This window comes from Phalangium opilio, unplaced genomic scaffold, assembly GCF_054372755.1.
Source record: "Phalangium opilio isolate 3A_F unplaced genomic scaffold, DU_Popi_V2 ptg000056l_1, whole genome shotgun sequence".
Lineage (NCBI taxonomy): Eukaryota > Metazoa > Arthropoda > Arachnida > Opiliones > Phalangiidae > Phalangium > Phalangium opilio.
The window spans coordinates 4,213,928-4,284,761 of record NW_028324175.1 but is presented as its reverse complement, the minus strand read 5'-3'; the positions used below and the strand labels follow the sequence as shown (position 1 = coordinate 4,284,761).

The window sequence follows — 70,834 nt, the reverse complement described above, 5'->3', positions numbered from 1 at the left end:
CAGTAAAAATGCAGTACGCTCAGAAAATGCTCCTTGTCCCTAGCTCTACCTTTAAAAGCGACCCGTTCCCACACCCCCAACAACAAGTAGTTTCGGAATTGGACAATGAAATGAATGTTATTTTAGCTCGTAAAGATTTAGACGAAGCTTCAAAATGGCGCTTATACGAACAGACTGTACAGAGATATAATAATTTACATAATATCGCTAGGCAACCTATACCCACGGCCCCCCAACCAACATCCAACTATTTTAACTTGGCTTGGTTAGACGATATCCCCCTTAAATATATAGGGCATGTACAAAGTATCGTTGATCAGTTGTCCACTACCCCTGAAAAGCTTAGGTGGACAGATAGTGGGGAAGTTATAGTTAATGATTCATTAATACCCGGCTCGAATATTAGAGATATAGCTTTAGAATTTGTTAAGCCTTCCTCTAACAAAGACCCAAAACCTAGAGGTTTTTACGCATTTACAAACCTACTTTCTAGTTTTTCCCCTCTAACCTCGTATACAATACCCCAACAAATTAAAATCAAAAGAACTAGAGCTCCCAAAGTTAGTGTCAAGGTAGCAGCTAAAAAACTTAAATCTGAGAATAGTCTTGAGGCATCAGCTAAAAAACTTAAATCTGAGAAAAGTCTTAAGACAGCAGCTAAAAAACTTAAAACCGAGTCTCCGAAATGGACAGCGTACGTAAAATCTCCAAAATTTTAGAAGGTATCTACTTTAACCCTTCCCACCCTGCCAGTTTCGGGGGTGCTGAAAAATTATATTTAGCAGTGAAATTAAAGGGTATTAGTAAGAAACAGGTACTAGATTGGTTAAAGGGAAAAGACGCGTACACTCTACATAAGAGAGTTTTTAGAAATTTTAAAAGAAACAAGGTGGTTGTAACTAACATAGGAGATCAATATCAGGCGGATTTGAACGACATGCGTTCTTTGAGTCAGTACAACGACGGGTACAAATACATATTAACCGTAATAGATTGCTTTAGCAGAAAAGCCTGGGCCGTACCTTTAAAATCCAAAAGCGGTGTTGAAACGGTTGAGGCTTTTAAGTCTGTCTTTAGAGAGAGGGTTCCTAGGAAACTACAAACGGATAAGGGTACTGAATTTAGAAATTCCCAATTACAAGGATACTTGAAGGAGAAAGGGGTTATATTTTTTACAACTGAGAATGACGATATAAAAGCGTGTATGGTGGAAAGATTAAATCAAACTTTAAAGTCACGCATGTACAGGTATTTTACAGAAAAGAATACCAATAGATATATAGATGTTCTAGATGACCTGGTTAAGGCTTACAATAACTCGGTGCATTCCGCGATAAAAATGACTCCTTTGGAAGTTACTGGTACCAATGTCCTTCAGGTTTTTAAAAATGTTTACGGAAAGTACTTTAGCGAAAAGAAAGTTTACGGGAAAAAATTAAAGGTGGGCGAATACGTCCGAGTAAGTAGAAATAAGATGATTTTTGAAAAAGGGTACGAGCGAACGTACACAATAGAGGTTTTTAAAATAGTGGGAAAAATATACAGACGCCCTCCGGTATTCAAACTAGAAGATTTAAACGGGGAACCAATAAAGGGGGTGTTTTACGGGATGGAACTTCAGTCGGTAGCTAGACCCGAGACGTACAAGATCGAGAAAGTAATTCGCAAGCGTACTAGTAGAGGACAAAAGGAGCTCTTTGTAAAGTGGCTAGGCTATCCCCCTTCTATGAATTCTTGGATTCCGGCTAAAGATGCAGTCTCCCTTTTACCTAACGCTCCCCAGCAACGCTAGCATGAAAATTTATGACAACAACAAGACGTCTTCGTACACTACCAAGTTGCCCCAGGCTATAGAGCTGATCGGGGATGACTGGGAGGTTGCTCTAGTAGAAGTTTTGTACCCAATGTCCTTTTTTAACATACCCAGTGAGGAAGGTCATGTGCAGGTGGTCTCGCATGAAAATAAAAAAGGTCGGGACGGAAAATCACAGCCTATTGTTAAAGCCGAGGCCTTTATAGTTCCCGGGGGTTATTACAAATCATTAGAAGCCCTACTTAAACAAATAGCTTCCGGGTTAAACGGCTTTCAATACGGTTCAAAGTTTAAATTTGATTCGGATCCCCTCTCTGATTACATTTCTTTAACTATTCAACCTAACGGTATCTTGGCTCTTTCTCCCACTTTGAAAAGGATATTAGGATTTAAAACCCCAAAAGGCCAAAGTACGTCTTTCTCTTGCCCTTCAGATAAAACCAGCCAATCGTATAGAAGCTCTGTTCCCGCTAATTTAAATTATTATATTCCCGACCAATTGTTTATTTATTCCGATATAGTAGCTAATGAATTTATAGGCGATACGGTAGCCCCGCTACTTCGTATAGTAGGCGTAGACAGCGAAAAACCTCACGGTTCGACTATAACTAAATCATTTAACTCTCCCCATTACGTTAAAGTTGCTAAACGTTACTTTGATACTATAGACATTGATATAAGGAATAGTTTAGGTCAAGCCGCGTCATTCGAGTTTGGAACGTCGACCTGTAAACTACACTTTAGACCATGCCAAAACCCCAAACATTAGAGTCTCGTTGCGAGTATAGGAGGTATTATTTAGATCAGGTAGGGGGTGGTGGGGTGTCAAAAGTATTTGTCGGGACCCCCCACCAAAAAGGTCACGGAATTGGGAGCGCCCTGAAAGGGTTATTTAGATGGGCACGCCCCTTATTAATTAGAGGTGCAAAGTATCTAGCACCTAGAGCCATTAGTACGGGACAAAAGATTCTTGGTGACGTAATGCAAGGTCAGAATGTGAAAAGTGCAGCGAAAAAGAGATTGCAGGAAACTTATGAGAACATGACTGCTGCACAGCAAGGTTCAGGATTAAAGATAAGGAGACGCAAAGTTAAACGCCTATCAGTTTATCACCGTCATTCAAAGCAGACGCCACGCGATATATTTAGCTCCTGAAAAAATCATGTTTTCTCTCCAAGCTCTTAAGAGTGAATTGGACATTTTTGCCCCTGTGCCGATTCAAACTAGTGTCGAACATGCTCAAGGTGTATGGGCCAAACCCTTGGCGGCCATTGGTGATAGCTCTACCCTCGAATACCTCATCTCGGGCAATGGAGATAGCTACATCGATGTAGCCCACACCATGCATTACAACAAAGTCAAAATCACCAACGAAGATGGAAGTGATCTTCCTGATGCCGCCGTGGTAGCTTTCGTAAACAACGCTGGCCACGCATTGTGGAGAACATGCGATGTTTTCTTGAACAATACCCGAGTTTCTTCAGCCGCTCAAAACTACGCCTTCACTTCTTTTATCGAAACTGTCTCAAATTACGGACCCGCGGCTAAAAAATCTCACCTCATGATGGCCGGATGGGAAAAGGACGAAGCCGGAAAGTTCGACGACTTTTCAAATAAAGGTTTCGTCGCCCGAATGGCTAAAACTGCTAAATCGGCCGTGATTGAATTTTTTACACCAGTGTTTAGTGACGTGTTTAATATTCCCGAATATCTCTTAAACGGTGTGGACCTTAAAGTCGTGTTTACTCGCAACAAGGACGAGTTTGCCTTAATGTGCCAAGAAACAGCCACTCTCAAAAACTGTAAAGTCAAGATACTAGACGCAGCACTAGCGGTACGTAAAGTTAAGCTCAGTCCTAAAATATTGTTAGCGCATGAAGCCGCGCTTAATAACGGTACTGCCAAATATAATTTTACGCGCACCGAACTTAAAACTAAAACTATCTCTACCGGAAGTAGCACCGAGAGTTTTAACAATATATATCTAGGCCCTCAGCCTAATCGCGTCATTATTGGAATAGTTTCCAACGCGGCGTTCAAGGGCAGTTACGCTCTGAATCCCTTTAACTTTAAAACTTGGGATTTAAATTTTTTGTCTCTGTACCTCGATAACGAACAAATACCCTCGAAACCGTTGACTCCTGATTTCGGTAAAAACTTGTATATACAAGCTTATCAAACATTGTTCGCGGGCACGGGTATTCATTATAAAGACGACGGTAACGATATTACTCCCGACGAGTTTGCCAACGGGTTAACCCTCTACGCTTTTGATCTGACACCGGACCTATCTGCTAGCGAAACAAACCACTGGAACCCCGTTAAGCAAGGACAATTAAGATTGGACATGGGATTCGCTAAACCTTTGTCGGAAGCCGCAGTCTGCATTGTATACGCCGAATTTCAAAGCATGATTCAAATCGATAAAAATAGAAACGTAATTGTAGATTATTAAAATGTCAGCAACTACCACCGTAGACTTGATTCTCGCTTTATCAGATACGCCCAACTTTTTGGGTGTTTTCGCGTCAAATAGGTTACCTAAGGTTACCAAATATCCCGCATCGTTAATTATAAATTTAGATCAGCACTATGAAAAGGGGTCTCACTGGGTATCGGTCTTTATAGACGGAGCTCGTGTAGGCTATTATTTCGATAGCTACGGTTTGCCACCATTTCTGCCTAGTATAAGAAGATTTTTATCTTTAAACTGCAGAAAATGGACTTTTGGTAAGCGACATCTTCAGAGGCTAGAAAGTAGCGTATGTGGGCAGTATAGCGCCCTCTATCTTATTCATAGAAGTAAGAAGAAAAGTACGAAAGCTTTCCTAAAAGCTTTTACCGCAAATCGAAAAATTAACGATATGAAAATTGCTAAACAGTATCAAAATCATATACGGCGACTAAAAAAAGTGTAAAAGGAGCTTATTAACAAACCGTGTGGTTGCCTGGTGGTAATGCGTCCAGCTCTGTGTTGTTTCAACAACATTTGAGTTTCCATTCCAGGGTTCGACTTCCTACCAACGGCGCTTTATTAGTCCGGTATAGGAAAAAACATCTTCAGATATGGCTTGAATCAAGTTTAAGGAGGTTTTTTTTTTAAATATTTAACCAATTTATTATTAATTCAACTTAATTATGTATGTTATTATCACGCTAATTAAATGTTTTTGATTTAAAATCCGATTGTTTTACAACTAGCATAAGCCTAGAATAACCTAGCATAAGCCTATCTTTCAGGATCTACCATAGCATAAGCCTACAATAGCATAAGCCTATCCCTACAGGTACCAGCCACGTGACGTCATCAAAAAAAATTAGCCGTGACGTCAAGAAAACCACCACCAGGTGGCTCAACAATTCAAATTTCCCGCTAAGAACATCACGTGACGTCATCAATTCCCCCCCAATTCCCCCCTGCCAACACCATCACGTGACGTCATCAATTCCCCCCCCAACCCCCCGGATGACGGTATAGAACAGGTTTTACCCCCCCCCCCTGAAGGGGGGGGGAAGGAAGGGGGGTAAAACCTGTTCTATACCGTCATCCTTACTCTCTTTAGCCCCTGAAATGGGGGTTTTATAATTTATATCCCCTCGTAATAGGACATTATAATTTAATTTTTTCGTCTTTTAATATTAATATTTTTTACTAATATGATTCTTTCGTATTATTGCAAAATTTATGTTTTTTACATAATGTTTTAGTAATTAAATTTTTTACTCATTTCCTTTTCATTTCGTCTGAAATGGTTCTAAGCGTGTTTTGATTCATTTAGTTTTTCTTAAATCTATTCTGTTGATTAAAAGTGTTACTTGCCACAATATTGTGTTCTTCGAATAGAAATACGGTCAAAAGTAAATAGATATCAAAAAGTTAATAGCTTTAAGTCAATCATACCTTCCCGCCTGCATGCTATGTAAAATGAGTATCGAGTATCACGTGGCTTGCTTGTAACCAATAGGATGTTCGCATGACGTCATAGAAGCGACAAGAGATATTGGAAAGCAGTACAAATTACTGAGCATCATGGGAGTAAATTTAGGGCAATATCATTGGTAGCCGTAGTAGTGCGGGTAAATGCTGAATTATGGTAAATTATATTAAAATACTAAAGTCTAAAACTGTAATTAGTTTCATAATGCCGCGTAAAAAACGATTTTAGTTTCGCCTTCGGTATCGACCCAGTGCAATTTTTATCTGAAACCTACGAATAATACCGCATACTCTTCCATCATGTTGCAAACAAAAGTTTTCAAACGTCCTTGGCTCTCCCAACATTGTAGTATTGTTTTACGTTCATCTTTTTGTTTCACGAATTCGTCATAATCATATTCCTTATCCATTTTTCATATTACTATTTTATCACATTCATAGGCACTCACATGTAGTCTTCACAGATTTTGTACTAGGCCTAGGCTATACTGTCACAGTCTCACAGCAGACAGCTGATTGAAATTACCTTTAGAACGCATGCACGTCGATTAAACCTTCAATAACCCGCACTACTTTGTCTGAGCGGCGCGACACTAGATACGTTAGGTACATGTCAAGTGGTTCGCTAGGTGCTACGCCATTTGTGCGCTGCCGCGGAATAGGAGCGGGAATCTCAACTTTCATAACGCGCCCATGCCGGGGAGATATTAACTTCTTGTTTATAATCTATTTACTTCTGATACGGTTAACAATTATCACAGCCTGAGAAAAAAAAAAGAAAGTTGAATGCAAAAAAGTTGAAAAAGGCAAAGCCAAGTAAAACTCTTGGAAAGAACAAATAAAAATCTAAAAGTACAAATGTTTATTTCACTTCATAATCCTACTTCTATAAATCTACAAGAGCATGCACGTACAAAAAGGAGTGAAATCTCACCAAAAACATCTCTGTAAAAATATGCCAAGTTGTTTGGCCGTAAAAAGAAGTGAGATCTAAAATACGGCCAAGTTATTATCTCCAGTTGAACCAACATTTTATTCGACTTAAAACTTCTCAAAAATGTTTTTCTGACTTGGCCATTAGCATTTCAAACTTGCATCCTTCTTCTTTGCACCCGTGAAGGTTAATAACGGAAATTACAAGTTTAACCACAAAGGCTTATCAAGAATATTTAACCAATTTGATTTAATATTTTAATTTCGATCCATATCTGGAATTAAACGAATCCTTGATATGCTAATGGCCAAGTCAGAAAAACATTCTTGAGAAGTTTTAAGTCGAATAAAATGTTGGTTCACCTGGAGATAATAACTTGGCCGTATTTTAGATCTCACTTCTTTTTACGGCCAAACAACTTGGCATATTTTTACAGAGATGTTTTTGGTGAGATAGATTTTATACTTCGAGGGAATTATTTTAAGTCGGTTTCATCAGAAGGGGATAATAGAAGAAGGATGACACTCTGTATCCTCTTTCCAAAAGAATTAAAAGGGGGCGCTTCGGTTTGTCCAATATGGCGCGATCTTAAGGAAACAGAGCAGACGACTTGGTAGACTATTAGGCGCAAATCTCAGGGAGTGAAAGTAAAGTCAGACATTAACTAATTTATTATTAAGTAAACACTCTTTTACTTGTGTTTTAAATTACAAAAATTTTTACATATTGCTGTGTTTACGGGTGTAAAAACAATGGCACCATGAAAGGTATGCGGTTTCATCGTTTTCCTACAAAACTACCGAAATTAGCCAAGGCTTGGGAAGTTACCTTAAAAATGGGAAAGAAACCTAGTAATACCACGGAGCTTCTATTTACAGGGAGAGGAAACTCGGACTTTCACCCCTAGCCCTTAGCGTACCTCGGTTCTGCGCAACGCTTTCGCTCCTCGCGCGCACCCCGAGCCCATGTAAACAAAGTCTGACGTCATTTTCTTGGTGGAACTTCAATTCCTTGCCATTAAATGATGATTTGTACCGTGAATCGCTTCTGTAGCTACGGTATACACATTTCTCCTCATTCCCTCTAGTGCAACCTATTAGCCTGGAATCGCAGTCCATTCAAAATCTAAAAATTAAACCTTTAAAACACCAAGGCTTATGCCTTTCAACGAACTAGTGAAGGCGGCCATCTTCGTTGTTTACATAGGCTCCCTTTTTTTGCCAGCGAAAACCGAGGGGGGTTAAATATGTGCCCCTTTTTATGGACAAATAGTGTCTACGTTTCCTAAGAGCGTTTACATTACTAGAGAGGGATGAAGTTTCCTCTCCCTGTAAATAGAAGCTCCGTGGTAATACCATGGTTGTTTGCTCTTCTCACTTTAAAAAAGACGATTATAAAACAATTCCGCAAGAACATAGAGGTAAGACACTTGCTGGAGTAATAAAATTTGTAGTAGTTTTAATTCTACAATTCTTTAACAGATCAGTTCAAATACCCACCGCGCCTAAGACCTTTGACAATTCCATCCCAGAATCTGCCTATTCGTAAACATGACAGAACTCTTTGAAAAATAAAAACGGGGGAATGAGTTCAGATGATGGTGAGAATTTGAAAAATCATTTGTTTGCGGATCATGATCATCAAGTACAGCAAATTGGTGTTAATAACCAACCCGATGACGTAACTGAAAGTGAAGAAAATGGAAACAGTACTCGACTACGAGACACACCTGAAATTTGTGACACTGATAACAGTTCCTTAGAAAAAGGAATTATGGTGAACACATTAGAAGAACATAAATGTAAAGTGTCAGCTAGTTGCGGAATTTTGAAACAACAAACTGTAGTAGCTTTGACTGGAATTCAGTCAATGGAACTTTTTAATGAAATAGTTAAAATTGTTAGTGAAGAATATCCTAGTAAAAGTCCACTACCTGTAGCTGACGGAATTTTACTTACACTAATGAAACTTAAACTTGGTATTTCATATTCCGCTCTCGGAGCTTTTTTTGGTCTAAGCCAGCAGATAACTTCTAGTTATTTCAAACAAACATTATGCAAGTTAGCGACTCTCTTGGAGTCATCAGTTACATGGCTAGAGAAAGAAGAAATTGTGGAAGCTATGCCGCATTGCTTTAAAGAATACACTGATACAAGAGTGGTATTAGATTGCACCGAGGTATCTGTTGAAAAACCCAAGTGTTTAAAATGCAAGATCAAGACTTATTCTCACTACAAAGGGACCAATACTGTAAAAGTACGCGTTTGTGTAGCTCCATCCGGTGTGATCACCATGGTGAGCAGAGCATATGGGGGAAAGTCAACAGATAAACAAATAACTGAAGAATGCGGGGTCCTAGAACGATGCATACCATACGCAGACGCCATAATGGTAGACAAGGGGTTCGCTATTGAAGATCTTTGTAACGAAAGAGGGCTCAAACTAATTAGGCCACCTTTTCTAAAACGTAAAGCTAAAGGTCAAAAAAAATAAAAAGGGAACAATTCCCTAGAGAAGATGCTTTGCTTACGTCAAAAATTGCGTGTGCTAGGGTACAGACTGTTAAAAAAGTCTTTGCGCGTTGCGTTTTTCGCACATATTTTACTATATTTCAAAAACTATTCAAGCTAGCGCTCTGGAATAAAGTGCGTTATAAAAGTTTTGCATTTCTCTTTCATATTTTTCCCGTTCCAAAGTTGTCCTTTGTATACTTATACCGGAAACCGGAAATGTCAAAATTATCAACTTTGAAAATATTGGATTCTCGAGGATATAAATGCGATTTTCGGAATCCTTGGGTCGATTCATATTTGAAAAGTGTTCACCAAATTCAATTCGGATGAATAGGTCACGAGTAATCAGCCTTTATTCAAAATCTGGCAAACTTTTTTAGATTGGCGATAATTCATAATCGAGTATCGAATCTTTGTCGTAATAATGCTCGTTAGATGTTATGACACTTTATGCATATATATATGATTGGTCTTTTGGCGCAATACTTTGAAACAAATCAGACGTTCATTAAAGGGATGGTGAAGTGGAAAATAAAGTAATTTTAATCCTGCTTCTAATATTAAATCTATCTCTATTGAGGCTTAATAATAAAGCCGACCACAACCAAAGCATAGGCAAAGGCGTATTTCACAACTGACGTTCAAAGCTACCGATGGAAAAACCTAAATATTAAATGAAAAAAAAATGAATGCCGGTAAGAATGATCACAACTGAAAATAATAGCTAACAGCTAAAACGAACCCGAACGGTAAAGACTTGAAGTTGGCCTCTCTGCGCTGCTGGTTTGCTACTCCTTTCGTTTATTTTCTATGGCAAAAAATACTAACTTTGGGAGGTATTGGGATATTAGGCCATTTGTGTTTTAACTTTGTAAGACTTTTATTGTGTAGGAAAGAAAAAACGACCCTGTTTAAAGAAAGTTTGGATAAATTTTAATATTTAGTTAAAAGTTGAAATTTTTTTATAAAATTTGGACGAAAATATTTAAATAACAAGACTTCCTTTGAGTTTCAAATTGAAGAATGTTCGTGTGCTTTATTGAACTATTTTTTTTTACAAAAAAGACAGTCACTTTCAGTTTCAATTGTTGCTTTTATTGGGCATCCCCTAGTCGTTAAAGGAAGGATGAAGAGGAAAAATAAAGTGATTTTTTGATCGATTGTTCTTATTATAAGACCATTATATGCACAGTGAAACATCCAGGAAATACAGTCTCCGGATGATTTTAAAATTCAAATTAGGTTCAGATTTTAAAGATAATTTGAAGTAAGCACCACCGACTAATAGCTTAACGCCCTGCCTTCCTGTTAACAAAATTTCCGTTGCACGCTCTATATCTCGCGCCACGATAGTCACATCGCAAGCAACTTTTATTAAATCTCGCGATAAATTTCATTCGGCATGGAGCGTGCCACGAGAATTTTGTCAATAGGAAGGCAGGGCGTTACGCGATGGGTCGGAGGTCATTATTTCAAATTTTCTGTAAAATCTGAACCTAATTGGAGTTTCAAAACCCTTGGGAAATATTTTCTGGATGTTTCACTATGCAGAATGGTGTTATAATTAGTAGAAGAATCGATAAAAAATTATTTGATTTTTCATTTCACCCTCCCATTAAACACATTCTTAATCGTATTCTAAAAGACAGACATAAACTCTAATGAAATTAGGAGGTAAAGCATTGTAATATTAAAAATAGAGATGCGCCCTGTTCGCTGGTATTTTTTTCTCCGTATGAGTAACCAGCCCAAGTCGTGACCGGTATTAATATTAATAACCTGATAGTTATTCTTGACTAACTTAAAACATTGTTTTAGTGTATGGTTTCAGGCTCAGCAGGACAATTGTCCAACCCATACGTCCCGACTCGTTGCAAGATTTTTGGACAACGAAGGAATTAACGCTTTGGATTGGCCCGACTTGAACCCGATTTAGCGTTTATGTCTGTCATTTAATAAAAGATTAAAAATGTGTTTAAGGGCTACGGGAGGTTAAGTAAAATATTAAGCTACAATTGAACTGTTTGTAATAGATAGTTCAAGAACGCAGACGGTATTTCCTGGATGTTTCACTATGCAAAATGGTCTTATAATTAGAAGAAGAATCGATAAAAAAAATCACTTTATTGTCCTCTTCATCCTCCCTTTAAGGGCTAGGGGATGTCCAATAAAATATCAAGCAACAATTCAAGCTGAAAGTGACTGTCTTGTTTGTATAAAATAGTTCAATAAAGCACACGAGCATTCTTCAATTTGAAACTCGAAGGAAGTCTTGTTATTTGAAAATTTTCGTCCAAATTTTATAAATATTTTTCAACTTTTAACTAGTTATCAATAATGATATTAATAGTTATCCAAAATTTCTTTAAAAAGGCTAGTTATCTTTCCTACACAATAAAAGTCTTAATACACAAAATGGCCTAATATCCCAATACCTCCCAAAGTTAGTATTGCTTTTTATTACTTTGAAACGCCATAGCGTCCGTGTGTTTCAAGGCGTGTTGCACTGAAATATATCAAAAGCGCTACCAATATATTTTACATTCGAAAATAAAATTATCAAACCTTACGCGAATTGAATTCTGGTCTCGAATTGATGTCATTTCTTTTGGTTAGTAAGCCTTCTCTGGTCATCTCCCAGTCCGCCACAATAACCATGGGAACAGAGCCAGCCCACAATGTGTATATTCCATTGTACCTCTTCCTTAACCTTTCCAAAAGGTCCTGCACGTTATTCTTATTTCGAAGAAATACTGCGAGAAAAAATAATAATTACTATTTCAAGAATAATGACTGATTTAATAAGATTCAACTCACGTAACACGTTCCCGAGTAAGGGAATTGGCAAAGGTCCGGGTGGAAGACATATAATTTCGATCCAATATTTAACGAAATAAAATGTTACCAACCCGATGGCTAGAGCCGGAAACCACGACCAATCCACGGACAACATTTCGATGTAATAAAACCCTTTAAAGGCCGACTTCCAGCGAAAAGGGTTCTAGCGAACTGACAACCAAGCATCGAGACTAACAATGGAGCGACCGTGCCGATTTTCGAATACCCGTTGGGGCAAAAGTTAGGAGGCTTCTAGCTAACTGAAAACCGTGCAATGTGGTTCTAGCGAACTGAAGATACGCAATAGAGAATTTCCTTCCGAGGAAAACAAAATTCGACAGGAAAAAAGATTAAAAGGATTTCTGTTGTTCATCTTCAGTTCGCTAGAACCACATTGCACGGCTTTCAGTTAGAGAGAACCCTTCCATCTTTTACCCCAGCGGGGATTCGAAAATCGGCACGGTCACTACATTGTTAGTCTCGATGCTCGGTTTTCAGTTCGCTAGAGCCCTTTTCTTTGGAAGTTGGCCTTTAAATTACTTTTTCAAAATTTATCCTCGGCTAATAAAACGACCTTCAAAATCATAATGATTCAAGGAGACTTATATAAGATGCTATTATTTTGTAGAGATAAGTTGATTAATTTTTTTTCAGTCTATAATTTTCAAACAGATAATGGTATCGAAAGCTGAATTTCAATTTCATCCAAGAATAATGGAAGGACAAAATTGTTCAATAACGTTTGCAAAATACGTTCCATAAATATAGTAAGTTTTCGTATTTATTTCAGTAATTATTGCTTTGAGATTTTATCTTTGCTATTCGCAACCAAAAGATACTATAGCTCCCCTAGCGGCGAAAAAGTAGAACTACGATCTAAAGGAAACAAAAAAAACTGTTGTGTACTCTTCGGGCTGTTGTATGGGATGTGACGTCTGACGTGATTAAAATCTATCCAAAAATTAATTTTTTCCCTGATAATAATTTGTAAAATTTCCATTGTAAAGCAAGATAATGGCCAAGGAAATAAATAACGCAACTTTCTATACTGAAGATGGTAAATAAAATAAATAAAATAACTAAGTTAAGCAATAAGCCTTGGCCCTTGAAAGTTTTAAACCATAAGGAAGAAACCTTTAAATTAAAACCTAAGCACAAGTATTATGGACAAATTCAACTAAATCTAGTAATATTAGGCCTCTCAGTAGGTCACCTAGTCCTGTATTCAAAACAAAGTGACCATTGTTTAATTATTGAAGTTCCTATTGACAAAGAATTTGTTCCTAAGCTCTTAGTTAAATTGCAATCAGTTTATTTCAAATATTTTTTAAAGAAATACATGGAATTGAAGTGTTAAAATAGTTGTGATAATAAAAGAGTTGTGATATTAAAATAGTGGTGATATTAAAGTTTATTGTCAGCCAAAATAGCTGCTGACAAATTTACTACAGCGCTGGTTACAACGAACATCTTATTGATATATGGTAATAAATCCCACGGTAGTCTTTTGCGGAAAATGTTAAACGTTTTTAGTCTCTGGATTGTGCGCTCAACATGTACCCTAGCACACGCAATTTTTGACGTAAGCAAAGCATCTTCTCTAGGGAATTGTTCCCTTTTTTAATTTTTTTGACCTTTAGCTTTACGTTTTAGAAAAGGTGGCCTAATTAGTTTGAGCCCTCTTTCACTACAAAGATCTTCAATAGCGAACCCTTTGTCTACCATTATAGCGTCTACGTATGGTATGTATCGTTCTAGGACCCCGCATTCTTCAGTGATTTGTTTATCTGATGACTTTCCCCCATATGCTTTGCTTACCATGGTAGTCACACGGGATGGAGCTACACAAACGCATACTTTTACAGTATTGGTTCCTTTTATAGTGAGAATATAGGTCTTTATCTTGCATTTTAAACACTTAGGTTTTTCAACTGATACCTTGGTGTTGTTTCAAAATTCCGCAACTAGCTGACACTTTACATTTATTCATTCCCATTTTCAAGCTAACTTCCCAAGCCTTGGCTAGTTTCGGTAGTTTTGAAGGAAAACGATGAAACCGCATACCTTTCATGGTGCCATTGTTTTTACATCCGTAAACACAGGAATAAGTAACCATTTTTGTAATTTAAAACACAAGTAAAAGAGTGTTTACGTAATAATAAATTAGTTAATGTCTGACTTTACTTTCACTCCCTGAGATTTGCGCCTAATAGTCTACCACTCTACCAAGTCGTCTGCTCTGTTTCCTTTAGATCGCGCCATATTGGACAAACCAAAGCGCCCCCTTTTAATTCTTTTGGATGCGAATAAAATCAGGTCTTGAGAGAGAGCGTGAACGTTGTTTTGATCTTGAGAGAATGAACGTTATTCTTTTCGCGCTCGAGGAAGGATTGTTTTCAAGGTCCTTACTATACGTCAGATTTAAGCTACAATCAGGCACAAATAGAAATAATATAAAGTAGTAAACTTTAAGGTCTCGTTTCACTGGTTGAAAAATCTGCATTCTACTTTAATATTATCATAAGTTTATCATGCCTCTAAGTACACGAATATGGGTTACAACTGGGCATCTTCTGCAGGCTACTGTGACGTCAGAACTCGTAAAGCGCTAAGATTCGAAAATTTTGAAATTCCTGTTGCGGTGCAGTCACCAAACGGACGAGACGATTACTAAATGGCTCACATGAAAAAATCATCCAATGGAATAAAGGAGATTTTTACGTTTCGTATAGGCAGGCATTGGGAGGGGGACGAATTTTACTTAAGCAACCCCCAAAATCCCACTCTCTCTCTCGTGAGATAAACTTATGCTTTCTGATATCTATATTAATCTTTGGTACAATTCGTAAATATTTTGATAAACCCATTGCTTGTTGTTACGACTACGAATGATTCTCGTCGTTCTCGATAAAAAGGTGAAAGGTTCAAGAGCTTTTAGATAACAGCTACAGTGACGGATTTGAAATGTTTAAAAGTGTATTCTAGGAGTCCCTTGTCGGGTTTAACATTATATATTACCATAACGTTGATAGCTGAAAGACAGTTGCCTACTTAATTAGTTAGCCACGAGAAATCCACGAGCCACATTTTTATGAAAAAATGTTCCTTTAATCAGTCGATTACAAAAGGTCAGTAATATTAAACATTATACCATCAATATTCAGATAAAATACACCACCTTGAACTCTTGAATATTTGTAAGTAATTAGGGTAGTATCTAATTTAAAAGATGGAACTTGTTTTATCTAGGTAAGACATTAATCTCAAAATCCGCGGGCAAATTAAAGAAGGGGTTGTTTTCACTCTGCATTTTATTGGCGTTTCTGCTCGCCACAATGCGAACTTTGCGCGTGACATTTGCAATGATGAGAAATAGATCATTTCGAGCTAATTTCTCACCAATGCACATTCGCTTTCCTCCGCCGAATTTAAGATAACCGGGTATTTTCTTGGACGCGTAGTTACCATCCGAGTCCAAGAACCGTTCCGGCTTAAATTTCAACGGTTCTTCCCACAAATTCGGATCAAGGTGTGTAGCGGTAATATCGAAAAACACGATTGTCCCGTAGGGAATTTTCTTGCCGCCAATTGACGTGTTGACGTTGGTGGCGTGAGGAACGAGTATACGGATAAGGGCGGTTTGTACCTCAAACATTCCGAGATGAAGGCCCAAGTGTAGGGACAATCTTTCCTGCGGTCCACGGTTGGTAAACCGGAACCTAATTGTAATTAAATTGCATTTCGGTATAGGTAATATCGGGATAAACATACAAACGACGTAGGTAATTCTAATGGTGCTTGTTCCGAGCTTAAAGGCCGACTTCCAGCGAAAAGGGCTCTAGCGAACTGACAACCGAGCATCGAGACTAACAGTGGAGCGACCGTGCCGATTTTCGAATCCCCGCTGGGGCAAAAGTTGGAAGGCTTCTAGCTAACTGAAAACCGTGCAATGTGGTTCTAGCGAACTGAAGATACGCAATAGAGAATTTCCTTCCGAGGAAAGCAAAATTCGAGAGGAAAAAAGATTAAAAGGATTTCTGTTGTTCATCTTCAGTTCTCTAGAACCACATTGCACGACTTTCATTTAGAGAGAACCCTTCCATCTTTTACCCCAGCGGGGATTCGAAAATAGGCACGGTCACTACATTGTTAGTCTCGATGCTCGGTTTTCAGTTCGCTAGAACCCTCTTCTTTAGAAGTTGGCCTTTAAGTTTCATCCTAACATAAGACCGTTAAGACGGGAGAGGAGAATAATTCCCCGCGACCCATCTATTGAATCCTACGCAATTAAGAAAATGTTTGTACCTATGTTGTCGTCTATTTCTTCACGAATTTTTTCCTGAATTTCAGGAAAGGCAGCTAAAGCTTCGAATACCCACGTGATGGCAGTTGTAGTTGCGTCGGTACCAGCTGAAAACATAAGTATATCTTGATGTCGCGTTTCCCGGAGGTGGATAGGTCGAGGCGGAACTGTTGCGTGGCCAGCAAGACCTCCCGATCTCAACCCATGCGATTTTTTTCTTTGGGGCCATCTCAAGGACTTGGTATACCGAAGTGAAGTTCGCATTACGACAAAGGATAATTGATGGATGTGATAGCATCCGTACGCGCGCAAGTTTGCTTAAACGTTGATGGTGCCCATTTTGAAAATTTTTTGTAAAAAAATGTAATTGGGTTTCATTCGAATTATTTTAAAAGTAATGGGGTTCGATTCGAATTATTGTAAAAGTAATGGGGTTCGATTCGAATTATTGTAAAAGTAATGGGGTTCATAAGAATTATTGTAAAAGTAATGGGGTTTGATTCGAATTATTGTAAATGTAATGGGGTTCATTCGAATTAATGTAAATGTAATGGGTTCAATTCGAATTATTGTAAACGTAATGGGTTCAATTCGAATTATTGTAAACGTAATGGGTTAGATTCGAATTATTGTAAAATGAATGGATTCGATTCAAATTATTGTAAAATTAATGGGTTCGATTCGATTTATTGTGAAATTTAAGGGGTTCATTCGAATTATTGTAAAACTTAAGGGGTTCATTCGAATTATTGCAAAATTTAACGGGTTCATTCGAATTATTGTAAAGGTTAAGGGGTTCATTCGAATTGTAAAAGTAATGGTGTTCATTCGAATTGTAAAAGTAATGGGGCTCATTCGAATTATTGTAAAAGTAACGTGTCTAATTGAAATAAAGAATTAAAGACTGGCCAGTTACCAGTACATCTGAACAAACAAGCAACCGATATCTGAGCTACTTTCCTTGCCTTTAATTACAATCATTAATAAAAACCAAGGGATTAACGCTTTTGGCCGTTTAACACGTTCATGGTCTTCCACTAGGTTTGAACTTATTTCGATCATTGCCTTATGCTCAATAATCGAAAACAATTGGGTCAAAACCACAATACTAGTGCTATAATTCTGCAAAATCTTGTTTTTCGGCCTACTTTTGAGAGCCCATAACGTCGCAACGGATCGCTTTACCCCAAAACGTCATAGGACCTTTCGGACTTCTTTTGACCCAAGGAACATGCCTGTTAATTTGTGCCAGACTTTTCAGAAACACCCTGTATATTCACCTATTCCAATCCGACCGGAACCAAAATTGGGAGGTTCCATTCGACCGAACTCCAGCACTTTGGGCGGTTTTCGCAAAGTGGAAAATAGCCTCAATATACTGCACTTAACGAAATAGGCCAGGACAGATAGACTAAAAATGGGCTTGACCTAGAACATTTTAACATAAAGATGAAAATTGGTACATGTGTTGTTTTTGACCCAACAAAAAATAAACTAAAAGTCCCCAGCTGTAGAGCGCGAGCTTTCGCAGCCATTTTGGAAAATGGCCTCCGGGAATGCCAGCTTCAATGTATTCCACATTCTTCTTCAACAATTCTGAAAATTGGTGCATATTTGGATTGTAGCCACCGGATCATCATTGTAAAATTTTAAAGCTCTGTGTTCGATATTTTGGTCGCCATATTGGAAAATGGCCGCCGTGAATGGTGGGTGCACAATATTTCACCATGTTGTTAGAAAATTATGAACATTTATAGATTTTATAATCAGAGCTGTGTGAACCTCATTGTAAAATATTGAAGCCATTCATAAGATAGTTTGGCCGCCATGTTGGAAAATGGCCGCCAAGAATATCATTTAGATACAGTATATTTTTCAAAAATTATGAAAATTTGTGAATATATTGTTGCAGACCGTCTAAACATCGTACTTAAATATTGAAGAAGTACTAAATATAGTTTGGGCGCCATATTGTAAAATGACTGCGGGAAATACCAAATATATTACGGATATATAAATTTTTTTGATATATCTATTTTTGAGTATATGATTTTCATGAACGCATTAAACACTATATAAATAACTATTTCCAAGTCTTAGTTATCGACCCCATCTTTAAAAATGGTCGCTGAAAGATTACTATTCTAAAATCTGAAACAAAGAAAAGCAAAGCTATATTACTCAGATGTTGATTAGGGAATATCGTTTAATATGGGGTTTATATTATCTAGTGTCCTTAAGAATTGGATTTAAGACACGTTTTGAACATTTCGTTCATATTTATCGTCATCCTTTAGATTTTTTTTATTTTAACATCAGGAAGGAGAGTTGTGTGAATGGGTCTTCGACTTTCGCGATCGCGAACCCATACCCACTGTTCGGGATTAAATCGTTTCCTAGCTATTGTTGACTAAATATTGTCATTAAAAACTCTCAACGTACTTGTAAGATGTTGATTATCTGTCATTACTTCAAACCCCGCCTTATCATAACCACATCCAGTTACAGCATGTAAATGAAAGTGTTCTCGGAACCTTTTTAGCCACATCGTAGTATACGATGAGGCTCTTAGTTTTTTTTTCTCAAATGTCTCGATTTGAGATCTCTTCTTGGTGTGGTTTTGGTTTCAGATTTAAGAATGAAGACGTTCCAATTCGGGTGTGATGGTCTAGTAAAAGAACCAAGATATTCCGCTACTACAATGGCTAGGAAACGATTTAAACCCAGAAGAATGGGGATGGGTTCGCAATCCCGAATCCTAAGACCCATTCACACCACTCAAGACCAACTTTTATTACTAATTATCTTTAAGTGCGGAACCTCTTGTGTAAAGAACTGTGAATGTAGACGATCCGAATTATTTTGCTCAGCAATGCGTGGAAATTGTCGCGGTACTAGCTGTGACGAAGCAGAGCAAAAGGACTTGTCGTGGCTGAGGGCGCCCGAGTTCGGGGTGCCGGTTCGGGAGTTGCTTGGGTTCGCCCTAGGTTTGGATCGTTCCCTAAAGGTTTCGCTCGGCCGTTTCGCCCCGCCCAGTTGTTGCCTTTGGCTCTCCCCGCTATTGGCAGAAGCCGATTAGGCTTTACACATGAAGTACGTAACATGTGCCTGGTGGATCTACACGATACTCTCTAAGCTCCTAGGAAAGAACCTCCCCTTACGCGGAGGGAAATAGTTCAGTAACGCGACTCCTTCGGATCCATCCGATCCTTCCGCCTAAAGAACCGATTTACCACGTACCTAAATTCGAGAACTACTATAAAGACTGAGTAGGGTGTCTATATTCTAGAGATAAAACTATTCACAATACCAAAGATTATTTGGGAGTAAGGCGTTAAAATGTTATAAAACTGGGTAGTTTTTGCTTGGACTATTTAAGACGCCGTGCATCTGTTTTTTAACGAGGTATTTTTTGTTCTCGCCATTACGGCGGCTCGAGACGTCACATGTTTTCGAAAACGGAGTTGGGGAAACGTCTTACCCTCAAAGTGCAAATGGCTCTTTTCAATTATTTACCAGCTCGCAAATAATGAAATTTTTTAAGAAACTTATGTCTATTTGAACGGTAGAAGTAGTTTTGTAAAGAAAACTGTAGGAATAGCATTATTGGAATTTAAATTTTAAATCCCGCGCCAAATTTTCGTCTGTCAAGTGTTCAGCAATCAAGCGCTACGTCACGCCATCAAAAAAGCCATATCGATTGGATGATTTTTTGATGGGCAAGCGTTGAGCATCATGACGTCAAAACCGGAAACGCGAAAAAGCGTACAGTAGGGAAAATCTGACATCGCTTAGTAAGCGCTGTCATCAACGAGGGTCAGGGTACGTTCAGTAACCCTCTTTGATGACAGCGCTTACTCAGCGATGTCAGATTTTCCCTACTGTACGCTTTTTTGCGTTTCCGGTTTTGACGTCATGATGTTCAGCGCTTGCCCATCAAAAAAAACCATATCGATTAGATGGTTTTTTTGATGGCGTGACGTAGCGCTTGACTGTTGAACACTTGACAGACGAAAAGTTGGCGCGGGATTTAAAAATTAGATTCCAATAATTCTATTCCTACAGTAATTGTATTCGTTTTCTTCCAAAACTACTTCTACCATTTAAATGGACATAATTTTCTTAAACAATTTCATTATTTGCAAGCTTATTAATAATTGCAAAGAGCCACTTGTGCTTCGTAATGATTTGAGGGCTAGTAAGACGTTCCCCCAACTCCATTTTCGAAAACATCGCTAACTTCAAAATGTCACTTTTCCGTTCAACAACCTTTTACGTCACTATGACGTCTCGAGCCCATCAACCTAACATCAAGAAAAAAGCGATTTCTTTGAGATTTTCGTTACTGAACGTACCCATTAACTCTTCAATTCAAATAGACATAATTTTCTTAAAAAAATTGATTTTTTGCGAGGTCGTTTTAATAATTGAATAGCGCCATTTGCGCTTCGTGACGTTTTGAGCAATGAGATAGATAGAGTTACAATTCAAATCGGCTTAATTGTTTTTATCAAGCACGTTTATCAAAACATGACAGTGCCACCTGTCAGCCCCTAGCGGAACTAATTACAACTTTTACTCGCTTATTTGCAATCAGAAACATCGTTATGATTTTTATTTCATCTATTTATTAGATTAAAAAGGACTAGTTTTTTTTATTATTTAACTCGCGTATTTTATTTAGCACGTTTAAAAAACTATCTTGACAGCTTGTTACACAGATTATAGCAGCAGACGGTAATAAAAGATTCATGCTCGACAAAAGGTGTATCGCGAAACGTCGATCTCTAGATCTCACGTTGTGACTCTAGGTTTAATTTATATATTCTATCTCATTCTAAACAACAAAGCAAAGAATAGACCTAAATCGTAATCAGACGAAAGGTCACGAGGAATGTGATGCTGTTAGCAATCTGCCACCATGGAGCAATATTACCATAGACGTAAGTACATTTAAGTCAATTTTAATAGAAATGTCATTATCACTCCACAAAAAAACTACTCCATGGATAATGCCAACCGAAAACGGCAAAAAAATGTAAGCCTATTAAGGGCTAGCGCCGATTGGATGGCCAACTATATGACGGTGATTGGCTTGATTACTGAGTTGTATTTAAAGCGCGAAAAACCGTTGTTGTTTGTGACACGCTTTTGGTGTTTGATGCTAGAGAGTGCTCATATTTAGTTGAAATCTTTTAATTGTCAAATTTCGCGCACGACTTATTAAGTTTAGTTTTATTTTCACGTCGCTAGATCGCAACCAATTTATTTCAATGCCACCCAAGAGTAAAAAAACATCTAAACCCAAGAAAGTAAACAAACAAGATGATACTGAGTACAAATTGTTACGTGAAAACATCGAGGCGCAATGCCAAAGCGAAATTACTAGACTTAATAGTAATTTCGAAGCCAAAATAAAAAACATGACTGCCGAGTTTCAACTAGCGCTAACGCAGATACCAGCGGTAAGATTGTAACTAATCAAAACGGTAAAAATTTGTATAAGACACGTAACAAGTTACACTGTGTCATTGTAGGAACTAAGACAGATGAAAATGGGCGATGTCTTAAAATTAGGTAGTAGATTATTAACTTGCCTCGCGTTGTTCTAGTTACTGGTAATTGCTAATATATATATAATTCCTTATAGCTCAGCTTCAAGAGGAAGAGGGAGCCAAAGCAAATGCTGTGGATGATGATGATGATGATGATAGTGAGATGGAGATATCCATCGAGTAAGTTTTAGGCTTGACCCCCAAGTTACTAATATATTAATAGTGGGGATTAAATTTTATTTCCAGACAAACCCACAAGCACTGGTTGAGGTGTAAGTCGGCTGACTCTGCTGTCAAGGCCAAATCAACACGAAGCATTGTGAAGGCACCTTCATTGAAGAAGGCTGAAAGTACTGGCTGCTTAACGGAAAAATCTAGAAAGTCAAGAAAGAAAGCCTCCATAGATGTTAAACAAAGTGAAGTTAACTACACACATCTGGGTGGAAAGAAAAAAATCACCAAAATTATACCCACAGTTGATCTGAGGTATAATTTGGAGGGGGGGGGATAATTGTTATATGTTAAGTAGATGTCCATTATTTTATTAACAATTCCAAATATTTCTCTTTATAGCAAACCTCTTGCGCGTTCAACAATGAGGAAACCACTTCCTGGTGAATTACTGTTTTCCTTGGCTGGAAGTCCGGTTGATTTCAGTTCACTAATTGAAAGTAGAAATACTAAGGTGAAAATTGATAAGGATATAAGTTTTAATCATTGCGTTAAAAATAATTAAAAGCATTATAATCATCTTCTTCTTTTCCTAGCCCACTACAGTTGCTGATTTGCAAAGCGCTGCAGAAATGCTGAAAAAAACCCTTCCAAAATAGTTTTTTAATTAATTTTATAATTTGTTTTTCTGTTTAATTAACTGCCATGTCTAAATTTAATTTGCCTTATTTTTTCTTTAAATTAATTTTGTAAATAAATATTTGTTCATATCTAAAATGACTAATGTTGATATTAACAAATTGTTTATGTATTTTCTACAATAAAGAATGCTGGTTAAAACCAATGAGAAAGATAGAGTTACAATTCAAATCGGCTTGCCGCGAAACACGTTGTTTTTATCAAGCACGTTTATCAAAACATGACAGCGGCATCTGTGAGCCTCTAGCGGAGCTAATTAAAACTTTTACTTGCTTATTTGCAATCAGAAACATCGTTATGATTTTTATTTCATATATTTATTAGATTAAAATGGACTAGTTTTTATATCCCGAATCCTAAGACCCATTCACACCACTCAAGACCAACTTTTAATACTAATTATCTTTAAGTGCGGAACCTCTTGTGTAAAGAACTGTGAAATATACTGCACCCAGCATTCACGGCGACCATTTTCCAATATGGCAACCAAACTATCGAAAACAGCTGTAAAATTTTACTATGATGTTCATGTGGCTCTTATCATAATGTGCACCAATTTTCATAATTTTTGAAGAAGAATGTGGAAAACATTGAAGCTTGCATTCCGGGCGGCCATTTTCCATGATGGCGGCGAAAGCTCGCGCTCTACAGCAGGGGAATTTTAGTATATTTTTTGTTGGGTCAAAAATAACACATGTACCAATTTTCATCTTTATGTTCAAATGTTCTAGGTCAAACCCTAAAAGTCCTTGGCTAATAGTGTTCATTGATCAGTTCGCCCGATAATAACTGAGTATCAAAAAGTTACATTTTCAAACGATTTGAAGGCTTACCGTAATCCGTAACATTTCTTTCTATATTATATTGTAAATAATGCTTCTAAAGTTAAATTTATATTTAAATCAGGGTAAATAGACATGTTGCAGTAAATTGTTGGATTTAAAAAGAAAATGTTTTTAGTTGAATTTTTAAGCAGCAGAATCAAGCAATTTTAGAGCAGAATGTTCTTTTCGTTCTGATTGCTGTTTTTATTCTTATGAGGAAATTTGTAAAACACTTTTCATGGGTATGAATAAATTAGTTTTACCAGGGATAGATGTAATTTTAGAAGCAGTAATGGAGAACAGTGTAATGTGGGCGCGCGCCAAAGTCCCGGACCCCTTCCACGGGACGGGGGGGGGTATGAAAGAAGAGGCGGGGTCATAGCAACAGAGGTAAAAAGGAATTACTTATTTTTCGCCGTCCCCGTCAGCAACGTCATCAAAACGAAGTTTAACTGAGCCAATAAGATAATTTAAAATTTTCTTTACGTGTTGAAGGGTTGGGCTCTATGCCGGGCTATGAGTCGGACTGAAGTAAATACTAACCGTTCTCCATTCCAGCTTCTAAAATTACATCTATCCCTGGGTTTACTTAGCGTGATGTTGAAATAACTAGTTGATAAATGTTTAATAGTTTAAATTTTGCAGATAACTCATGAATAATACTAAATTCTAGTGGAATTTTTGTAGAAATGAGTCTTATGACCTTATTGGTGACGAATTTATACGTGCCCTTGAAACGTACAAATAGCCAACGGGCACATTTTGTGACCACTGCTTCTTCTAACTCATAAAAATCTTAAACTGTATAATTTTTTAGCATTTTGCTGTATTTCATTACAATTCTATTAAAAAGCTATTTAAAATCTGTTGAGGTGAAATGAGGTAAATATCATGAGATCCTTACGAGTCTGAGTTGATCTTATAAAAATAGTAATTTCAAAGTATGTTTAAAATTGATGTGCCAATTATGTATAGAATTTCTATTGAAATTTGATACGGAAAAATAATTTATGATCCCCCGTAAGAAAGTATCACTAACGACAGAATCACTTCAAAGACGAAAATGAATGCAGCCATAATGTTTCCTACAATCCAGACTCGGAAAACGGAAGTGAGAAAGATCAAGTTCATTGGCTCTCCCAATATCAAAGCCCCAGACTCCACTAGGTATTTTTGAGCGTAAAAGTTTGTAGAAAATCTGTGGGTAGACAGTAGACTAGTTTCAAATATTCGTTGGCAACTGTGTAAAAAAAAATAATAATAAAATTAATTATAGAATAACACATCGACTGTAATTTAACGCAAAGCCTCGAGAATTATCCAGGAACTGAGTTATACGGCTGCCTACGTTAATCAAGGCCTGTGCGCGGTAGTTTCGAAGGGGGCGACTTTTAAGAAACGGCACTTCTTATTTTCCCTCCATTTTACCGCGAGATGGCATTGCGAGCTGGAACGAAACGCGCGCAAAATCTAATATTTTAAAATTCCAAGGGCGCGAAAATGAACATTTCAAATTCCTTGAAGGGAGGGTGAAGTGGAAAATCAAGTGCTTTTTATCGATTCTTCTAGTTATTATAAGACCAGTCTGCATAGTGAAACATCCAGGAAATACAGTCTCCGAATGATTTTAAAATTAGGCACCGATACTCAGGGTTTCCCGATAGTATCGGATCGGTTGGTTTAATATGATACTAAACCGATACTCGTTTAAAATACTTTAAATGGCGCTACGTGACATTTTAGGTCTTTCAGTAATGTATTGATAATATTTCATTTCTATGAATGTCAATCGTGATGATTTCTCATTAATATAAAGTACCTGAATTTAGTTTATCTAATAACTAATAATATTATTTTATGAATGCCTCTAAACAGTGTACTTAGAAGTATAATTCATGAAATTACACTTTAAATTAAATTATTTCCTCGATCTGTTACATCTGTAAATGGCACTGTCCTACTAAAAATATCGGCTTCGGTCGAAGAATCGAGTTTTTGGATCATAGTGAGTAAATATCGGTATCGGTTCCTGTTTGCACCGGCACCGATCGGTATCGGGTTAAGCCGGGTATCGGTCATCTCTAATTTTCGTCCAAAATACTTACAGATAGTTGACATTCTCAAGGATTTCTCGATGAATTCTTTTGTTGAAAAACATATGAGCGAATATGGGCTCGTAAGTTTTCTTTCCGACATAATTCCGTCTTTTCTTCTCATCCAATTGATTCCACAGGTTAAACAAACGTCCGCGACCAGGATCCCAAAACATTTGCGTTTGATCAATGATAACCGATTTGCCATTCGCCAATTGGTCCGTTACATTTGGATCATTGAGGAAATGAAATAGTCTCCCTCCTTTTTTCCTCAAACCGGGATACGCAATTTCGTTTTGCTGAAAAATTAACGCGTGTAACTGTATCACGAATTAGCCCCGAGACAAGTGTTTTTGTCGACTTAGATTTATTTACTGTTACCAGGGATTCATGTAATTTTAGAAGCAGGAATAGAGAGCAGGGTGTATTGGGCGCACGTCAAAGTCCACGACCCCCTTCTCCGGGGGGGCATGAAAGAAGAGACGGGTCATAGCGACAGAGGTAAAAAGGATTAACGTATTTTTCGCCGTCTCCGTCAGCAACGTCATCAAAAGGGAGATTTTGTGGGAATAGCTAGACTCATCATTATGTATGACGAAATTTATGATGCGAATAATCCATATCGCTGCCTAGCTGTTGCATCGACCATTGAAATGACAGTTAGTTAATCGTGACGGGAAGTGTTCAAGCTGAGCCCACAAATCCCTCATAGAAATTAATGACGGATATGGGGCTGTATGCATTCCTTAGAGATGTGAAATTACCGCAATTTAATTTTTAAAGATGGTAATTTATCGGGTAAAGTACCGATTAAAATTTAGTTAATTTACCGATAAAATTACCACTCTAAAATTAAGGTAAGATATAATTCGGTAATTTTCGCGGCATTTGGTAAATTACCGGTAATTTAAGTATTCCTGGTTCCTGCAAAGACCGATTTTTTAATTGACATTTAATAAAAAGATGGCCTTGGGAAATATTACAGTTTTGGGCGGCCAAATTGGTCACAAAATAATTGGGAAAAAAGGGGGGGGGAACTAAAAAAGACTATCAAAAAAGCACGCACCACATATTGCTTTAATCAAGAACGAATGTTTTAATCTAATTCTTATTATAAAATTACTGGGACATCTTATGGGTTTCGCGCAGCTTTGCGATCACTAGTCGATAAAAAACTTCAAACTGAGAGACTAACATTCTCCAGTAGAAACTAAATATTATAAACGAATAAGTTTATAATATATGCTCCATATATTATAAACTTATGGTTTTACATACCGTTATTAAATTGTATATTTTACAATTCTTGGACATGAGAGTCAAAACTTTTGGATTTGCAATCAAATCTTCGATAGTGTAAAATTTTTGGGACTTGCTAGTCATAAGTGTGCCAGTTAAATTTCCCGACCACGCATACGCCAGCACCAAAGTTCCGAAAATCCAAATAGCGCGCAACCATTTCCTCACTCCACGTTCCTCCAATGATGCTACAGCTAAAAGCATTAAATATACATCATTAAATGGTTTCTGAAAAACAAATTACTGATATTTCAAACGAAAATTCTTAACGCGCAATTGTGTAGCTACACATTTTGTAACTTCGTCCCTCAAATTATTTCCTAAACGTAATTTTAGCAACATCAAGAATTCCTAAGTTTCAATTTTTTTTTCTTTAGTTAAACCAAGAAGTGATATCTAGTTTATTAGGGAGAAGGTGTAAATTCACCGCATTTCCAGCTTTATCTTCAGTTCAAACGTAGGTCCGCAGTTAATCTCCGCCTCTAAATTACAACCAGCATCTCATTGGTTCTTGAAAACCGACGTTAGCACGACGCGAAAAACGAAAATTACGTATTCTTCGAATAAGGAGAGGCGAAATACTTCGGCCTCCTTTTACGTCCCCCTTTGTGTTTTAGAAGATGGACTGAGACTATGGCGCTAATAAACTAGATATCGCTTCTTGGTTAAACCAAGAAGTGATTTATATTTGAAGGCATAAAAAGGCGTCCGGTGCTCGCGTGATAGTCGACAATTCCCCTTCATGGGTGGGGGGGGGTGGTAAACGGAGGTGGGGCTTAATATTTTATCTTACTTTATGTTTTTCACCATCTATCTCTTTTACCTTTGCGTTAAGCCTTGGTTTGGGTTTTTGGAACTCACGAAATCATTAGTACACTTGATTCGATTTAGAAATAATTGTAGAACGATTTTCACTTAGAGTTACATATTCAACTCCATCAATTTACGTTCAAAACCTTTAACTAGCTAGTTAATGGCAATTGAAAACAACTGTCGTACCTATTCAGCACCGCGGGCAGCCACCATTTTCTGTTTAATTTGTTCTAGTTTTGTTTTTCTACTCGGAATACGTCATTCGCGTCTGTATGACCTATCCCCACGGGATCCAATAGGAAAACGCAGAGCAATGACGGACATGAAAAGGGTGGGGCTTATTTGTCAACTGATATCGGCGCAAAATCTAGCGAATTATCCTTTTTGTATATTCCTTCTTGCTATGGTTTTAATTAAATCGGTCTAATTCACTTACGATTTTGCAATAAATCAGCAAAGTATATCCAGATGCACTTTGAAAAAGTCCAGCAATTCTTTTTCCATAATTTAATTTGTTTACAGGTAGCTAGAAGTGTCACTAGCGACACTAATATCAGGGAGAAAGCGTTCAACGTCCAAACTGTGTTGTCGTGTCCTTTGATGGTGAGATTCTTTGTGAACGCTCGTTCTTAATGGGCATGCTTGAAAATATGGAGAATGAATCAAAGTAACTAATCGAAGATACATGATGTAACATCGTGTCCATTTCACCCGCGTAATATTGCAGTACAACAGTGTCTAGAATCTTTAAAAAATATATATTGTGAACTAAAATTTATGAAGCCTAAATATGAAATTTTGGATTTAAGGTTTGGCTATTGTTTTGTTGAATGCATCAGTTTCAAAGATTATAAATATATTATACAAAAACAAGTATTATAAAAAATTGCATTTATACACAATGCTTGGCAAAACAAGGACGCTTATTCAAACCCACAAAAGGCCAGAAATTTCAAGTTAATGTAGGTATTGCAATTTGAAATGAAAATTAAACTATATGAGAAATTTGGATTTTACACAAAACGGGTATAAATGCGGGTTTTGGAAAAAGGGGAGCTCAAATGTTTATGTATGAAAATATTCTTATGGTGGTACTCTGTAAGCAGAAACTTGCTATTTCAGGGTTGTTAAGCCTGGTTTTCACTGGCCCAAATCGCAGAGATAACTTGCCGCGTTTTATGGGCGGCAAGCACGGAATTGGTTTTCTATTTTCCCGCAAATTTTTACGGAAAGGAAAGTGGTAGCCAATAGGAAACGACGAATGCGTGACGTCATAGGCTTGGTTTTGGTCAGTTCGCGAGGTTTTTTTCGACGCCATTTTTTGCTATTTTTTTTAAGGCGTTTGTGTAGTCGACTTAAATTTCTAAAAACGTATAGTTAACGAATTGTTAAAGAAGTTTGGCTTAATCGTTATTTATATAAAAAAATGAACATTTTTACAAAGACATTAAAGTCTAAGAAAATCGATAGGTTGCTATGGTAAGCCTTGGTCTCCGCGAGCTGGCTCTCTTTCATATTACAACTTTACAAGTTTCAGTGACTTTGCCTCCGTTTTTATGAGGAATTATCCGCAAAATTATGCGGAATTTTAACGGTTCCGTGAAATTTTTCCAGTGAAAACCAGGCTTTAGTGTAACACTGTTGAAAAAAACGGTTTTTCTTAAAACCCTTTCGAGGCACTTCGAAATTTCCACGTTTAAAAACCCCGCTAAACCCTACGAGTTCTTATTCAAACCCCAAGAGTTCGTATTCAGATTCCGCTAGTCATTATTTAGTCCCTACGGATTCTTATGTAGATTAGAAACCATAACAAGTTGGGAGACCAAAAAAATACCTCTCCGAGTCGAGAGGAGGACTACCTACAAACTTGTTTACGTAAATATGCAATTATGGCTCTTGATTGACAAGCAACTGCTGAAGTCTAAATTAATGAATTATTATTTACAAATAGGTTGCGTGTAAACACTACAATCTCGTTATATTTCAAAGAAATTCTTAGCTCCACTATCCTTGGTTTAATCAAGAAGGGATATCCAGTTTACTAGGGAGAACTTATAAGATGCCTTAGTATTCGCGCACCATAGTCCCTCTCAAAATACAATGGGGGGGGGACGTAAAAGGAAGCCGGGCTATTTCGCCTCTCCTCGGTCAGAAAATACGTAATTTTCGTCATTCGCGTCGCGCTGACGTGAGTTTTCAAGAACCAATGAGATGCTGGTTGTAGTTTAGAGGCGGGGATTAACTCCGGACCTACGTTTGGACTGGAGATAAAGCTAGAAATGTGGCTAATTTACACCTCCCTAGTAAACTAGATATCGCTTCTTGGTTTAATAGTAGTGATGAAATGGTACCGATACCATATCGGTATCGGTTCATCACTAAATCAGAATGTGCTCAAAAAGATGGAAACTTCGACGCTGAAAACGATTACTATCAGACCTTCAACAACCGCGTCATCACATTGTATAATTTAAATCAACCTAAATATATTTATTTTAATGTGTATTTAAAAACTTAGGCTCACTTTGAACCGTTCAATTTGCTCCAAAATGTACACGTAGAACAAGACAATTTTTTTAAACAAATTAAAAAATCCAGTTGCACGCTGTACATCTCACGCGCGCAAATTTAATTCAAATCTCGCGATAAATATTGGCATGGAGCGTGCCACGAGAATTTGGTTGACAATCAGGCAGGGCGTTACGCGATTGGTCAGAAGTCCTTATTTCAAATTATCCTTAAAATCCGAACCTAATTTGAATTTTAAAATCCTTCGAAGACTGTATTTCCTGAATGTTTCACTATGCAGACTGGTCTTATAATTAGTGGAAGAATCGATAAAAAATCACTTGATTTTCCCCTTCATCCTCCCTTTAATGGGATTCTACTTAAGGGTACAACTCCTTTAAGACGGTATGGTCCCATTTCTCCCAATTCTGTGTTTCCCAAGATACATTTTATCCCAAACTTTCCGATTCCCAGTTCTCCCAATCATATATTTCCCAATCGGAGTTTTTATCCCAAACTATTCAATTCTCATTTCTTCCAATCGAATGGTTTCGTCTAATAATTGAAAGGGTTGCTTTTCAAAACGACTTTGATTATTTTTAATGCGAATAGGGACTTGGCAATTCAGGCTTAACTCCGCCCCCAGCGCCATTATGGTATGTTTTTTTAACAGAATGAAAGGTACATAAGCCCCTCCTCCTGGTATGTTTTTTAGCACTAGTGGAAGGTAGCCTGACGTTGCATGACGTAGTACTGCCAAGTCCCTATAGGTTAGGTTAGGTTAGGTTAGGTTAGGTTAGGTTAGGTTAGGTTTGATTAGGTTAGGTTAGGTTAGGTTAGGTTAGGTTAGGTTAGGTTTGGTTAGGTTAGGTTAAATAATTTTCCTACCAATTAATGTGAAGTGTTATTCTAAATGTATTATATGTTTCTGCTAGATCCACGAGAAAGTTCTTGTTTTATAAATCATTTAACTATGGTACGCCTTTTCCAAAATATTAATGTTTAACTTCATTGACTTCTCAAATAATATGCCTTTTCCAAAACATTACTGTTATGTTGTGTTAGGTTAGGTTTTGTTAGTAATATTTCATAAATCATTTAGCTATGGTACGCCTTTTCTAAAATATTGATGTTTAGCTTCATTGACTTCTCAAATAATATGTCTTTTCCAAAACATTACTGTTATGTTAGGTTAGGTTTGGTTTGGTTAGGAGGACGTCTCTTCCTCTTTGGAGGGGTTATACACTTCAAGTAAGTTTATCCCTTATGAAATGAAAAAATAAATAAATAAAACCATCAAATTCTACTCTATTTGAGTCTTTTTGGGTTAATTGGAATAGGAAAACTGGGAATTGGGTGTTTTAAATTTGGTGAAATGGGGGGTAACCTGTTCGACCACCAAACAGAAAATACAAGATTCAGGAGGAAAGAATAAAACAACTAAAAAGGGAACTGGATGCGGGGAGAAAAACTCCATTTGAATATCTAGAAATCATAAAATGGAAATTCAAACTAAACTGAATATGCAAAACATATCATTGTTAATAAAACAAAAAAATTATCTTTGAATTTATTAACATATGTTTTATGCTGAATTGGGAGAAAAGAAATTGGGGGAAAAGACATAGTGTTGGGTCAAATGGGATTGGGAGATATGGGAATTGGGAGAAAGGTTTGGGTTAAATGGGAGTAAATCTTTAAGACTAGCTATGTCTCTAAAATTCGTAATCTAATCTAGATTTCGAAAAATGATCAAAATCTTCATTAACATTTCGAAAAAAGAAAGGTTAATTTCCTGTTAATATGTTAGCTGTGCATTATGGTAATGAGAGAATATCGATCGAGGGGTCGGACGTTTTGTAAAAAGTGTACGGGATTTCGAAATCCAATTTGATTTCTTCCGATTTTTCTCGTGATTTCGACGAGACTTTGCGAAAATTCAATTAATTTCGTTGGATTTTGAGGTATTTCCCGTGATTTCCTATGATTTTGAGATTTTTCCCGTGATTTCATCTGATTTGTGATTTTTTTTTGATTTTGTATTTCGTAAATTTTGTAATGGATTTCGCCATTTCTGTACTGACTTCGTTTCTGATTTTGCGATTTCGCTTCTGATTTTGTGATGTCTTTATTGATTTTTTTGATTTCTTCACTGATTTTATGATTTCTTTACTGAATTTGTGCTTTCTTTACTCAATTTGTGCTTTCTTTACTGAATTTGTGATTTCTTCACTGATTTTGAGATTTCTTTACTGATTTTGTGATTTCTTCACTGATTTTGTGACTTATTTATTGATTTTGTGATTTCTTTACTGATTTAGTGATTTCTTTACGGATTTTGTGATTTCTTTACGGATTTCGTGATTTCGTTACTGATTTCTGATTTTTTATGGGATTTCGAAATGAGCAAAAGAAGGTTTGATTTCTTTACGGATTTCGTGATTTCGTTACTGATTTCTGATTTTTTATGGGATTTTTAAATGAGCAAAAATACGTTAGATTTCTTTCGGGATTTCTGATTTTGTTATTGATTTCGGATTTCTTAATTTGGATTTCGCGGGTAACGTGCGGAATTTCGTGAATGACCGACCCCTCGGAGAATACGCTGCATACTTACACCGTTTGAGATGGCTAAGCTATGTTTTAAGTGACTTGATGTCCACTGCGTGACATTGATCTCCTTCAAACGAAACTCGATGTATTTATTGCTCATAAATACAAGTCTGCAATATAAATGCAAAATGTTACACAGGTTGCAGTTATGTTTTCTGGAGAAAAATAAAAAAGGTCAGTCCTACTTCACATTTTTTAGACTGAAAAGCACATAACGAGCGAACGAAAACCCCATTTCGTGAAACGGATTATAAGGCGTCGTCATGAAGAAATTCACTTTAGGATCCAGCCACTGAAAAATACATTCACTAACATTAAAATCTCGTGCCTTATCAGTTCAAATTAAAACAGGGGCCAAAATCATTTTAAATTACTCCACGTGGTTTACAATGTGCTAAGGTTGTACAGCACCCAACAATGATCTAAGGCTATACAGTGGCTCGCATACACTATAAAATTAAGCATATGCTATAAAGTTACGAAGAGTGCAGCAAGCCCGCATAAAATTGAGAAATGCTTGCCCAATTCAATATACGCGAAATACAGTAACCATGACAATGCATAAATTGCCATTTCATACATTTTTACCTCTCCGTGTGACGTAGTCCAGGAGAGGTTCTGTAACGGCCGTGTCTGTGTGTGTGTCTGTCTGTCTGTCTGTCTGTCCGTTGTTACACCCACGTGACCGCGTTCGCAGTTTGCGTCTCGGAGCAAACGTGTTCGCCATTTCCGAACTTCTTTCACAGTCACGGAAATGGCTCCTCTACTTGAGTTCTCACACCACCATCTTCTGGTCTTTGTCCATCCCACACGGACACCAGTCTGTTCTAACTGGCTTCTAATCACCACCATCTTCTGTTCTTTGTCAATCCCACATTGACACCAGTCTGTACAGACTGTTAAAAAAGTCTTTGCGCGTTGCGTTTTTCGCACATATTTTACTATATTTCAAAAACTATTCAAGCTAGCGCTCTGGAATAAAGTGCGTTATAAAAGTTTTGCATTCCTCTTTCATATTTTACCCGTTCCAAAGTTGTCCTTTGCATACCTATACGGGAAACCGGAAATGTCAAAATTATCAATATTGGATTCTCGAGGATATAAATGCGATTTTCGGATTCCTTGGGGTCGATTCATATTTGAAAAGTGTTAACCAAATTCAATTCGGATGAATAGGTCACGAGTAATCAGCCTTTATTCAAAATCTGGCAAACTTGGTTAGAGTGGCGATAATTCATAATCGAGTATCGAATCTTTGTCGTAATAATGCTTGTTAGATGTTATGGCACCTTATGCGAATATATATGATTGGTCTTGTGGCGCAATACTTTTAAACAAATCAGACGTTCATTAAAGGGATGGTGAAGTGGATAATAAAGTAATTTTTTTATTGATTTTTCCATTAGACAGCGAAACATCCAAGAAATAACACCGAACGATTTTTAAACTACGATTAGTTTGAAATTTCACGAATAATTTTAAATAAGGACCTCCGACCAATCGCGTAGCGCCCTGCCTTTTTATCAACAACTTTCTCTTGGCACGCTCAGTATTGAATAAATTTATCACGAGACTTGAAAAAATTTGCGCGATGTGACAATTGTGGCGCGAGACATGGAGTGTGTCACGAGAATTTTGTTAACAAAAAGGCACGGCGTTACGCGATTGGTCGGAGTTCCTTTTTTGAAACTATTCTTAAAATCTTAGCCTAATTTGAATATTAAAATCAATGGGAGGTATTTCCTGAATTTTTCATTATGCATACTGGTCTCATGATTAGTAGAAGAATCAATAAAAAAATCACTTTATTTTCCACTTCCCACTCCCTTTAAGAGAAAACTCGCGTCTTTTGAAGAAGAGAAGCGGTTTAAAAATATTGTTATTTGGGCCATGATATCATAATATTTAGAACTCATATTAATTACGTCTGGGTCTTAAGCCCGATTCATCGCAGCCTAGTGAAAATATCATTCATGATGGCATATGCGCTGCACGAGATCCCTTCAAATAGACAAATTCTACTATTCTATACATGAAACAACTTCAGAGGAGAAGGGCTTCTATGCTAGGAATGTTCGCTACGCGATTGAGCTTCTCTAAACGGAGCCTGAAGTTGGGCTATAGCCTCCCGCGTTTAGCGCAAATGTGAGGCCATTGAAAGATTTTTATTTTAGAAGCAGAAATAGGGAACAGAGTAATCTGGGCGCGCGTCAAAGTCCCGGGCCCCCTTCCTCGGGACGGTGGGATATAAAAGAAGAGGGTGGTCATATAGTGACAAAGGTAAAAAGGAATTACGTATTTTTCGCCGATCCCGTCAGCAACGTCAGCAAAACGTAGTTTAAGTGAGCAATCAGAAAATTCAAACTTTTCATCACACGTTAGAGGGAGGGCTCTATACTGGGCTATGAGTCGGACTGAATTAAACACTAACCGTTCTCCAATCCTACTTCTTAAATTAAATCTATCTCTATTGAGGCTTAATAATATAGCTGACCGCAACCAAAGCATGGGCAAAGGCGTATTTCACAACTGACGTTCAAAGCTACCGATGAAAAAACCTAAAAATTTAATTTTAAAACAAAAATGAATGCCGGTAAGAATGATCACAACTGAAAATAACAGCTAACAGCTAAAACGAAACCGAACGGTAAACACTTGAAGTTGGTCTCTCTGCGCTGCTGGTCTGCTACTCGTTTCGTTTATTTTCTATGGCAAAAATACTAACTTTGGAAGGTATTGGGATATTAGGCCATTTTGTGATTTAAGATTCTTATTGTATAGGAAAGGAAACTAGCCTTTTTAAAGAAATTTTGGATAACCACTGCCATCTCAAATTAGAGAAGGCAGTGGGATAACTATTAATATCATCATTGATAACTAGTTAAACGTTGAAAAATATTTATAAAATTTGGAGGAAAATTTTCAAATAACAAGACTTCCTTCGAGTTTCAAATTGAAGAATGCTCGTGGGCTTTATTGAACTATTTTATACAAACAAGACAGTCACTTTCAGCTTGAATTGCTGCTTGATATTTTATAGGACATACCCGAGCACTTAAAGCAAGGATGAAGAGGAAAATAAAGTGATTTTCTTATCGATTCTTCTTCTAATTATAAGACCATTTTGCATAGTGAAACATCCAGGAAATACCGTCTGCGTTCTTGAACAATTTATTACAAACAAGACTGTCACTTTCAGTTTCAATTGTATTTTACTTAACCTCGCTTAGCCCTTAAACACATTTTTAATCTTTTATTAAATGACAGACAAAAACGCTAAATCGGGTTCAAGTCGCCCATCAAAAGAAACACATCATGTGGCGGCAGGGTCTCATGGAGGTGTCCAAAAAGGTCGCGAAGCGTAACCAGGTAAGCCAGGGAAGAACTTGGTGGACGATAGACACAACCGACCACAGCCGAACGAAAGCCGCAAGTAAAGGTCACAAATACCGCTTCGATTGGAATCCCATCGTCAGAGGTTTGGAATGCGCATGGGAGCTCGACAGGAACAGGATGTAATGATTCATGTAACGATAATAAAACACCGCCACCTCTGGTAGGACGATCCTTCCGGAAAGTTATGTATTCCGGGGGTAGTAACTCCGAATCCATAACCGAAGAGTCTAGCCAAGTTTCCGTGTGGCCAATGATATCATAGCGCGAGGAGTTCAAAAGTGCTAGATCGTTCAGCTTGTTACGCAGGCTTCGAACATTGGCATGGAAGAAAGTGATGCAATTCGAACGTCGAGGGGGCTGTGTCGATAAGGCGGAATGATCCGGAGATGTAGGTTCTTGAATAGCAAAAAACGAGTCACTTAAGGCTGGTAGAGAGCAGGTCGGGCACATATAGGGCTCGTCTGAAGATATGATATTTGCACCCGACTTGATTTTTCATTTCACCCTCCCTTTAATAGTATGAAAAGTACAAATAAATATAAAACTCAATATTTACCCGCGACTAAATTTAAACATTCTACTTGAACATTTAAGACACCAGTCGCTGAACTGTTAATTTTATTGTTGAGAAAAATCTCGTTGATTACTTCAAGAAGACCCACTTTCTTAATAGTGGTAAGGATCTCATTGGTGACGCCATTATTCTATTAAATGCAATAAAATAATTAACATCGCATTTAAAGGAAAAGTTTAGGTAACATAACATTATACCTTTAAAAGTACGGCCTTTTTTAAATATAAAATGAAAACTAAATATCTCTCATTGCAAAATAATTAGCATTTAATTAGTCTTAAAAAAATCAAGCATTAAATGCTAATTATTTTGTAATAAGAGATCATATATTTCCTGTTTTTAACTTATTATACTTAATTCCATTTATATTCAGAAAAAGGCCGTTCATTTAAGGTATATTGTTTTGTTACCTGAAATTTTCAATTTAAAGCAAAGCGCGGGCCACCCGTAACTCGATTTTCGCTCACTAGATGGCTCTACCCAAAAATCTTGAAAGGCGGGATTTATATGGGTATCAGCCTGTTATTGGTTAATGCCATGACCAATAGCAACTTCAAATTAAAATTCGTCTGCACAGACTGCATTTCAAACTTCAAAAATATCGCGGTAGCTCTTGTTTTATGTATACCCAATCTGGAATTTGGGTATTACGAGGCGGTTTTGTTGTGTTTATACTGATTTAATTAGTAGTATTTTAAGAGATATTGGTATCCTTACGAAGGCAAGTTTGGGCTGTTAGAAAAATTTACAACTGTTTTCAAAGATGTGTGAGTAAACTATACGTATTTAATAATTATAAAAAAACCGTTTTTACAAACGGAAAAAACCTGATATATACTACATCGTTGATTTTGGGTCGCCACTCACTGTTCTTGTCACGGCTTCTAAGGGACAGATATTATTTATTCTAACCGTTTCATATAACACCACCATTTATTAAAGCGGTAACATTACGTCATGACAATTAATATCACATGTCATGACAGCATCAACTATTAAAGCGGTAATATTACGTCATGACAATTAATTTCACATGTCACAGCTAAAAACTGTCGATTCTTATCAGGGGCGTCAACTTCATTATCTTAACACATTTTCTTTACTTTTTATTTCGGCTGACATTTTTTGAAGCTAAAAATAAATAATTTTTGCCATAACAACGAAGTTATGGTAAAAATGTCAGCCGAAATAAAAAGTAAAGAAAATGTGTTAAGATAATGAAGTTGACGCCCCTGATAAGAATCGACAGTTTTTAGCTGTGACATGTGAAATTAATTGTCATGACGTAATATTACCGCTTTAATAGTTGATGCTGTCATGACATGTGATATTAATTGTCATGACGTAATGTTACCGCTTTAATAAATGGTGGTGTTATATGAAACGGTTAGAATAAATAATATCTGTCCCTTAGAAGCCGTGACAAGAACAGTGAGTGGCGACCCAAAATCAACGATGTAGTATATATCAGGTTTTTTCCGTTTGTAAAAACGGTTTTTTTATAATTATTAAATACGTATAGTTTACTCACACATCTTTGAAAACAGTTGTAAATTTTTCTAACAGCCCAAACTTGCCTTCGTAAGGATACCAATATCTCTTAAAATACTACTAATTAAATCAGTATAAACACAACAAAACCGCCTCGTAATACCCAAATTCCAGATTGGGTATACATAAAACAAGAGCTACCGCGATATTTTTGAAGTTTGAAATGCAGTCTGTGCAGACGAATTTTAATTTGAAGTTGCTATTGGTCATGGCATTAACCAATAACAGGCTGATACCCATATAAATCCCGCCTTTCAAGATTTTTGGGTAGAGCCATCTAGTGAGCGAAAATCGAGTTACGGGTGGCCCGCGCTTTGCTTTAAATTGAAAATTTCAGGTAACAAAACAATATACCTTAAATGAACGGCCTTTTTCTGAATATAAATGGAATTAAGTATAATAAGTTAAAAACAGGAAATATATGATCTCTTATTACAAAATAATTAGCATTTAATGCTTGATTTTTTTAAGACTAATTAAATGCTAATTATTTTGCAATGAGAGATATTTAGTTTTCATTTTATATTTAAAAAAGGCCGTACTTTTAAAGGTATAATGTTATGTTACCTAAACTTTTCCTTTAAATGCGATGTTAATTATTTTATTGCATTTAATAGAATAATGGCGTCACCAATGAGATCCTTACCACTATTAAGAAAGTGGGTCTTCTTGAAGTAATCAACGAGATTTTTCTCAACAATAAAATTAACAGTTCAGCGACTGGTGTCTTAAATGTTCAAGTAGAATGTTTAAATTTAGTCGCGGGTAAATATTGAGTTTTATATTTATTTGTACTTTTCATACTATTAAAGGGAGGGTGAAATGAAAAATCAAGTCGGGTGCAAATATCATATCTTCAGACGAGCCCTATATGTGCCCGACCTGCTCTCTACCAGCCTTAAGTGACTCGTTTTTTGCTATTCAAGAACCTACATCTCCGGATCATTCCGCCTTATCGACACAGCCCCCTCGACGTTCGAATTGCATCACTTTCTTCCATGCCAATGTTCGAAGCCTGCGTAACAAGCTGAACGATCTAGCACTTTTGAACTCCTCGCGCTATGATATCATTGGCCACACGGAAACTTGGCTAGACTCTTCGGTTATGGATTCGGAGTTACTACCCCCGGAATACATAACTTTCCGGAAGGATCGTCCTACCAGAGGTGGCGGTGTTTTATTATCGTTACATGAATCATTACATCCTGTTCCTGTCGAGCTCCCATGCGCATTCCAAACCTCTGACGATGGGATTCCAATCGAAGCGGTATTTGTGACCTTTACTTGCGGCTTTCGTTCGGCTGTGGTCGGTTGTGTCTATCGTCCACCAAGTTCTTCCCTGGCTTACCTGGTTACGCTTCGCGACCTTTTTGGACACCTCCATGAGACCCTGCCGCCACATGATGTGTTTCTTTTGATGGGCGACTTGAACCCGATTTAGCGTTTTTGTCTGTCATTTAATAAAAGATTAAAAATGTGTTTAAGGGCTAAGCGAGGTTAAGTAAAATACAATTGAAACTGAAAGTGACAGTCTTGTTTGTAATAAATTGTTCAAGAACGCAGACGGTATTTCCTGGATGTTTCACTATGCAAAATGGTCTTATAATTAGAAGAAAAATCGATAAAAAATAACTTTATTTTCCTCTTTATCCTCCCTTTAAGGGCTAGGGTATGTCCAATAAAATATCAAGCAAAAATTCAAGCTGAAAGTGACTGTCCTGTTTGTATAAAATAGTTCAATAAAGCACACGAGCATTCTTCAGTTTGAAACTCGAAGGAAGTCTTGTTATTTGAAAATTTTCCTCCAAATTTTATAAATATTTTTCAACTTTTAACTAGTTATCAATAATGATATTAATGGTTATCCAAAATTTCTTTAAAAAGGATAATTTTCTTTCCTACACAATAAAAGTCTTAAAACACAAAATGGCCTAATATCCCAATACCTCCCAAAGTTAGTATTTTTACCATAGAAAATAAACGAAAGGAGTAGCAGACCAGCAGCGCAGAGAGACCAACTTCAAGTGTTTACCGTTCGGGTTCGTTTTAGCTGTTAGCTGTTATTTTCAGTTGTGATCATTGTTACCGGCATTAATTTTTTTTTCCTCATTTATTTGTTAGGGTTTTCCATCGGTAACTTTGAACGTCAGTTGTGAAATACGCCCTTGCCCATGCTTTGGTTGCGGTCGGCTTTATTATTAAGCCTCAACAGAGATAGATTTAATTTTAGTAGTAGGATTGGAGAACGGTTAGTGTTTAATTCAGTCCGACTCATAGCCCAGTATAGAGCCCTCCCTCTAACGAGTGATGAAAAGTTAAAATTTTCTGATTGCTCACTTAAGCTACGTTTTGCTGACGTTGTTGACGGGATCGGCGAAAAATACGTTATTCCTTTTTACCTTTGTTGCTTTGACACGCCTCTCCTTTCATACCCTTCCTTTCCGTGGAATTTGACGCGCCCCTAGATTACTCTATTCTCTATTCCCACTTCTAAAACTAAATCTATCCCTGGTCTCACATTTGCAGTAAACGCGGGAGGCTATAGCCCAACCTCAGGCTCCGTTTAGAGAAGCTCAATCGCGTAGCGAAAATTCCTAGCATAGAAGCCATCTCCTCTGAAGTTGTTTCTTATATGGAATAGTCGAATATGTCTATTTGAAGGGATCTCGTGAAGCGCATATGCCATCATGAAAGAGTTTTTCACTGGGCTGCAATGAGTCGGGCTGAAGGCCCAAACGTAATTAATGTGAGTTCTAAATATTATGATATCATGGCCCAAATAACAATATTTTCAAATCGCTTCTCTCCTTCAAAAGACGCAGGTTTTCTCTTAAAGGGAGGGGAAAAGGAAATTAAAGTGATTTTTTATTGATTCTTCTACTAATCCTGAGACCAGTATGCATAATGAAAAATTCAGGAAATACCTCCCATTTATTTTAATATTCAAATTAGGCTAAGATTTTAAGAATAGTTTCAAAAAAGGAACACCGACCAATCGCGTAACGCCGTGCCTTTTTGTTAACAAAATTCTCGTGGCACGCTCCATGTCTCGCGCCACAATTGTCACATCGCGCAAATTTTTTCAAGTCTCGCGATCAATTTATTCAACACGCAGCGTGCCAAGAGAAAATTGTTCATAAAAAGGCAGGGCGCTACGCGATTGGTCGGAGGTCCTTATTTAAAATTATTCATGAAATTTCAAACTAATCGTAGTTTAAAAATCGTTCGGTGTTATTTCTTGGATGTTTCACTGTCTTATGGAAAAATCAATAAAAAATTACTTTATTTTCCACTTCACCATCCCTTTAATCAACGTCTGATTTGTTTGGAAGTATTGCGCCACAAGACCAATCATATATATACGCATAAGGTGCCATAACATATAACAAGCATTATTACGACAAAGATTCGATACTCGATTATGAATTATCGCCAATCTAACCAAAGTTGCCAGATTTTGAATAAAGGCTGATTACTCGTGACCTATTGATCCGAATTGAATTTGGTGAAAACTTTTCAAATATGAATCGACCCCAAGGAATCCGAAAATCGCATTTATATCCTCGAGAATCCAATATTGATAATTTTGACATTTCTGGTTTCCGGTATAAGTATGCAAAGGACAACTTTGGAACGGGTAAAATATGAAAGAGGAATGCAAAACTTTTATAACGGACTTTATTCCAGAGCGCTAGCTCTAATAGTTTTTGAAATATAGTAAAATATGTGCGAAAAACAAACGCGCAAAGACTCCTTTAACAGTCTGTACTTGAACTTGAAAGGGTTTGGTGAAAAGGAGGTCGTCGACCAAATCGCGCGACTCCGGTTCTTTGGTGACGAAGGTAATTTCGTCGTAGGCGTACGGGAAGGAAAAGTCCACGAAGCGACCGCGTTCCGGAGTCGGGGTCACCGTTGAAATGCCCACGTCAACCTCCTATTCAGCGTTTAAAGCGATATGCGTGGTCATAAAGGGGGGTGGGGGGACATCTATCTAAGTCATCTTACGTTTCGGGCCACCATTCCTATCAGTCCCGAGCACTGGTTTCCCGGCATGTTTTGGTCGCAGAAACCCCACTGTCCGTTGGACGACGTTGAAAGCCGGTACCTGCGTTATAAACATAAGTTTTCGTTAAGTGTTCAAAGTTAGCGAGTGAGCGACTAGTCAAATGCTCTGAAATTGCGTCCGTCCACCTATTACGCGGAATGACTAGTCCCTCGGATAACGGAGCTTATATCCTCACTGGAATCGCAATTTTCGCGACAGAGCTTCGAGGATTTGAAAATCTCTCCCTTTCAGGCCGACTACCGTCGAATTGCCTTCCGTTGAAAGGACGTGGCGCAGTTTGAAGGCGTTGTGCTTCATTCGGGGATAGTACTGTAACGGCCAGATTTTGTCCATTCTCTGTCAACATATTTATCACATATGTATCCTTGCTGTACCCCTTTTTACTTTTCGAACAAGCCTCTATATAAGGCGGGCTGGCGCTGTTGGTGGCCAAGAGACCCCAAAACCTGTTTGTAAAAAGGGAAATCCCCTTAAAGTAGAGGGGCTAGTTTTTCTCGCTTGAGAAAGGCAGTTCTTGTTTAGTAAAGAAGCAGTGCAGTTCGCTTCTTCTTTAACTCCTCAATGGAGATACTTTAAATTCAATCTTTTGCCAATAAACTTAAGTTTTGTTTTATTTTACAAACGAGGACTCATTTTTGTAGTTAGTACCTATAACCCCCATGTCCGCGACAGTTAACCACGCGCACGGCTACAGTACCTAATTATAGTCTTACCTTGCGAGAAATTGGACAGATTCGATTACTTAATTGACTTACATCGATAGCGGCTACCGACAGAGTCAGATTGTGACATCGACCCTTCATTTGTTAAAACCTAAGTTTGATTCGACAATCGGAGCTACTGCTTTATTATCGGAATAAGGTTTACTCTGTAGGCACGCGTTAAGTAGCATGACGTGCCACTTAAAGCACTCACAGAAACAATAAGCCAAACGATTAAAAATAACCTGAATCGTCGAAAAGCTTTTAGTCGTTTGCCAGAGGATTAATTCTAGCTATAAACTCTAGTTTAAAGGAGGGCGAACTTTGTATTTGTAGGCGGATCTAGAGGAGCGCACCTTGCCTTTTTCCCGTGGGATGCAGCGTAGTAAACAGAAAAATACATTTCTATTAAATTTTCCAATCAATTTTTAATTCTTTTCGAGATGTTTTCCAGCATTTACAACACGCGATTCTCGCGCAAGTTTTGTCCCAAAATATTTTTATCGGAAAAGGACCCTTCCCCCCCCCCATAGGAATTTTGAGGCAAACAAATACGAAAGCCTCCTTTTATTAAGAAGGCTGCAATTTAAACGCTGTTATAGTCTTCGTAAGTTTCTTCTTCGCATCCCCTTACAAAAATCTTCTTAAGAACTCTTAAGAAAATTCCTTGGGAAATTTCTTTGGAAATCCTTAAGGCGTTCTTTAGGAAATTGGGGAATATTGGCCTCTTTTTCTTTGGAAATTGCTTTGGAAATATCTTTGGAATTTTCTTGGGAAATATCTTTGGAATTTTCTTGGGAAATATCTTTGGAATTTTCTTGGGAAATATCTTTGGAATTTTCTTGGGAAATATCTTTGGAATTTTCTTGGGAAATATCTTTGGAATTTTCTTGGGAAATATCTTTGGAATTTTCTTGGGAAATATCTTTGGAATTTTCTTGGGAAATATCTTTGGAATTTTCTTGGGAAATATCTTTGGAATTTTCTTGGGAAATATCTTTGGAATTTTCTTGGGAAATATCTTTGGAATTTTCTTGGGAAATATCTTTGGAATTTTCTTGAGAAATGTCTTTGAAATTTACTTGGGAAATGTCTTTGGAAATTACTTGGGAAATATCTTTGGAATTTTCTTGGGAAATTTCTTTGGAATTTACTTGGGAAATGTCTTTGGAATTTACATGGGAAATGTCTTTGGAATTTTCTTGGGAAATATCTTGAGAAGTGGGTAAATTAATTTAGCCACTTGAAACGAGGATAGTTCTTACACGCAGAACCATATCCCAATACAGGGAGTGTAGTGAACTACACCCCATATAGCGAAGGAAGTTCTCGCATGCAGTGTGAAATCTATATCTATATAAATCAAAGTCCTGACTGACTGACTGACAGACTGACTGATAATCAACGCCCAGCCCAAACCGCTTGCCCTAGAAGGCTGAAACTTTGCAGGAACGTTACTCATAAGTAGTAGGCGCGTACTAAGAAAGATTTTTCCAATCCGCCGCCATCTTAAAAAATGGCGCCCAGAAATGTAAAAAATATTCTCTTTGCAATAAAGTACGCGCGTTTCAGGCGATTTCGCAAATATTTAATACACTGGTTTACTTTAACCTTAAGACGGGCTAAATAGTCTTTCGGGTTCGATTTGTCGCCATCTTTTAAAATGGCGCCCAGAAATGTAAGAAAATATTCTCCTCGCAATAAAGTCCGCGCGTTTCAACCGATTTCACAAATATTTAGTACAATGGTTTCCTTTAACCTATAGACGGGCTGAATGGTCTTTCGGGTTCGATTTGTTGCCATCTGTTTAAATGGTGGCCTAAAATTTAAAAACCCTTCTATATGGAATAATGTCCGCATGAAAAGTAATGAAAACTGTCCCGACGGGCAACGCCGAGTTCTTATTACACGCGAGCGACGCCGCGGGTTAAAAGCTAGTTGCTTATAAAGTCAGACATTTAATCGACTTAAAAACATCCGTAAACGGCAGAAAGTTTTAACCTTGTGCAATTGTATGGTGTACTATGTGGGTTTTGAAGGCTTTAACGGCCAAGCAGTAGATACAGACGTTGTTGTTAAATTTAGTAATGTATATTCACTGAGAGTTTTTCAAGTATCAGAAACACGTTTAACCTAATTTTCTCTACAATGTTTTCTAAAAAATATTTATTTTGGACTCTAATTACGCTCAAAATAAAGATAAAACATGCCATAAGAGAATTAAGCAAAAATTCCGACTGACAGCTTAGATTCCCTGTAAATCTAAACATAACGATTTTAATTATATACTCTTATTTTACTTTTAAAGAATTAGTGCCAGCCGGGAGTGTGGCGCACTCCTGTAAGCCAAGCTTCTGGGCGGCAAAGTTTGAGGGAGTAAGACACATGTCGGCGATCCTACCCTATAGGTGCCGACTGCCCCGTGTCCGCCGGAGGAGACTTGACCCCCACACCCCTTCCGTCACCTCACAAGTAAACCTCATTTCCTTCCCTGCTTAAACACATACTGAACCCTAACTAATCGCATCCTTGTCGCAGACGTATGTGCCCTACTTACATTGAAACATCCACAATAGAAAAAAAGAGTTAGTGCCATAATTTTCGTCATCCACAAACTTAAAATGTGAAAAACTTTGGAAAATAAACCCTAAACCTTCTTTGGAAATTGATCTCAAGAATTCCTAAAGAATTTCGTTGGAAAATATTCCCTAGACGTTCTTTGGAAATTTATCTCTAGAAATCCTAAAGAATTTCTTTAGAAAATAATCCCAAGAAATTCTTTGGGAATTTACCTCTAGAATTCCTAAAGAATTTCCTTAGAAAATAATCCTAAGAAATTCTTTGGAAATTTATCTCTAGAATTCCTAAAGAATTTTTCAGAAAATAATCCCAAGAAATTCTTTGGAAATTTATCTCTAGAATTCCTAAAGAATTTCTTTAGAAAATAATCCCTAGACCTTCTTTGGAAATTTATCTCCAGAATTCCTAAAGAATTTCTTTAGAAAATAATCCCAAGACATTCTTTGGAAATTTATCTCTAGAATTTCTAAAGAATTTCTTTAGAAAATAATCCAAAGACATTCTTTGGAAATTTATCTCTAGAATTCCTAAAGAATTTCATTAGAAAATAATCCCAAGAAATTCTTTGGAAATTTATCTCAAGAATTCTTTAGGAAATTCCAAGGAAGTCTTTGGAAATTGTTTCTTTAGAAAATGATCCCAAGGGCTCCGTAGGGTTCCAAAGAAATTCCTTTAGAACTCTTAAGAAGTTTTTTGTAAGGGTCTGCCATGATATAAATCCACGCTTAAGTTGTTCGGTCTATTTATGGGCGTGCCCGATATTAAAATTAACTTACTCGCAAGTATCGGTGTTGAATAGGGAACCGCTGGAGCATTCTTTGTGGTTTTTGCAGTCGCATCTGCATTCTCGGTAATTCGGTCTCATTTTCGGTCCGCACATGCTAGGATTAATCTTGCAGGCGCATTTACAAGTGTTCTTGTTAAAAATCTGAGAGAGACGACACCGGGAACTAATTAGCTAAAATACTCGCGAGAAAAGGTTAGGACTAGACCAATTACTTCGAACTCTTTACAGTTGGCTTCGCTGAGAGCGCAAACGCAATCGCATTTCTTGTGATTTTCAACTTCGATGACTCTGCATTCGTCTTGCCTGTTTTGGGTGGGACTTATAGCCCGTCCACACCAACCGTTTTCGCGTCTTTCACCACGTTCGCCGCATTCGCATTGTTCGCTTTCATCCGTCGCGTTTCGTTCACACCAGAAAAAACGTCTACTAAGCGAGGCTTGCGAAGAGAGCAAAATTCTTTGGCGTGCCAAAGATTTTTGCAAGTTTTGCGTTGTTCGCAAAGGATCAACCAATAACGTACGCTTATATTTTGACGTCATAAATGATTTCGTCATCGAGGTTGCTTCTTTCCTGTAGGAATTAAACATGGCACCTGTGTGTTCCAAACAGAAGAATATTTTAAGTTTCAGTAATAATGTAATAGCTTCTCTTCTGATATTAAATCACCGTAATAAATAAAAAAAGAGAAGAATATGGGTACGAGAAGTGTTTCAGGACCGACCTGTAGATGGTGACTTCCACAATTTAATACCGAAAATGAGAATTTGCTATGAATATCATAATGACAATATGTACAGAGAAGTGTTTCGAGTCACACCCAGCCAATTTGATTATTTATTGAGTCTCGTTAAAGATAATTTAACTAAACAAGACACCCATTACCGAAAAGCCATATCTGCTAAAGAAAGACTTTACATCACATTGAGGTAATATTTGTATTATGTTTAATTATTTGAATTGGTTGTAAATTTACTAGCTTTTCTATAGGTATTTGACAACTAGAGATAGCTATCGAACTTTGTCATTAGCGTATCGAATTGGTAAATCAACCGTTGCTAAAATTGTACCAAAGACTTGTAACGTCATATGGAATGCAGTTCAGCCAATATATCTTCCACCAATGACTAAAAAAGCAATGATGACATCCGCGTTAAATTATTTTCAAAAGTGGAATTTCCCTAATTGTGTTGGCTCCTTGGACGGAAAACATATTGAATTGGTCGCACCTCCTAATTCTGGCTCTATGTTTTTAATTTTACACGGAATTTTATTCCGTTAAAATTTGAGAAAGGGCACCAATCCCCTGTGCCGGACGCGTCCGCGAAACCGGTTTCGCGTACGCTCACTCGCGTACGCTTACGATGGGAGAGAGAGATCGCTAGCATACGCGATGGCGATACGAAGAGAGATGGAACCCAGATCGGAGGGAAACGAAGCTCCGCTGCCTGCCTGGTATATTAATGAGAGGGGGAAGAGGGAGAGGGGGCATCCCGCTCGGAGAGGAGAGAGAGGAAAGAAAGGTAGTTTAAATCTCGCGGGCTTTTTTGAGTGAAAGAAACAAGTTGATAATTTTCGTGCACTGCTGCACTTTGTGCGCGTGATACATCAGAGATTATGCTGAATGGTTAGGTTAGGTTTCGTAAAATAGAGGGGACGGTTTACGGTCATAGTGATTTCTGGTTTAGGGGATCCAGGATTTTGTTTTAGATACATTATTTGATTCGTATGGTTTTTAAAAATTATACTTTAGTGGGGTGCACAATTTAGTTTCAATAATATTATTTGAAATGTGACGTTATTAGAAATTAAGGGGATACACGATTGCGTTTCAGAAATGTTTTTAGTTGTACGATTTATTGGAGATCAACTATACGGGGGGTCACGTGAGCCGTGTAAAATTACTATTAAGGCCCAGCCCTTGGGCCATCTTGTTCAACTACAAAGGAACCTACAGTATTGTGTTGATGGCGGTGTGCGACCCATATTATAAATTTACATTTGTAGACATTGGAAATTTCGGTGGAATAAGTGATGGAGGTGTTTTTGGTGGTTCAGAGTTGGGGAAAGCAATTGAAGATGAAAATTTCTTTCCGCAACCAAGAAAAATTGAAGAAAATGGGCCTGAACTTCCGTTTTGTTTTGTTGGTGATGCTGCCTTTCCTCTTAAACCCAATTTAATGCGCCCTTATGCTGGCAGAAATCTCCCAGCTGATCAAGACACTTTCAACTATAGATTGTCTCGTGCTAGGATGACCATTGAGAATTCATTTGGGATTCTCAGTTCTAGATTTAGATGTTTGCAAAGCCCTATACCTCTTGACCCAGTGAATGCTGAGGCTGTTGTAAAAGCTGCAGTATGTTTGCACAACTTCTTGATGACGAAGGAAGAACAAACTGATAGGCGTTTGTATTGTCCAATCAAGTACGGTGACCATATTGATGAACATGGAAATTTGGTCAAAGGGGAATGGAGACTTAACCATAACAGTAATATGACCGGGCTTCCTCGGCAAGGAGGTAGAGCATGTAGAAGAGGAGCCATACAGATAAGAGATTCTTATAAGGAATATTTTACTATTAATGGTAAAATGGAATACCAAGGACGTTAAAGATTACTCGTTTAATAAAAATGATTTTATTATGAAAATACAGATTATTAATTAATTTGCTCTGCCAATTTGTCACGTTCTTCCTCTTCAAGCAAATCATCGAGCACTTGCATGAGTGCATGTTTTGCTTTTCTTTTGTTTTTATCATTTAAAGATTTAAAATCCTTTTCTAGGCTCAACAGAAATAAACGATCCGGATCCTCTGGGATGGCATTGCAGGAGCTAGCATTGATTTTACCTGTATTTTCTTTCCAAATATTTAGGAGCGTTTGTTCATAGGCATCAACCTTTTGTTTTGGCTTTTTATATTTGGCTGATTTCATAAATGTTTCTTCACTTTCACGTTTGCTTGAAGACGTACTGGGCCGACTTGTACTTGCACTCAAGCTAGACGTAGAGCTGGTTTTTCTTGGCTTAGGCAAACTGTTATTTCCTTGGTCAGCATCGGACAGCGCATTTGCCGCCTCATTAATTGGCTCCTCGATAATGAAGTCCTCATCTTCATGTTCAAAAACCATTTCCTCATGACTATCTTCTGGCTTATCAGGATTCTTATCGGCCGCCTCGTCTTTATTTGCTTGAGACATATTGTTAATTGTTCTGCGTGGAAACAAGAATCGTTAAATCTAGCTGTTTATTTTTCTTGTATTCACGTACTTTCTGTGGCTAATCGAGTCTTTAAGGAAATGAACGCTTTCGTAGAGGTCCCATACCTCTCTGCTCGAACAACCACTGCCGCTCAATTTCTGTCCGTCCATAATTTTCTTTTCTCGGACATATTTGTCTCTAATTGACTTCCATCTAAGTTTTGGGTGGGACTTAGAATGGAAACCTTCCGGGCCTTTTAGGGTCGCGACTCGAAGACGCGTACTTACCGGTACTTTGACCATCTCTTTGTCGACGGCGACGCATTTGTGCGTGGGTGAAGAGCAAGAACTGCTGCATCTGTCGATGGAAATGCACCACGGTATTTGCAACTATATACCAATGAATGAAATGATTTAAAATATGTTTCCCGAGTTTATCTTTTGTTTGATTTACGGTGTTGCCGGATATATCTCCGTTGATCATTTCCAACTCGACCATGGTTTTGTGTGGTCCCGATTGACACATGCAAGCGTCGTTAATACCGATTTGCTTAGGCAAATCGCAACCTTTGCCAACTGACAAAAGAAATTCGTCTTTAGCCAGATTATTATTATGTCGCGCAACAACGACTCGTTGATCGGTCCCAATCCCTAGAAGTAGATTCTTTTCAAAATGGTAACTATAGCTACTTTGAGGTATTGGTACCGATAAACTATGCGTGATTAAATGCGTGGGAAAGCGAATTGCTCGTACTACTCGATCTTTTGCGTCGACGAATATAATCGGTAATGTCCCGATCGTAGGTGTCCTTCAGTTCGTCACCAAATTGGTCTCTGACCTCTTGCATGTGACGTCGAACTTCTTCGACGTATTTCGATTCATCCTGAATTGTACCTTTAAATTTAAACGCCAACGTCAACGTGTACTAAACGAAACCTACGAAATAATTATCCGTCTGATTCAAGGCGTTTAAGAGTTGAAAGGAGCTAAGGAACAAGACGCAAATGATGGAATGCAACATTGTACTGTCTAAAATGAGTTGAAATTAAGAAAGACAGCCGCTTTTAAACTAGATAGATCGCGTCAGCCTGACAAATGTTCGCGTCTCGTGTACGATGACACATCCGGGAGGTGGAAAACGGAAGTTTCCCATCAAGGGATGTACTCGGAATTAGAGTATTGCGTCACGTTAAGTCGGCTTTGTTCCAGAAAGATTGTAAACAAGTTGGGAAAGCCAAAATATTACCTCTCCGAGTGGAGATGACTATCACTACCCCTTAAACAACCTAAATATATGCATCTATCGCTTTTTTTAATTCTTTGCAAGTGCAGGAATTGAATTTTAAAATAGCCTATTGTTCAAGCCTTTTCAATATCTCTCAATTGCTGTGGAAACTCTACTCTCTCGCTATACCTCAACCGCATTCTTAGTCTACCAGTATGATTTGTAACATTTGTCCATATCAAAGCTGAATCATACCTCGCCACACAAAAAGCAAATGTGCCCAAATCATGGAAGCCACAACCCAATCACACATAAGCTTGGCTCCCACTTAACCAAAATAATTATTAAACAGTTAAATACTCACAAAGGTTGGCAAAATCAATCTCCTTCAGTAATACGTAAGGCTTAATTATATTATTTGCCGAACAAAATTAATCGAGCAAATCTAACACTTAACTTCTTCCTTCGAAATTCTATCAAAGAATGATTCAACTGTTTAAAAAAAGGTTTTTTTCGCAAATAGGGCGCTATCATATCAACCGCAATTCCGTCATATTTAAAAAATATACATGGCCAACACTTTTTTAGACACAATAGTGGAAGTTTTAGTCTCATTTAAAACATGTAAAACAATTATCTCATCTACAAATAGCTTACACATGTCTTTTTTTACCAATATCTAGCCGTTTGGATTTTTCTAAACCAATCTTACCACCAAAATATTTTTTGATATAGAATAAATGTTCTATGTTCTTCATTTTTGAAAATATATTTTTTAGCGTTTGTAATGATTACTCTCTACACCTACACTAATCTAACAAGGAGTATAAATCCACTAGTGGAAGCGGAGTTTTTATTGAAAATATATTTTTTAAGCATTAAATCTAACTGGGAGTAATATGAAAGGAGTAGAAGCTTATCTGTCTTAGGAAATATGAAATTTTATCTTAACAGTTCGTTAAATCATAAGTTTATAACGAAAAAACGCGGAAGGGGAAAACGAGCAGACAACAACGATTTTTGGGGGTAGAAGTTTAAGAGCGCCATCTGTCGTCCGTGCCAAAGTTGAACTTCCACTCGAAGGCAATGGGAAAGTGGATAAAATAATGCCATCAGCTATTTAACTGCGTCGATATATTTAACGACTTGACCCATGACATGCCCTTAACACTGGCTTCTATGAATCCTATTTATTCTTGGATGCTAGGAAACTTGGTAGACGTAACAGTCTGTACCAAGTACCCAAGCATCCTTCAATAAACGCCTGGCAACATTGTGGTACGCATGGTACAACTAAAAAATAGGATGTGTATTTATCTTTCGACTCACTCCAAGCCTTTAAGCCCTCAATACAGAGGATTTGAAACACTATCGTAATTCCTAGTGTCTCGAATCTCTACGTTCCTGTCCATTATGAACAGTGCTGAGAGAATGATACATCAGAAAGAGCCATTCAAATCGAATTGCCGAAAATATTATCCATATTTTCATTTCATATAACTGAGAAAACAAATTATTATGGTTCTGAGAGGAGCTTCCCATTTTGGTTGTTGTTCTCAAAAATATATCGCAATGCACGGGCCTCGATAGATATTGGAGGCAATGAATAAAATATATCGCAATGCACGCGCCTTGATAGATAGAGGAGGCAATGTAGGAAACATAACGCAATGCACGGGCCTTGATAGATATAGGAGGCAATGATTTAACGACTTCGGTACTTGGGTTTTATCTTTAATATTTAAATAAATATAATTATTTTTAATTATTTTATTCGCCAGTAAATAACTTTAAAAATAGTTAAATCGTTTAAAATAAAGTTGTTCATAATATCTTTCGAATCTTTGCTAATATTGACGTTTAAAGTGAAGGGTACCCTTCTTGCCCGCTTTCTTCAAATTTTGGGGTATATATACGATCCGTTTCCATTATAATAATAGATAAAAACGCATTCGCGTGAACCTTTGGTGGAAGCCCTGCCATTGGGAGGCTAGACGTTTCTCGTAACCCTAGCTGATCGCCGCGTATATCTTAAAACCAAATAATAGATAAAAACGCATTCGCGTGAACCGATGGTGGAAGCCCTGCCATTGGGAGGCTAGACGTTTCTCGTAACCCTAGCCGCTCGCCGCGTATATCTTGAAACCAAACGATGACGGTGGAAAAGAAGCCAGAATGTACTGACCGGCGTCCATGTGGAATGGACAAAAGACCTGAAGATGGTGGTGCATAGAAGCTGGTGTCAATGTGGAATTGACGAAGAACAGAAGATGGTAGTGCATAGAAGCTGGTGTCAATGTGGAACTGACGAAGAACAGAAGATGGTAGTGTATAGAAGCTGGTGTCAATGTGGAATTGACGACGAGCAGAAGATGGTGGTGCATAGAAGCTGGAGTCAAGGTGAAATTGACGAAGAACAGAAGTTGGTGGTGCTTGGAAGCAAGTACGTACAGACTAGTGTCCATGTGGGATGGACAAAGACTAGCAGATTGTGGTCCTTAGAAGCCAGTTAGTAAAGACTAGTGTTGGTAGATGAATGACCAAATTTCCGTGAACCGCGAACGCGTTCCGGAAATCGGGTATTTGTTTGCTCCGATTTGTAAACTGCGAACGCGGTCACGTGGGGTCTGACAGACAGACAGACAGACAGACACACAGACAGAAACGGCCGGTGTAATACCTCTCCGTGACATACGTCACTCGGAGAGGTAAACAAGTTGGGAAAGCCAAAATATTACCTCTCCGAGTGGAGATGACTATCACTACCCCTTAAACAACCTAAATATATGCATCTATCGCTTTTTTTAATTCTTTGCAAGTGCAGGAATTGAATTTTAAAATAGTCTATTGTTCAAGCCTTTTCAATATCTCTCAATTGCTGTGGAAACTCTACTCTCTCGCTATACCTCAACCGCATTCTTAGTCTACCAGTATGATTTGTAACATTTGTCCATATCAAAGCTGAATCATACCTTGCCACACAAAAAGCAAATGTGCCCAAATCATGGAAGCCACAACCCAATCACACATAAGCTAGGCTCCCACTTAACCAAAATAATTATTAAACAGTTAAATACTCACAAAGGTTGGCAAAATCAATCTCCTTCAGTAATACGTAAGGCTTAATTATATTATTTGCCGAACAAAATTAATCGAGCAAATCTAACACTTAACTTCTTCCTTCGAAATTCTATCAAAGAATGATTCAACTGTTTAAAAAAAGGTTTTTTTCGCAAATAGGGCGCTATCATATCAACCGCAATTCCGTCATATTTAAAAAATATACATGGCCAACACTTTTTTAGACACAATAGTGGAAGTTTTAGTCTCATTTAAAACATGTAAAACAATTATCTCATCTACAAATAGCTTACACATGTCTTTTTTTACCAATATCTAGCCGTTTGGATTTTTCTAAACCAATCTTACCACCAAAATATTTTTTGATATAGAATAAATGTTCTATGTTCTTCATTTTTGAAAATATATTTTTTAGCGTTTGTAATGATTACTCTCTACACCTACACTAATCTAACAAGGAGTATAAATCCACTAGTGGAAGCGGAGTTTTTATTGAAAATATATTTTTTAAGCATTAAATCTAACTGGGAGTAATATGAAAGGAGTAGAAGCTTATCTGTCTTAGGAAATATGAAATTTTATCTTAACAGTTCGTTAAATCATAAGTTTATAACGAAAAAACGCGGAAGGGGAAAACGAGCAGACAACAACGATTTTTGGGGGTAGAAGTTTAAGAGCGCCATCTGTCGTCCGTGCCAAAGTTGAACTTCCACTCGAAGGCAATGGGAAAGTGGATAAAATAATGCCATCAGCTATTTAACTGCGTCGATATATTTAACGACTTGACCCATGACATGCCCTTAACACTGGCTTCTATGAATCCTATTTATTCTTGGATGCTAGGAAACTTGGTAGACGTAACAGTCTGTACCAAGTACCCAAGCATCCTTCAATAAACGCCTGGCAACATTGTGGTACGCATGGTACAACTAAAAAATAGGATGTGTATTTATCTTTCGACTCACTCCAAGCCTTTAAGCCCTCAATACAGATGATTTGAAACACTATCGTAATTCCTAGTGTCTCGAATCTCTACGTTCCTGTCCATTATGAACAGTGCTGAGAGAATGATACATCAGAAAGAGCCATTCAAATCGAATTGCCGAAAATATTATCCATATTTTCATTTCATATAACTGAGAAAACAAATTATTATGGTTCTGAGAGGAGCTTCCCATTTTGGTTGTTGTTCTCAAAAATATATCGCAATGCACGGGCCTCGATAGATATTGGAGGCAATGAAGGAAATATATCACAATGCATGGGCCTTGATAGATACAGGAGGCAATGTAGGAAATATAACGCAATGCACGGGCCTTGATAGATATAGGAGGCAATGATTTAACGACTTCGGTACTTGGGTTTATCTTTAATATTTAAATAAATATAATTATTTTTAATTATTTTAATCGCCAGTAAATAACTTTAAAAATAGTTAAATCGTTTAAAATAAAGTTGTTCATAATATCTTTCGAATCTTTGCTAATATTGACGTTTAAAGTGAAGGGTACCCTTCTTGCCCGCTTTCTTCAAATTTTGGGGTATATATACGATCCGTTTCCATTATAATAATAGATAAAAACGCATTCGCGTGAACCTTTGGTGGAAGCCCTGCCATTGGGTGGCTAGACGTTTCTCGTAACCCTAGCTGATCGCCGCGTATATCTTAAAACCAAATAATAGATAAAAACGCATTCGCGTGAACCGATGGTGGAAGCCCTGCCATTGGGAGGCTAGACGTTTCTCGTAACCCTAGCCGCTCGCCGCGTATATCTTGAAACCAAACGATGACGGTGGAAAAGAAGCCAGAATGTACTGACCGGCGTCCATGTGGAATGGACAAAAGACCTGAAGATGGTGGTGCATAGAAGCTGGTGTCAATGTGGAATTGACGAAGAACAGAAGATGGTGGTGCATAGAAGCTGGTGTCAATGTGGAACTGACGAAGAACAGAAGATGGTAGTGTATAGAAGCTGGTGTCAATGTGGAATTGACGACGAGCAGAAGATGGTGGTGCATAGAAGCTGGAGTCAAGGTGAAATTGACGAAGAACAGAAGTTGGTGGTGCTTGGAAGCAAGCACGTACAGACTAGTGTCCATGTGGGATGGACAAAGACTAGCAGATTGTGGTCCTTAGAAGCCAGTTAGTAAAGACTGGTGTTGGTAGATGAATGACCAAATTTCCGTGAACCGCGAACGCGTTCCGGAAATCGGGTATTTGTTTGCTCCGATTTGTAAACTGCGAACGCGGTCACGTGGGGTCTGACAGACAGACAGACAGACACACAGACAGACACGGCCGGTGTAATACCTCTCCGTGACATACGTCACTCGGAGAGGTAAAAACAGTGGGTTTTTTGATAAATAGGCGAACATTGAAAGCGACTCAATGATGAATTAAATCTTAAATCAATTTTCAGATCTTCAAGTTCCCGCGGCTTACTTTTAAAACTATATATTTTCAGATGATTTCCTTACATTTTCCCATAATATTTTTAAGCCTATAACAAAAGAACGTTATAAATGGCAACGATTTTAAGGATATGATTTGTCATGAACAAAGTCGATTCTTCAAGAAATACGTATTCCTGGTATTTCTCGTAAAGCGGAACACCGCGCTTAAACCAGTTGCATGATTGCAGTTTTCGTCAACCCGAGAAATAAACTTCCTAACGTTTTAGTCCATATTTAAATTCCCTAGCCTAATTATTACTATTTAATTAATTCAAGGTATCCTGGATATAATTTGCATTCCAATTAGGAATCTTCCGCCTTTTTGAAATGACTGTCACGTCTCGTGGAAGAATTTCCTAACACGAGAGAAAATCACAAATGAATATTCGATGAGAAGTAGTTCCCCCCCAAACCCCTCAACTTTCGCAGTTTATATTTCATTGCGACATAAGATTTCGGGCTACATTCTGTATAGAGGGAGCGGGGTACTTTTCCACTTGTAAAGCGTCTTTTCAAAAATCTACCTGGTAAACAACCATGCAGTAAAGGGAATACCACCACCCCTATTTTAATCTTATCCCGGACCTTGACTGACTTATTACATTCAGTCTCTCTCTATCTTGTTTTCGGCGCCACGCGCTGGCTGATGCTGCTGGGGGTTCGCCCCTGAAAAACCCGGGGGAGGTTTAAATTATCCATTTTGTGTATGATGGGAGGAGGGGCCCGTCTGGGGATGACCACCACGGAGGCGTAGTGACGAGCCCCTCGGGTTTTACCCTTCACAAAGACCTTTGACTAAACTAGATTGCAATCTCTTCTCAAAACATTTCTTTCTTTTTTTTTCAAAGCGAGGGGTCGGATACGCGATAGAGAGCGGGTCTCGCGAGAAATTGCCAACCTTGGAAAAATTAAGACGGGCTAACAATGGGAGACGGGTAGAGGAGTGGTACGTTTCGGGTAAAATCGGTGTCCCAACAATAAACAGCTTCAAAGTGACCGGTGTAATGGAAAACCACATTCCATTATTTTCATAGAACCGAGTAATCCTCCAGAATCAGTCAGATCGCCGGTACTTTCTTTGGCGACTTGGTACGCGAGTGGCTACGTGATCGTCAGATTGCTCCCAAGCCCTTCGCGGCACTTATAATTTCAGTTAGTACCAATTTTAATATCTTTGTTGATATCAAGAAGTATCGTGGGTCAAAGGTTGGACGCCGTATTACGCCGCCCATCCATCTTATAATCAGTAATTAAGGTTTATTTGGATTTGGCTTAATTACGGTTGGCTGTTATTGCCACAAAAGAGCGCCTAAGGCCTTCAAGGTTTATTCCTCCTAGAACTTTTTCTTATATTATCTTTTATATGATTATATTCAAAATTTAAAAAGATTTAAGAAATGTAGTTCGAAAGTTGAAGCTGACGTAACGCGCGCGCCATACTTCTCGTTCGAGATATTTACTTTTAACGTTGAATTTAAAGCGAAACTTTAGTTATTTACGTCGAATGATTGACTTCTGACAGACAAAAGAATTTTCGCTTTTGGCAAAAAGTATGACGAAATTAGTAATTACGTTTAAACGTAGTTTGCATTTTTTGCAAGGCGTTTCGAAGTTCGAACCCTCTCCCCGAATCTCTTTCTCTCCCAAAAATATTACAAGTTCAGTTTCGATTGAGAGCTTGGAGAGAAAGCGTCTTGACACTCGACGTAATCTTCCCGCAGTCTAAGGTAAGGCCTTCGGTCAGGCGCTGCCATTACCCTAGTACAAAAACCGAGAAACGCGTCAACGCGGTGGTAAAAATGTCGAAATCAATTGATGAAAACGCGGTAAAAGATACATTTCCAAAATGATGAAAGTTCTTTTCGAAATTTCAACTTAAGAATAACGTCGAGGAATCCGAGCAACTGGCTTTTTCCGAGTAGTATCATGTCCTGCGCGAGGAACTCTCCGTATTTCTTAATGGCGATTAACCATAATATAAATAATTATTAGTTAATTAATTAATCGCCTTTCCTAGTCACGGCTCCGCTTGGTTTCGCTATGGACGGACAGAGGCAAGGAGTACTAGATTTTTATGACAACAAAAAAAAAAATGCTAGAATATTTTCCCATCATTTTACTCCTGATGATTATGAAACAGACCTGAAAGCCGACTTTATGTATATTAAACAAGAGAAAACACTGTTAAATTTGTGATTATAATGTTCCTAATTTCAACTCGAGAAAAAAAGCATGTTCTATTCTTTCTCCCTATAATAGATACTTAAAAATTAGCATTTGAAATTAAAATATTTCTAAATTTGTCAAGTTTGAATTATTTTAATTTTATACTATTTATATACTACCAAAATCACAATCCTCTTAGCCTTATCACAGCTAACGGAGTTTAGAGACAGATAAAATTGCCAACATAATAATACCACCAAAAAATATACAGTACGTCACTGGTTACTAGCAGCGCACGTCACTGGCTACTAGCTGTATGATTTCTAAAGTTTCTCTCTTTCATTCGGCGAATGCGCCCCCGTTGGGGGGAGCTCACCTTTTGGCAATTTATTCGATAGGCATGGTCCTCTTTCTGTTCCAGATATATTTGGTTACAATATCTCCATAGCTAAAATTGCCCATAGTTAATATGAGGCAATTATCACATTGTACCTTTAACCAACAGAATCATGTACAGTGTATACAATTATTGCCTATCCTAATTCAGTGTTTTTAGCCACGTCGTGTACCCTAGCACACGCAATTTTTGACGTAAGCAAAGCATCTTCTCTAGGGAATTGTTCCCTTTTTTTATTTTTTTGACCTTTAGCTTTACGTTTTAGAAAAGGTGGCCTAATTAGTTTGAGCCCTCTTTCGTTACAAAGATCTTCAATAGCGAACCCCTTGTCTACAATTATGGCGTCTGCGTATGGTATGCATCGTTCTAGGACCCCGCATTCTTCAGTTATTTGTTTATCAGTTGACTTTCCCCCATATGCTCTGCTCACCATGGTGATCACACCGGATGGAGATACACAAACGCGTACTTTTACAGTATTGGTCCCTTTGTAGTGAGAATAAGTCTTGATCTTGCATTTTAAACACTTGGGTTTTTCAACAGATACCTCGGTGCAATCTAATACCACTCTTGTATCAGTGTATTCTTTAAAGCAATGCGGCATAGCTTCCACAATTTCTTCTTTCTCTAGCCATGTAACTGATGACTCCAAGACAGTCGCTAACTTGCATAATGTTTGTTTGAAATAACTAGAAGTTATCTGCTGGCTTAGACCAAGAAGAGAGCGGAATATGAAATACCAAGTTTAAGTTTCATTAGTGTAAGTAAAATTCCGTCAGCTACAGGTAGTGGACTTTTACTAGGATATTCTTCACTAACAATTTTAACTATTTCATTAAAAAGTTCCATTGACTGAATTCCAGTCAAAGCTACTACAGTTTGTTGTTTCAAAATTCCGCAACTAGCTGACACTTTACATTTATGTTCTTCTAATGTGTTCACCATAATTCCTTTTTCTAAGGAACTGTTATCAGTGTCACAAATTTCAGGTGTGTCTCGTAGTCGAGTACTGTTTCCATTTTCTTCACTTTCAGTTATGTCATCGGGTTGGTTATTAACACCAATTTGCTCTACTTGATGATCATGATCCGCAAACAAATGATTTTTCAAATTCTCACCATCATCTGAACTCATTCCCCCGTTTTTATTTTTCAAAGAGTTCTGTCATGTTTACGAATAGGCAGATTCTGGGATGGAATTGCCAAAGGTCTTAGGCGCGGTGGGTATTTGAACTGATCTGTTAAAGAATTGTAGAATTAAAACTACTACAAATTTTATTACTCCAGCAAGTGTCTTACCTCTATGTTCTTGCGGAATTGTTTTATAATCGTCTTTTTTAAAGTGAGAAGAGCAAACAACCATGGTATTACCACGGAGCTTCTATTTACAGGGAGAGGAAACTTCATCCCCCTCTAGTAATGTAAACGCTCTTAGGAAACGTAGACACTATTTGTCCATAAAAAGGGGCACATATTTAACCCCCCTCGGTTTTCGCTGGCAAAAAAGGGAGCCTATGTAAACAACGAAGATGGCCTCCTTCACTAGTTCGTTGAAAGGCATAAGCCTTGGTGTTTTAAAGGTTTAATTTTTAAATTTTGAATGGACTGCGATTCCAGGCTAATAGTTTGCACTAGAGGGAATGAGGAGAAATGTGTATACCGTAGCTACAGAAGCGATTCACGGTACAAATCATCATTTAATGGCAAGGAATTGAAGTTCCACCAAGAAAATGACGTCAGACTTTGTTTACATGGGCTCGGGGTGCGCGCGAGGAGCGAAAGCGTTGCGTTTCCCCCCTAGCAGAAGGGCTAGGGGGGAAAGTCCGAGTTTCCTCTCCCTGTAAATAGAAGCTCCATGATTTATCTAACTTTTAAAGATTTAAAACATTCTCCAGTTATTTTGCCAACTTTAGTAGATTTATTAAAGTACCGCCAAATATTAGTGGTTGATTTTCCCATAATTTGTGACTTTAAACAGGGTTAACAAACTTAATAACATTAACAACATAACACCTCGTTTCCATTACAATGACGCAGATGATCACTATCCTTTATGCCTGATAATTTTAGTTTCACTTGGGTCTCTTAACGGTTAGGTCTCGACCATAGATATATATACGGGTCTAACTATGGCTTCCCCTCACAGTCAATCAGATATTTGTGTGGGGTCTATGGCCTCTTAAAGATTCCAAGTACTAAATCTATGTATTCCTGCAGGAACTGATTGATTACCGATTATTAAAATGCCGAAGAATTGAAAATAGTAAACTACTTGTTCAATTAATATGTATTAAAAATACCCCACTTAAAAAATTTAATTATGAAACGATTGCTCTAGATGTTTTGGGTACTGTTGACTATGTTGATGATGATCAAAACATAGTCTTCCGAACATGTGATAATGAAAAGAAGCAATTAATTTTACAAATGTTAACGTATTAAACCTTATAATTTTTACAACAATCTCTCTAAACTTTTACTAAGCATTCGTAATAATATAGGGAACATGCAACCCAGAACGTGCCTTACAAGTAGCGTTAAAAGTGTAAGTATATATTTTCATCACTTGTATAAACTAATAAATAAAAAAAATAACATTTTAACAGGCAGAATGATGTGGCTGGAATAGATATAAATATGGGATGTCCTAAAGAATTCTCAAAGTAAAAAATTAATTAAAAAAAAAAACAAATAACATTAAATAACAATACTTAAATATTTTAGGGTGGTATGGGAGCTGCTTTGCTAAAAAATCCTGAAAAAGTAGAAAAGATTTTGACCACTCTTGTTAAAAATACCAAGATGCCAATAACTTGCAAAATCCGGTTGCTTCCTTGTGTATGTTAAATTTAAATAGATACTGAAGTCAATTTTACTTATATAATGATCATTTTTAGTTAGAAGAAACTATGAATCCTATGAAAAACATTAACATGTACAAAAATGGGCCAAGCCTCGCTCGTGCCCTCTCCGCCGTAAAACGTTCTGAGATCCCATGTAGAGCCAAGCCTGCCTTATGTTCTTATTCAATCGCCAATAGAACAATTATGTCATAAATTAAGTCCTTTTCCTAATTAATAACCAATATTCTTTAACTCTATCATTATTATACATCTTTGTTCGTATCAAAAATATCGTGACTTGGCAATCGCAAGTAAGTAATATTAAAAGGAAGTCGAGGGGATATTCACTAAATCGTTGCCGATTTTAAAATAATCGAAGGGATATTCACTAAATCGTTTATGGTCGAGGGGATATTCACTAAATCGTTTATGGTCGAGGGGATATTCACTAAATCGTTTATGGTCGAGGCGATATGTACAAGTTTATAAGGCGAGTTATGCATAACCTTATGTACACGTTTATAAGGTAATTACCTGCGCTTGCCAAGTCACGATATTTTTGATACGAACAAAGATGTATAATAATGATAGAGTCAAAGAATATTGGTTATTAATTAGGAAAAGGACTTAATTTATGACATAATTGTTCTATTGGCGATTGAATAAGAACATAAGGCAGGCTTGGCTCTACATGGGATCTCAGAACGTTTTACGGCGGAGAGGGCACGAGCGAGGCTTGGCCCATTTTTGTACATGTTAATGTTTTTCATAGGATCTCACTTCTTTTTGTAGATCCTCTCGTTATACTTCGGTAGTTATATGAAAACAAGACCCTCTCGTGGTACTTCGTTTGCTAATATAATCGCTAACGTTTGTCCATATTTACGCTGAATTACCCCTTTCGACCCGCAGAGAACATGCAATAACGATTGTACGCGATATCCTAATATAAGAATGTAGCATCAGTTACGACACATTTCTTTTAAACTACTACTCCTATTAGATTTAATATATATTTAACTTTCGGTTAACTTTGGACCATTACGTCCTTTCATCAAGAACACACACTATTTCTGTTGAAAAGACGGCAGCGCCATCTAGTTTTAAAATAAAGAACTAAAGAACAATTTTATAAAAATTTCGGGATGTTTTAATTTTTCTGTGCTTTATAAAATAAATGAAAACTAAATCATGAATTTTAAGTTTCTATCTCCCCTAAAAGTACCTTAGAATTTTGATGATCGGTGAGTGAGTGAGTGAGTGACAAAATAAGGTAAATTTCACCTGCGATATTTCGAAAAGTATATAGGGTAGGAACTTGAAATTTGGAAACTATAGCTAGGATTGACAGTCCTCGCGGCAAGCAAAATTTCAGACTTCTAACTGAACCCATCACGAAGTTACAGTGGGCTTAAAAGTGCCACGAGTTGCTTCGAGAAAAGGATGTCAGTGCTCGACTTGGCTGGGAGCACGGCAGGGAGCACTGCCGTGCTCCCAGAACTAGCCAAGGTCATTGAAAGCACGGCTGTTTCCGCTATAGCCATTCATGGGCGAAGAAAAGAAGAGAGACCTCAACACAAGAACAGAAATGAAGAAATTAAACAAATAGCCCAAATGTTAAAAATCCCGGTGATAGCAAAGTATAGAAAAAAAATTCAATTTTAAATTTTTAATGCAAACTTTGAAACTTTAACCCATTTGTTTAAATAAAATTAGTGGTGGTTCCGGTGAAATTTATTGTTACAATGATATTGAAGAGTTTAAAGAGAGGTGTGGAGCTTCTTCCGTGATGCTTGCCAGACAAATTGAAAAAATTGTTCCATTTTGAGACCAGAAGGGAAAATAGCATTGGATGAATTAATTGTTGCTTATTTAAAATTGGTATTACAATTAATTAATTAAAATAATTAAATTATAATTTATTGAAAGGCGTGTTACTTTCTAGGCTATAGATTATGATAACCATTTTCACAATACAAAATATTGCATTCAACAAATGTTGGGTTCACTACAAGAGTCTGAACGTGGAAAAAAGCTCTTGGCCTCTCAAAGAATGGAGGAAATATGGTAAATATAATTTAAAATTTGATTTGTTATTTGTTTTTTAAACTTTACAACAATTTTAGTGAACTATGGGGCGTGTTAGACTATTACGAAGAATACCAAAAGAATTTAAAGCTTAAAGCTCACAGCTTTCAAAATAATAGGAAACGTAAAGAAAGTATAGATGGAAATGGTAATGAAGATGAACCACCAGAAGTCTCATTAAAGAAAATGAAAACTGAAGACGGTGAAACGTGGATTATGAAAGCCAGATATATCAAGTAAAATAATTTTAATCCGTTTTTAATTGCATTTGAATTGACTGACTATATTTTTTGCGTAAAAAGATCAATGTTTCCAATGGAAGAATTACTTAAAACAATTTTGTTAAATTGGACGCGACAAAATAACAAAAAGCAACCTTTTTATAAGACTGTAGATATAATTTTTATTATTAAGTTAATTACAAAGATAATTAAGTATTAATATTCCTTAGTGGCCAATGGAGAAAATGTTTTCATCTATGCGGTTATAGTTGGAGGCCAAAAATACTCCAGTTCATTTTAGTAAGTGCATGGTTATTTAATATTATATAAACAATTTAACATCTTTGTTTTTCATAGTGAAAAGAACAAGAAATTTGAGGAACAAAGTGCAGCCTTGGTCGCTGCTTTTGCATTGGGGTTAATTGAAAAAGACAAAATAGTTGGTTCTGCTACGGGTTTGTTAGGACATGAAGTGTAAATGTAACAAAAATGTTATTTGATAAATCACAATGGTTAAGAAGCGTTAATTATTTTGTTCAAATTTAACATTAAAGGCGGGTAGAGTCCACCATGTGTTAATTTGCTCCGCAGTCTCTTTACATCTCTGTTCAATAAGGGGTATTTCATTTAAGAATTCTTTAATAACTGGTACACATTGAGCCATTTCACGGTTCAAGTCTTTCAAACGTTTCTGATAGTCTTCTACAAATTGTCGTTGCTTTGCTTGAAAATTCTTCATTTCATTAATTATTTGCACTTGTTGCGGACAAATGTCTCCATTGATTGCGTACATCTGTTTTTCATTAATGGCGCGTTTCATAAGGTAGTCAAAGCTTTGAACTCGAGAAACATTAAATATGTCTTTAATTTGGGACAAAAACGGATTTCGTTCAATTAAAGAGAGGTTCGTCTTTGTGTAAGGGACAACTTTATCTTTAATTTTTAGACGGGATAAATTTTCGATATCCAGTTCACAGAACATGTGAAATCCTAGTGCCATTTTCTCCTTCCATATTTCGATAGATGTTAAGTTATTGCAAAGATTCATTTGTGTAAACATTAATCTCGCATCTTTTCGATTTTGGAAGCGTAGAACTATTTCAGCTTTCATTTTCGCATTCGTAGACAACGCGGACAATATTGAAATATGCTTTTGTCGAATCAATCGTTCAGTTTCCTCAATAATTTCCAATTTTTCATTCAAACTTGGGTTAAATTCTGAAGTTTCAATGAGATTTATTTCTTTGCGAATTGCGCTTAACTTTGTCTCCGCGTTTTTTAAGCCTATTTCGGATTTTAATAAATCAGAGATCATCTGACGTTTGGAACTATCTGAGATTAAGGCGGCCATTTTTTCTTCAAGGTTTTTCCTCCTCAAAAGTAAGGTTTCAATCTGATTACGAATCATTCTGTATTCAGAATCAATTGCTGCGTGTTTACAACGCAAAGTATGAAAGTGGTGTTGCTTACACTTGTCCTCAATTTCGTGAATTAAATCGCCTTTCCCATCCCCCATTGAAGCTGCCCTTTCACCCAGATCACTCATTTGTCCTCTGATGGAAAATGCATTTCTTAATTTGGTTACATCATTAGTCGCTTCTTGGGCTCGATGGCTTAAGCATTTCATTATGGTCTTCAAGGAGATGTTTTTCTTTAAGTCAATTATTTGTGCCGTGAGAATTCTTTTATTGAAGGATTCTTCTTCGGTATTAAGCTTTCCAATAGAATGATCATAGCAAAGAGAATAAACATTCTTTTCAATCTCCATCATTAAATTTGTGGCTAAAATTTTCCGTTTTTGTACTTTTTGACACGTGCTTGCGATTGAAAAGGATTCATCGACTATTTCGTCAGGTTTTTTCAATAACTCAAAACTCTCCCGAAGATGATTGTTAACTCGCGTAAAATGTAAGGCCTTAGACTTGGTTTCTTCGGATTTGGACTCTAACATTACAGTCACGCGTTGAAGGTGGGTTATTTGGTTTAAATCTTTGTCAATCTTAGATTGAAGGGTAGTTGCTGTCTTTTGCAACTCCTCAACATTAGATATTTCTCGCATTAACTCTAAATCAAGAGCCTTGGAATGTTCATTCAATTCTGACAGTTTCTTTAAAGCTTTACTAGTACAGGCGTTAATTGGACCATCTGTTTTGACTCGTTTTACGTTGTTTATTACATTTTCCCACAATTTCCCATTTACGCCTTTACTTAAATTTTGAAATACCTTGCACGCACTCGCAACAACAGGTCGAGTTGCTTCTTCCGAATATTCAAGTTCATCAAAAGCCCACTGTCCTATTTTTAGGGCTAAAGCCTCGCGAGATTCCTTCTGCGGATCTCCCTTTAAAGGTTTTCTCCGCGACATTCTAGATTAATTAAATATTTAATTGAAACTAAATGTTAACTTCAATTGAGAATAGACAACACTATCCAAGGTTGATCGTGACAGTTGACATTTTGAAAATATTAGGCGCGGAATAGGCGGGAAATCTCTTGAATGTGATTGGCTAAATAGATCAGGTGAACCAGTTCAGGCACTGGAGTCCGTGACCGGCGAAAAAAAACCATTGAGTTGAGAAAATTACCCCTAGAATAGTCTTCCATCCTAGGATATAAGACCCAAGCAAAAGCGTATAGAAAACCATAAAGTGAAGGTCAGTAACTTATCTTAGGCTTTGGCTTTGGTTAACATGTAAAATGAGAAGCTCGCGGGATCTAAGTAAGCTCCTCCGATTAAACAACCAATCACCTTCCACTTGCATTACCTCATCCGAATCGTAGGCAGACGTCATACTCAAGCAAGAAATAGTTTTGCGACGCTAGCGGCGCCGGCTACTTCAGGGCAAAAATAGAAACTCTAAAATATCGTCTGCTTTTTTTAAACAACCCCGGAACGGGAGTCGGGAGCGCTTCGGGTCTTCGCCTCTTCGGTCACCGCGTTAACGCCACGGCACGCTAAGTCAGGCGGCAAGGCCTAAAGTACCCAGACCTTTTTCCTAACTTCCCAAGGTGATAATTTAATTGCTATATAAATATTATATAAAAAAGACTTGGTTTGCCCAAGCCTTAAAAACAAAAGGATAAGAGTTTTTCCAGTTGTCTGAAGCGCGGATATTTTTTCTATTGAATTTTAAAGACAATCCGTATTTTACTACTCTTTAGAATTTAATTCAATCACCTGATTTTACTGCTAATGGACTAGTTTCCTAAAAATTAATTGAAATAAAAAAATTACTTATCTCAGATTTTTCAACAACAATTCCATTTTCCTGAAACATTTTATCATGAATTTTCTTTTCTTTTCAATGGAGAACGTACTTTAATTTTCAAATAATATTCTCATTAATTATGTATTATATGCGGTCTTTTCGAATACAAAAGGGGGCTGTTATCACCTTTCTTATATTTGATAAAGAGGTTCGTTTCTTCTTTAAGCACAGTCACAATTATTGAACTGTGTATATCAGTACTTGTGGGGAAGGTTTTAGAAGTGTTGGTTGAGTTTACACGATATCCCTCAAAATAATAAATGCATGATTAAATGTTTCAGGAAAATGGAATTGTTGTTGAAAAATCTGAGATAAGTAATTATTTTATTTCAATTAATTTTTAGGAAACTAGTCCATTAGCAGTAAAATCAAGTGATTGAATTAAATTCTAAAGAGTAGTAAAATACGGATTGTCTTTAAAATTCAATAGAAAAAATATCCGCGCTTCAGACAACTGGAAAAACTCTTATCCTTTTGTTTTTAAGGCTTGGGCAAACCAAGTCTTTTTTATATAATATCTGTTCCTTCAGCCTTAATTTGTATTAACCTATTATAAAAATAATAATATGCTTGTCAAACGTCATTAATTCGATGTTCCAGTTGGCTCACTCCAAGTGCCTCTCATTAATTTATGGGAAAGATTAAAATTTTAAATCATTTGGCAGGGAAGTGGTAAATTAATTCACAATTGGTAGAAGGGTGGTAAATTAATTCACCATAGATAGGCGGGTGGTAACTTATTTCACACAAAAAGGCGGTTGGTGACTCAATTAAGTTTAGTTGACCTTTTTGTATAGGTTTAAAAAAAACGTTATTTCTAAACCACGCGCCAGCACGCGCACATTTCATTGAAAGTTTGTTATTTAAGAATTATCCCTTTTATATACTAAGATTCTTCATCAGAAATAGACAACGCGGTTTCCAAGACTCGAACCTGCAATGTTTTGCCTCGAATGCAAATGCGTTATCCATTACGCCACAAGCCCGTATTTCGTGACAAAAAAATTATCCAAACATTGTATTTATAGGATTATATCATTTATGTCGAATAAAAGATCTGTTAAAATAAACACCGAGCTTGCCAGGACTCGAACCTGCAATGTTTTGCCTCGAATGCAAACGCGTTATCCATTATGCCACAAGCCCGTATTTCGTAACAAAAAAATTATCCAAACATTGTATTTATAGGATTATTTCATTTATGTTGAATAAAAGATCTGTAAAAATAAACACCGAGCTTGCCAGGACTTGAACCTGCAATCTTCTGCTCCATAGGCAGACGCGTTATCCTATGCGTCACAAACCCGACGAAGGCTGAATAAAATGCTATGCAAACAGTGTAATATATGTAACGGTTTTACCATGATTTATAAGTTAATTAAAATAAAATACTTAGAATTAATTGTTCTTAATCAAACTTCAGAAGTTCAACATTCAATAGTTGCTTGATAATTCAAAAGTGTTCCGAACCTTAACTTCGAAGTAGTTTCTGAGTTATTCGATGGAGTGGACCACCAAAAATCCCATGCTTTTTCTATGGGACGCTAAGCCTAAAATCTGTGAATTATTTCTTTAACATTACGGGAGGGTGTGGGTTCTTATCTAGAAGGGCCTACCGGCCCTCTAGAATTTAAAGTAGACTAGTTTACTAAGTTTAGTTTAGAAAATGAAGTTGTCGTGGTAGTTCTTTTAATGATACAAATATTATAAAGCCGTTATTATTATTATTCGTTTTTGAAATGCCTCGGAAAAAAACCACAGAGCAGATTGCTCTTTTAGCTTTAAAGCCAAAAAACCAAAGTACGCAATACAATTTTTATGTGAAAGAATGCCGTACTTTGGGTGTACAAACGATCATAAATATACCCATTCCTAAACTAAATAAGGACATATCAATTCAAACGGAAACCGATAAGAAAGTTGTTTCTCCAACTACCGAAATTGGACGGCACACTCGTCTTTAGGCCTAATAATATAAGCAGCCGACGCAACTCCTACGAAATTTAGTGGAGCTATATTTTGTAGCCAACTCACTCATGTACCTTGTGTAACACTACGCGAATTTAATCTTCCGCCACGACGAAGCGGCATCGTACCGGCTCTAACGAGGAGGGGGGTCGGAACAACGCGATAGAGAGGGGGCTCCCAAGGGGGGCCCATACGCGCTTTCCGCACGTCGAGTTTTCGATTTTCCAGACAACCAGCGCGTTGGTTTACAAAGCTAGCACGGAGGGGCTTATAAAATATCTTACGTATGTCTGTCAGCCATCCAGTCTTTTCAGAAACAGCGTTATAGTGCAAATGTTGTACAAATAATTTTTGTGCGAGTATTTTTTAATTATGAATTTTAGTTGATCGGTTAATGTGTTTATAAGAGTAAAAATAAATATAAATATAGGCACAGTAAATTTCATAAAATCCATTTATTTCACAGACTGTTTAATTACTTTGGAAGTTGGAATAAAGTTTTATTTCAGGTGCCTGCACATGGTACAAAATAACAATAACTATTCTAGTATATTAATTAGTGCAAACTATTGATTATAATAATTATAATTGATTATTATTAATATTATAATTATTCTATCTCGTGAAACATGACAAGCTGAATCGACCGGTGCCCAAGCCGAAACCGAGGCTTACCGGATATTTTAATACGTGACAAATTATAGTCAAAACAAAATCACTGGCCGTTAGCTTCAAAGCCAAAAATAATATTAATGGTAGTCTTAAATAACGGTAATATCCTATTGGATAGAATCCCGTTGGATCGAATTCAAATTTCTAAAATTGTAGCCAAATTTAAAACAATTTATAGCCCAAAGAGCGATTTTCTACTGAATGGGAATATTTAAATGGAAGAGCACTAGGGGAAAGTGTCGGACTCTCTCCTTCGTCTGTGACATGCTGTTGGAGGGGTGAATGCAGGCTCGCGAAATCTGTTCCATCCCCCTTCCTATTCACTACGTACCTAAGATAATTTGTGATATTGCGCGTAAAGAAATAGTGCGGTTTTATTTAATGATCGTCTGCTTACATTAGCTGCCTGCTTTTGACTAAGGCTAACCGTGGCCAGTGGCCACTGCAGTTTATCGCCACAATTTCATTTGATGATGTACATGATTGTTTTAATTTAGTTTACTAATATTGATGTTATTAGTAATAGAAAAACGTTTTAGCTTATAATGACAACCCAGGGCCTAAGTTTAAACGAAATTCTGAAGGATTTTTACGATGAGTATTTTTGAATTAAATGATAATTTCAAGAACATATGCGGCATTTTTAATTTAATTTCGGCGTGCTAACGTTTTAAACAAAGTTTAAC

The 70,834-nt window shown here is 37.2% G+C and overlaps 5 protein-coding genes, 4 long non-coding RNA genes and 1 pseudogene across 10 annotated transcripts; 5 read left to right on the top strand and 5 right to left on the bottom strand.

The window, feature by feature from the left end:
• The first annotated feature begins 8,734 nt into the window (after positions 1-8,734).
• LOC149668072 (uncharacterized) lies at positions 8,735-9,168 on the top strand. Its single transcript, XR_016368121.1, has 2 exons — positions 8,735-8,979; positions 9,044-9,168. It is a non-coding gene; the product is annotated as an uncharacterized LOC149668072 (long non-coding RNA).
• A 2,510-nt stretch (positions 9,169-11,678) lies between these two features.
• LOC149668071 (cytochrome P450 2E1-like) lies at positions 11,679-12,173 on the bottom strand. Its single transcript, XM_089841286.1, has 2 exons — positions 12,015-12,173; positions 11,679-11,950 (listed from the first exon to the last, which is right to left on the bottom strand). The coding sequence occupies exons 1-2, from the start codon at positions 12,148-12,150 to the stop codon at positions 11,757-11,759; spliced, it is 330 nt and encodes a 109-aa protein (XP_089697412.1). The 5' UTR covers positions 12,151-12,173; the 3' UTR covers positions 11,679-11,756.
• A 9,351-nt stretch (positions 12,174-21,524) lies between these two features.
• LOC149668070 (uncharacterized) lies at positions 21,525-22,404 on the top strand. Its single transcript, XM_089840940.1, has 4 exons — positions 21,525-21,803; positions 21,876-21,915; positions 21,989-22,073; positions 22,140-22,404. The coding sequence occupies exons 1-4, from the start codon at positions 21,612-21,614 to the stop codon at positions 22,402-22,404; spliced, it is 582 nt and encodes a 193-aa protein (XP_089697066.1). The 5' UTR covers positions 21,525-21,611.
• A 13,094-nt stretch (positions 22,405-35,498) lies between these two features.
• LOC149668069 (uncharacterized) lies at positions 35,499-37,009 on the bottom strand. The gene is made up of 2 exons (XM_089840970.1): positions 36,866-37,009; positions 35,499-36,704 (listed from the first exon to the last, which is right to left on the bottom strand). The coding sequence occupies exon 2, from the start codon at positions 36,523-36,525 to the stop codon at positions 36,190-36,192; it is 336 nt and encodes a 111-aa protein (XP_089697096.1). The 5' UTR covers positions 36,526-36,704; positions 36,866-37,009; the 3' UTR covers positions 35,499-36,189.
• A 381-nt stretch (positions 37,010-37,390) lies between these two features.
• Positions 37,391-40,210, top strand: LOC149668068 (uncharacterized). Its single transcript, XM_089840939.1, has 4 exons — positions 37,391-37,527; positions 37,571-37,604; positions 39,052-39,199; positions 39,361-40,210. The coding sequence occupies exons 1-4, from the start codon at positions 37,391-37,393 to the stop codon at positions 39,873-39,875; spliced, it is 834 nt and encodes a 277-aa protein (XP_089697065.1). The 3' UTR covers positions 39,876-40,210.
• Positions 40,211-41,134: 924 nt separating this feature from the next.
• On the bottom strand, positions 41,135-47,429 carry LOC149668067 (uncharacterized). Its single transcript, XM_089840938.1, has 7 exons — positions 47,290-47,429; positions 46,781-47,160; positions 46,558-46,709; positions 42,676-42,946; positions 42,440-42,508; positions 42,176-42,368; positions 41,135-41,157 (listed from the first exon to the last, which is right to left on the bottom strand). Exons 2-7 carry the CDS (start codon positions 47,153-47,155, stop codon positions 41,135-41,137), a joined length of 1,083 nt encoding a protein of 360 aa, XP_089697064.1. The 5' UTR covers positions 47,156-47,160; positions 47,290-47,429.
• Positions 47,430-49,896: 2,467 nt separating this feature from the next.
• LOC149668066 (uncharacterized) lies at positions 49,897-50,272 on the bottom strand. The gene is made up of 3 exons (XR_016368120.1): positions 50,219-50,272; positions 50,053-50,154; positions 49,897-49,978 (listed from the first exon to the last, which is right to left on the bottom strand). It is a non-coding gene; the product is annotated as an uncharacterized LOC149668066 (long non-coding RNA).
• Positions 50,273-50,477: 205 nt separating this feature from the next.
• LOC149668065 (uncharacterized) lies at positions 50,478-50,962 on the bottom strand. The gene is made up of 2 exons (XR_016367915.1): positions 50,706-50,962; positions 50,478-50,648 (listed from the first exon to the last, which is right to left on the bottom strand). It is a non-coding gene; the product is annotated as an uncharacterized LOC149668065 (long non-coding RNA).
• A 9,988-nt stretch (positions 50,963-60,950) lies between these two features.
• On the top strand, positions 60,951-61,936 carry LOC149668064 (uncharacterized). The gene is made up of 5 exons (XR_016367930.1): positions 60,951-61,350; positions 61,426-61,522; positions 61,589-61,632; positions 61,694-61,750; positions 61,812-61,936. It is a non-coding gene; the product is annotated as an uncharacterized LOC149668064 (long non-coding RNA).
• Positions 61,937-63,219: 1,283 nt separating this feature from the next.
• Positions 63,220-64,759, top strand: LOC149668063 (tRNA-dihydrouridine(20) synthase [NAD(P)+]-like; annotated as a pseudogene). The gene is made up of 7 exons (XR_016367929.1): positions 63,220-63,570; positions 63,647-63,811; positions 63,876-63,997; positions 64,057-64,254; positions 64,321-64,408; positions 64,470-64,539; positions 64,597-64,759. The product of XR_016367929.1 is annotated as a tRNA-dihydrouridine(20) synthase [NAD(P)+]-like (transcript).
• The last annotated feature ends 6,075 nt before the right edge of the window (positions 64,760-70,834 follow it).

Excerpts from the sequence above, each read along its gene's own strand:
- LOC149668071 (XM_089841286.1), bottom strand. The coding sequence starts at position 12,150 with ATGTTGTCCGTGGATTGGTCGTGGTTTCCGGCTCTAGCCATCGGGTTG. Across the intron at positions 11,951-12,014 it reads CTTACTCGGGAACGTGTTAC|TATTTCTTCGAAATAAGAAT; the intron begins GTGAGTTGAATC and ends TTTTTCTCGCAG.
- LOC149668070 (XM_089840940.1), top strand. The coding sequence starts at position 21,612 with ATGCCACCCAAGAGTAAAAAAACATCTAAACCCAAGAAAGTAAACAAA. Across the intron at positions 21,804-21,875 it reads CGCTAACGCAGATACCAGCG|GAACTAAGACAGATGAAAAT; the intron begins GTAAGATTGTAA and ends GTGTCATTGTAG. Across the intron at positions 22,074-22,139 it reads GAGATGGAGATATCCATCGA|ACAAACCCACAAGCACTGGT; the intron begins GTAAGTTTTAGG and ends TTTTATTTCCAG.
- LOC149668069 (XM_089840970.1), bottom strand. The coding sequence starts at position 36,525 with ATGGATTCGGAGTTACTACCCCCGGAATACATAACTTTCCGGAAGGAT.
- LOC149668068 (XM_089840939.1), top strand. The coding sequence starts at position 37,391 with ATGGGTATCAGCCTGTTATTGGTTAATGCCATGACCAATAGCAACTTC. Across the intron at positions 37,528-37,570 it reads ATACCCAATCTGGAATTTGG|TAGTATTTTAAGAGATATTG; the intron begins GTATTACGAGGC and ends TGATTTAATTAG. Across the intron at positions 39,200-39,360 it reads ATGTTTAAATTTAGTCGCGG|AACCTACATCTCCGGATCAT; the intron begins GTAAATATTGAG and ends TTGCTATTCAAG.
- LOC149668067 (XM_089840938.1), bottom strand. The coding sequence starts at position 47,155 with ATGTTTAATTCCTACAGGAAAGAAGCAACCTCGATGACGAAATCATTT. Across the intron at positions 46,710-46,780 it reads CCAACTGTAAAGAGTTCGAA|ATTTTTAACAAGAACACTTG; the intron begins GTAATTGGTCTA and ends CGTCTCTCTCAG. Across the intron at positions 41,158-42,175 it reads TGTTAAAGGAGTCTTTGCGC|CCCGACTCATTGCAGCCCAG; the intron begins GTTTGTTTTTCG and ends TTGGGCCTTCAG.